The sequence below is a fragment of the Chiloscyllium punctatum genome, chromosome 21 (assembly GCF_047496795.1).
Source record: "Chiloscyllium punctatum isolate Juve2018m chromosome 21, sChiPun1.3, whole genome shotgun sequence".
Taxonomy (NCBI): domain Eukaryota; kingdom Metazoa; phylum Chordata; class Chondrichthyes; order Orectolobiformes; family Hemiscylliidae; genus Chiloscyllium; species Chiloscyllium punctatum.
Genome location: NC_092759.1, coordinates 75,633,271 through 75,705,359, shown reverse-complemented (window position 1 = coordinate 75,705,359; position 72,089 = coordinate 75,633,271).

Here is a 72,089-nt window from a genome sequence, read left to right as displayed (position 1 = left end):
ATTGATGGGCAAAGCATATTGAATGGGCCAAAAGGCCTCATTCTGCTCCCAAACCTCATGGCCTGAACTCAAACCCCAGATCTACATTATAACATTATGGGTCTCTGCTCAGAAAACTCCTTTATAATGGGATTATTAGATATTGATTATTACACAGCATTTGATCTGCAACAGACAATTTTGTTGATTGCTCCTAGATATGATGTCAGAGAAAACCATCTCGTATACAATCCAGGATTCCATCCATTAAGCCCTGATACTCAGTAGTTATCCAGTCGGCATGGAGACCACTGTCACACACAGTTACTGTACTGCCCTTGCTACAACTATATTCAGTGCTCTGACTGTAACCATATTGACATTATCATCACTGTCTGGTGCCTATAAAATAATTCCTGCTTACAGTTGCTGCTGCTTGCTTATTCTCAACTCCACTCAAATAAGACTACAAAATTTGATCTTCAGGTCAACATGACTGTCTCATTAATGCATTAACCTCATCCTTTCTTCACAACATGTTGGCCTTTTGTCCATCCTGTGTTGCCCCAACAACCCTTCCATATTCCCTTCCCAACGATGGTCATTCTGCAGCAACATCTCTGGAATGACAGTTCCATCATATCTTTTCACTGTCATTTCATTTGCCTTATGGCGAATGCAGGGAGTCATTCCTCAGTCGTGGGGGGATGAACGGATGGATAGAGGTTGCAGAAATAGGGAGGCTGATAGGGGCTCGAGGATATTCGAGTTAAACAGAGTTATATCTAATCAAGAATGTCAGCGGGACAAAGGTGTTTGGAGATTGGAAGAATTTACAGAGACGGAGGGAACTGGATTAGATTCTGGAGCGAACAATAGGGATGAATGTAGGGATTGACAGGCAGACGGAGAGCAGTAATCAGTGGGTTTTTCAGGGAGAAGAGTATTGTACATGCTGAGAGATAAATGGAAGGTTGTAGTGACTGAAGATGTTTACAGATATAAGGCGTCTTCCAAGTTCTGGAAGCTACATTGTTAGGAAGGCAATGGAGAATACCAGGTTGCTGGGTTGGAGACAGTTACTCAGATGTGGAGGGTTGCACAAACTGAAAGAGGTTCCTGTGGTCGGGCAGGATGATTGGGGGTGAGCTGGGGGAAGAGGGTGAAGTTTAAATAGATTAAGATCGAAGAATTGGAGAACGATAAGGAAATTACGATTTTTTTCACAGATAACGAAGAACTGGAGAAGTTATCCCAAGTGGGGACGGATGGACAGGTTCGAGACAAATACATTGACATGGAGGGTGGTATTGGTAGGAGGAGCTTACAGGGATAGACATTATAGTCAGGGTTTACAGGGATGAAGGAATTTAGTATCTACTGGAGAAGTTAGGGATTAGGGTGTTGGGGATTGGAGAACCTGACAGATACAGAGAGCAGTGTGTGGATTACAGGAGATTCCAAACAGAGGAAGAATTATTGGGACTGGAGGATATTACAGAGATCACTAATATAGCATGGACCAGGATTGATGCCTGGGATCCCCTGTGCGGTCTCAGTGAGGACCAGTACAGCAGAGATGAGAGCAGGACTATCACAAGATGGTGGGAATAAAGCCTAGAAAGTTGCTGTTCCTTGCCCAGCTCTGTATCTATGTCCTGTCTTCCAGGTCTGAATATAGAAGGCCACTGAGCCCCTCTGTGTTGTTTACTGTGAGTGATCTTACCGGCTGCACGATTTACTGAAGGTTCCAGACCTCCCTCTCCATCTCTCTCTGGCTGACCAACTGGCTTCAATGAGTTGATGGATGAGACAGGGGTCAGGAACATCCTGATTACCTGTATGAGACAGGAACAGTCCAAATGGGAAATTAGACTGATGCAGTGAGAATAACTTATATATAGTAGCACTGTGTCCAGCAGGGATCATGAAAATCCAAGTCTCCGTCCCTGGCCTGTGCTGTTGCATTTCTCCGTATTGCAGAGTTCTGTTGGTTCAGGATCTGGAGAGCGAGAGTCGCTGACAGAGGCAGCAATTACACCCACGCATTGAGGGATACCACATGGAGAGATACTGAATGATAGCACCAGTGTGAAAGGAAGATTTCAGGATGAGACCATGGTGGCAGAAGAAGTGGTTCTGATGTAATGGGCACTGTTACCAGTACTAAGGGAGGAGTCAGCTATTGTAATGGGTTGGTACAGTGCTGGGACAAGTGCCCTGGTCAATCAGATGACCAGCTTTATGCAGATTGCTTTACATTGATTCAGACGAGCAGGGCCAGGGCTCAGCTGAAAGAAAATTTCCAATTCCATAGAGAAGGTTTGAAATATTGAAACATGGGGCTGTGGCTGAGGATAAACAGGAAGAGAATGAGTTTAACTAAAATTGTACATCATCAGATAGGTTTGTAACAGGAAATTGTTATTTAAAAAGTAAATTACTGTTTCTTAATTTGCGTGCACAAAACATTCTCAAATAAGTGATATGTACATGTGCCCGTGATTTCTATGTAATCGCCATCAGGGACAAATCATCTCAGAGTGAACAAAAAGATACGGCATCAATATTCACGGCTACACAACATTGTGGAAAGCAAGGAAGAATGGGAAGCAGGATGGGGAACTCTCATCTTTCGGAATAACTATTGGGATTACCAAGAAAATATCTGACCTCAGATTATGAAGGAGTATGAATCCAAATTCTGGGTAATAAGGGTCAGAATACAGAAGTGGAAGGACAGTGTAAAGGCCCCTTTGCAGCATCACATTGTTAGACACTGCATTAACAGGGAATTATTGGAATTTGCAGCAAAGACACCGGGATATTTGTGAGGGGATTCAATTCTCCTATATCACCATCTCATTGGTGATGGGTAACAGACGAGGTTGACTCTCTCCCACTCTCAGGGGGGAGTCTGTCGGTAGCTGTACAGACTGATGTGACCTTATTGGGACAGAAGGTGGCCGCGGGAAGGGGGTGAGTGGGGCGTTGGTGTGTCAGTGCGCTCCTTGTGTTATTTTCTCCTGGATTCCCCTTTTTCCCCACAGCAAGTCTCGATGTGTTCAACACCTTCCCAATACTCCTCCCTCACTTTGGATGGTCTTGGCCCAGTAATTCCCAGGATTTACCAGATTTGATTAAGCGATGCTTAGAAGATAAAATAAAGCCTAACAATGCTTTAGAAATATTGAAGTATTTGTTAAAGAGATCGCTAGGGGTCTACTAGCAGGAGGAGTGGAGTACGAAGAGGTAACATTGTCAGGGTTTAATCAGATGATAGGAACAGGGAGAATTGATGGTGCTGAAGGCGGTGACAGTGTTCCAGAGATGGGCAAGGGCCTGAACAATGTTACACAGCCAGTACGAATTGCTACAGCTGGAGGGGTTTGCAGCGTAAGCAATGGAAGTATGTATTTTTATTAATTCACTCGTGGGCTGAGGATGTCAGCGGTTAGACCAGCATACATTACCACACTGCTAATTGCACAGAGGGTAGCTCAGAGTCAGCCATATTGTGGGTCCAGAGTCAGATGTGAGCCAGACCAGCTAAGAATATCAGATATCTTTCCCTTAAGGACATACATGAACAAGTTGAGTTTTTCCACATAATCAACATGCTTTAATGGTGGCTTCATTAATGCCCTGCACAGACACAACATGACATCCCAACTCCTACTCTCAATGCTCTGACCAATGAAGGTAACCATCCCAAACGCCTGCTTCACCAGCCTGTCTACCTGTAACACCACATTCAAAGAATTGTCTACCTGCATCCCTGGGTCACGATTGACAACACTACCCAGGGCCCAAACATTAACTGTACAAGTCCCACCCTGGTTTGACTTCGCAAAATGCAACATCATGCTTTTCTCGACCTGCTATTCCTAACCTCACTGGCCCAGCAGTACTCTTGACCCCATTGTACTCTTATGTAACCCTCTTCATTGTCCACTTTACCACCAATTTCAATGTCACTCACCAACTTGCTAACCATGACTCCTGTATTATCATCTAAACCATTTATATAAATGATGCACGGCAGTGACCCAGCACCGAACCCCATGGTACACCGTTGGTCACAGGTCTGAAGTTTGAGCAGTAACCCCCAATGAACGCACTCTGTCACCCACCCTCAATCCTATTTTGTATCCAGTTGGTGAGTGGTCCCTGGTTGTGTATGATCTAAACTTACTAACCATTCTGCCATGCAATGTGTCGTCAAAGGCCTTGCTAAAGTCCATGGAGACATCATCCACTGCTCTTACTTGATCGATGATTTGTCTACCTACACAAACACTCAGGTTTGTGAAACATCATCGTCCACACACAAAGCCACGCTGAATATCGCTAATCATTCCTTGCCTTTCCTGACAACATTCTGGGGATTTATCCATCTTTAAGCGTTTCAAGACATCCGGTACCTCTTCCTCTGTAATATGGAGATTTTTCAAGATGTCACCATCTGCTTCCCAACGTTCTATACATCCCATGTCCTTCTCTACAGAAAACACTGAGGGCTGGTACGGTGGATCAGTGGTTAGCACTGCTGACTCACAGCGCCAGGGATTAAAGTTCGATTCCCGCGTCGGGCAACTGTCTGTGTGGAGTTGGCATGTTCTCTGCGTTGGTGTGCTCCGGTTTCCTCCCACAGTCCGAAGATGTGCAGGTCAGGTGAAGCGGCTTTGCTAAATTGTCCGTAGTGTTAGGTGAAGGGGTAAATGTAAGGAGAATGGGTCTGTGTGGGTAGCTCTGAGTTTCGGAGTGGACTTGTTGGACCGAAGGGTATGTTTCCACACTGTAAGTAATCTAATCTAAAAACAAACTTATTTAGTATCACATGCAAGCTGCCTTGCTGATCTCCCTAATTACCGTATTGTCATTTATGTATTTGTGAAAACCCTTTGGAATTTCCTTAGCCCTATTTGCCAAAGCTATCTCATGTCACCTGCTCGCCCTCATTATTTCACACTTTGAATGTCTTTCTAAGGATTCACACTATCTGTCCTGTCTATACCGACATATGCTTACTTCTTTTTCTTAACTGAAATCTCGATTTCTCTCATCATCCAGCAAACAATACACTTACTGGCCTTTCCTTTCACCCTGACAGGAAAATGTCTCCTGTATCTGGGCTGCTGTTCACATTGTTGAAGGCTTCCCAATTCCCAGTGATAAATGTTTCATTCTCTCAAAATTGAAAACTCCCCAATTCCTGCATCTCCAGAAAATGTCACTTGAAAGCAATGAAAAATAAAGAACTTTCCAAAGGTGAGCTCTGGTCAGTAATGTAGAACTGGAGGTCACCACATGCACGGAGATTGCTTTGTACCAGAGCAGTACCAGGTCAGTGTCAGGCACACAGACAGAATGGGCAAATAGATTCACATCTGAACTCCCATCTCCCAGCCAGGGAACCTGAAGGGTGCACAGCCATTCTGGAGAGTTATGCAGATATCAGGAGTATTGCTGTGGCAGAAAAAGGCTTCAGTAATTTGGAGGGATAGATACTTATAAAGGAGGTTACAGAGCTGAGGAGGATTGTCGGGTCTTGAAGAGGTTTCCCAGTTTACGAGTGTTGTCGGCATTGGAGGAAGTTACCAAGGTAGCGAGAGTTTAAGATTGAAGGATTCCACAGACAACCTTCACACGGATATAAGGCAGGATTCGTGTCAGTGTGGAGGAGCAGAACAATCTTGGTGTCCACGCCCACTGATCCCTCAAAGCTGTCATTCAAGTTGATAGCCTTGCTCAGAATGTGTATGGTGTGTTGGCTTCCATTAGCAAGCCCTGTTAGAGAACACGTGGTATATTGTATTCAGTCCTGGTTGACTCATTATGAGAATGATGTGGAAGCTTTACGGAGGGTGCAGAAGAGATTTACGAAGATGCTGCCTGGACTGGAGGGGAGGCCATGTGAAGAAAGGTTGAGCGAGTTAGGGCTTTTCTCATTGGAATGAAAAATGATGAGAGGTGACTTCATAGAGGTAACGAGATGATTTAAGTCGTAGATAGAGAAAATAACCAGATACTTTTCCCATTGCAAAAGTGGAAATAGTGAGGGAGCATAAATTGAAGGTGGTTGGAGGAAGGTTTACAGAAGATGTCAGAGGTGGGTTCTTTACACCGTGCAGGAGATGCGTAGAATGCACTGCCAACAGTGGTAGTAGAGTCCGATACATTAGGGATATTTAAGCAACTCTTAAGATAACCAAATGGATGAGGGTAAAATGTAGGGTCTGTAGGATAACAGGTCAGCACAACATTGAGGGCCGATTTGTCCATACTGCACTGTAATGTACTGTTCTACGTTCTTAATGGGAGGGTTACAATGGCACAAAAAGGTTTCAGAAAGCTGGAGAGGATAGGATCTGAGTGAAGAGGCACAAATAGGAAGGTTAGCTCGGATTGTCAGAAGTAACAGAGACAGTGGTGGTCTGATCTGGAGCAGACAACCCAGACTGGGAGGGGTGTGAGGACGGGATGAGGTTTCACATGGAGGGAGGACCATAGAGTCACAAGGTGTTATAAAAATGTGGAGAATAGTAGGATCTACTGGGGTTCATGGAGATGGGGAGGTTGCGAGGGATGGAGCAGTTGGCAGGGATAAGGATGTTGATAGGATGGGGTGGTTTACACAGACAGGAGTGTTTTAGGTGAATGGAGCAGATTTTATAGATTAGAAGAACACACAGATATATGGAGGGTAGTCGTGACCGAAGATGTTTATAGCTATAGAAAGGCATTGGTTCTCCCTCTATATTTATAGCTATGGTTCTCCCTCTATATTTAGATATAGAGGGTGTGGAATCTGACAATTTTACCAGGAGATAAGGATAGCAATTTTAGTTGGAGATAGTTTCACAGGTAAGGGAGCATTAGTAACTTCCTCCAGTTCAGTCAAAGTGGGAAGGTTTGTAGGGGAAGGTAACATTTACACAGATAGGGCTGTAAGAGCTGGAGAAGGTTATGGAGATGAGTAGATGGACGGAGAGACTGCAGGAGCTTACATTGACAGGGTGGAAGATAGCCACGGGCGGAGGTTACACAGATAATGAGTCTTTCCGGAATTGGATCAGGAGAGTAACAGGCATTGCAGTGAGTTGTACAGATCGGGAATGTTGCAGGGACTTGAAAGGATTATAGGGTACCCACAGATTGATCGTGTCTTTTGGACTCGAGAAATAGATACGGACAGCTTCAACCCAATGTATGCTGCTTTCATTTTCCTGACCAGAGCTTCAATATCCCCCATCAGCCAGGGATCCCTTAACTTGCCAGCATGTCCCTTTACTCTAACGGGACACATTGACCCTGGATTATGGAGATCACAATTTTAAAAGCTCATTTGCCAGTAATTCATTTTTCTTCAAACAGACTCACCCAGTTGATGGTAACGTGATGTGGAGGAGCCTGTGTTGGACTGGGATGGACAATGTTAAAAATCTCACAACACCAGTTTACAGCAGGTTTATTTGGAGGCACTAGGTTTCAGAGTGCTGCTTCTTCATCAGGTGGTTGCGGAGCATAGTTATTAGACACAGATTTTATAGCAACAAGACTGCAGTGTCATGGAATGTAATACCAAACAAATTTAGTTTATGTTTTCATCGTTTAGAATGATCACCTGCGCTTTGAAAGCAGGTGCTTTGAAATAAACCTGTTGGACTATAACCTGGTGTTCTGTGATTTTTAATTCACCCAAACGACCTCTGCTCGATCCTGCCTAATGGCCCCAAACCTGGCCCGATTCCAGTTTAAGACCTTAATCTGAGGACCTGTCTGATCTATTTTCATAACTATGTTAAAACGAAGGCAGTTGTGGTCACTGGACCCAAAGTGCTCTCCGACTGTCACTTGCCCGACCTCGGTTTCTGAGGAGTGGTCCAGTGTTGCACCCGCCTGAGTAGAGTGGGGCCCTTGATATATTGATCTGCGAAACTTTCTTGTAAATATTTGACAAATTCCAACCCGTACTGGCCTTTTACACTCTGGGTGGTCATTTCCGTACAGAGGAAGTTAAAATCTCTAACCAATGCTACGCTATTATTTCTATAGGTACCTGCAATCTCTCTTCACATCAGCTCCTCTCGTACCCGCTGGCTATTTGGGGGTCCAGAACACCATCCCAGCAGACTGACCATTCCGTTTTTGTTTCTAACTTCTCACCATATGACCTCATTAAATCACCCAGAAAGACTATCCTCTCTAAGCACTGTTGTTCTGCCATCCCCTATCAAAAGGACAACGCCCCGTCCTTACTTCTTTGTCCTTCTGTCCCGCCTGAAGCTTCTGTATCCTGGAACACTGAGCTGCCATTCCAGCCATGTTTCTTTTATGGCTATAATATCCCAGTCCTCCAGAGACAATCCATGCTTTAACCACATCTGCTTTCCCAGTCAGGCCTCCTACTTTGAAATAAATGAACTTTAAACCAGAAGGCTTTTCCCTCCCTTGACTGTGCCCCTGGATATCCTGGATAGAAAAACGGTCTCGATGGCTGATGTATTTTTCCCTTGACTGGTCAATGGGCCCTTTCTTACTCAGCATCCAAGGCCCTACCAAACTAGTTTAAACCCTCCAGGGTAAGACAAACAAATCTCCCCCCAGGAATACTGTTGCCCCTCTGGTTCAAGTCAAACCCGCCCCCACCCCCCTCCACTTTTTCAGATCACCTCTACCCCAGAAGAGATCCCAATGATCCAAGAACTGAAAACCCTGACCCCTCCACCAACTCCTCAGCCACGTATCCATCTGGCCAATCTTTCTATTTCTATCCTCATTTGCATGTGGCACTGGGAGTATTCTGAAGATTACAACCCTTGAGGTAATGCTTTTTAACTTCTTTCCACACTCCCTGTACGTATTTCACAGGATCCCATCCATTTGGCTAACTAAGTCATGTGTACCGTTGTGAACAATGACCTCTGGGTATTTACCCTGTCACTTCAGAATGTTCAGTAACCGCTCAGAGACACCCATTACCTGGTACCTGGAGGGCAGGACACCATCCTGGGGTCTCTTCTGCAGCTAGATAATCTCCTGTCTGTCCCCTTCACAAGTGAATCTCCTATCAGTATCACAATCATAAGAGAGGATCTGACAAACAGAGACTGGGAGGACTATCTGCAGTTGGGTATATATTTGGAAAGTGGGAGCCAGGGACATCAACACCAATCAGCTCGATGTCAGTGATGTATATGTTGTTGCAAGTGATTCCGCGGTAGAGGATTTATATGCATTTCCAAAGGCAAGGATTGAGTAGGGATAGTCAGCACAGCTTTGGAATGCTGTGTAGAATTCTGATCATCCTGATTTAGGATGCATTTCCTGAAACTGTAAATGGTGCAAGGATTGACCAAGATGTCAAATTTCAATGCTCAATGAGGCCATCCATGTGTGGAACCACAGGAGATGGCCAAATGTCTAAATGAATATTTCATGTCAGAACGCACTGTGGACAAAGACTAGAAAACAAAGGTAAGAAACAGTGATGGCTTGTAAAGAATCCCCATTGCAGAAGAGGTGGTACTGGAGGTCTTAGAACACAAAGGGAGAGAAAGCCCAAGTGTATCCCAGAACATTGTGACATAGTTGTGGCAGGGACGCGAGCAGGGATATTTGTGTCATTATCTTTCGCAATTCCACTGGGTACAAGTGGCTGAGGGGTGACCTTATAAAGGTTTAGAAAACCATGAGGGGTACAGGTAAGTTGATTAACCAACGTCTTTACCCCAGGGCAGTAGAGTCCATAACTAGATGGGATTGAACTGCAGAAGGAGAAGGCATTAGCAATCCTGGAAAGTGTGAAAATAGGTAAATCCCCTGCGCTGGATCAGAATTATCCTTGGATTCTCTTGTAAACCAGGAAGGAGATTGCCGAGCCTTTGGATTTGACCTTTATGACACCATTGTCTACAGGAATAGTGCCAGAAGGTTGGAGGACAGCAAATGTTGTCCGCTGGACCAAGAAGGGAAGTTGAGACAACCCTGTGTAATTATAGAGCTGTGAGCCTTACTCTGATTGTGAGTAAAGTGTTGGAAAGGCTTGTAAAAGCTAGCATTTGTAATCATCTGGAGATGAATAAGTTGATGACGGATAGTCAGCACGGTTTTGTGAAGGGTAGGTCATGCCTCACAAACTTTATTGACGTATTTGAGAAGGTGACCAAACAGATGGATGTGGGTAAACCAGATCTTGGTAGTGCAAATGAACAGAGAGATCACTGTCCATGTTCATGGATCGTTGAAAGTTGCCACACTGGTTGATAGAGTTGTTAAGAAGGCATTCAGCATGTGAGCTTTTATTGGTACAGGGATTGAGTTTTGGAACCATGACATAATGCTGCAGCTGTACAAAACTCTGGTGCAGCCGCATTTGGAGTGTTGCCTATGGCCCAGGTGACCGTAATACAGGAAGGATGTGAAAGATTTGGATAGAGTTCAGAGGAGACTTACTAAGATTTTACCGAGTCTGGAGTGAAGGTCTTATAAGGAAGGCTCAGGGACTTCAATCAGTTTCTGTTCGCGAGAGGACGTTTGAGGACAAGTAATTGAGACACATAAGATAATTTTAGTGTTAGATGTGTTGGACAGTGAGAGCCTTTTCCCTCGGATGGCGATGCCAAGAATGAGGGCAGATAGCTTTAAATTGAGGTAGATATTAATATTAATAAATAGATATGGGACAGATGCCAGAGGTAGGTTCTTTACTCAGAATATTCAGGGCATGGAATGCATTGTTTGCAACAGTAGTAGACTCGCCAACTTTAAGGGCATTTAAATGGTCTTTGGATAGACATATGAACGAGAATGGAGCACTGTTGGCTACTTGGGCTTCAGATTGGTTCCACAGGTCGGCGCAACATCGAGAGCCGAAAGGCCTTTACCGCACTGTCATGTCCTGTGTTCTAGAGGGCATAAATATGAGATGGGAGAGGAAAGACTTAGATGGGACTGCAGGAGAACATTTTTCAGACAGAGGATGGTGCAGGCTTGGAATGAGTTTCCAGGGGAAGTGGTAGAGAAAAGTACAATTACAACATGTAAAAGACATTTGGGCAGGTACATGGAGAGGAGAAGGTTTGAAGGTATATTGGTCAAGTGCAGGGAAACATGACTAGGTCAGGTACTCTGGTCAGCACGGACTAGTTGGATGGAAGGAACCGTTTCCGTGCTGCGTGGCTCTGTTTCCAGTTAATGGAGGAGGAGACGACCGAGATGAGGCATGTTGTAGGCACTGAAGCAAGTTGCAGCAATGGGGATGGTAGTCTGGAATGCAGTACGTTTCAAATATGTGGAGGGACTATCGGGGAGGGAGGAGGTTACAGAGACAGGAACTGTTATAGGAGTTACAATTTTTTGAAGACACTGGACCACAAGACATGCCACAGATACAGTGTTGCAGAGTAGTGAGTCTTAGTACAACAGAACTTACAGTAGGGGTGGGGATAGAGCCTGGGGTGTGTCTGTACTGTGCTCCCTCTCCAGCACTGTATCTGTGTTATGTCTTGTTAGCCCATGGTTCGAGCTCTCTCATTTCTCTCTGCTCTGTGCATTGAGTGATCCTTCCTCACTGCAGGATTTATTGAAGGCTAAAGATCTCCCTTCCCTTTGTCTCTCTGGCTGACCAACCATATTCAATGTGGTGATAGACGAGACACCCAGCAGTTGGGAAGCCTACTGAGTCAGAAACTTCCTGAGTATCTACAGGAGATAGAGAAATAGAGAGAATGGAATATTCAATAGATGCATTGAAGAGTACACATGGAGAATGTGTGAGTAAGTCACGCAGAGATCTGGAAAATCCCAGGCTCCATCCCTGGCCTGTCCTGCTGCGTCGCTCTGGAGTGGGGAATTCTGTTGGCTCAGGATCTGGAGTAGCTGCAAGAGTGAGAGACACTAAAAGAGACTGCAGTTAGACCCACACAGTGAGGGATACCACATGGTGAGATATTGAGTGATATCACCAGACTGCTGGAAGATGTCAGTATCAAATAATTATGTCGGAAGAACGGGTTTTGCTTCATTTTGCACTGGTATAACCGGTCAGAAATGAGCAATCTGTGAGCTTGTGAAGTGATGGCAGAGTGGTATTATTGCTAGACCATGTATCCAAACCTCAGCAAATGTTCAGGGGAGACAGGTTTGAATCCCACCAAAAGAAATGGGGGAATTTTAAATCAATAATTTAACAAAAACATGCAATTTACAATTCATGAATAAGTGTGAAGCCATTGCTTTTGTCCAAAATAATCTTTGCTCATCAATATACACTGGACCTTGAGAGAAGGATATCTGCCCATCCTCATTTGGTCAGCACGACATACCCACAGCAAAGTGTTTGCCTCTCAATTACTGCCTGAAATGGCCGAGCAAGTTACTCAGCTCAAGGGCAGCTAGGAATGGGCAATAAAGGCTGGTCAGCCAGAGACACCCACATCCCACGAGTAAATAAAAACAATCCCATTCCACTGGGCCCCAATGGTATCATGATGGGACCAGTGTCCTGGCCAACCATGTCGGTATGTTTATGGGCAGAGCTTTAAGCTGACATAGAGGATGCAGGGACAGGCTTCAGGAGAAAGGAGCATTTCAAATCCAAAGAGAAAAAAGTGAAGCATCAGAACAGCGTGAGGATGTAACTGAAGACAAGCAGAAAGGAACAGGAAGGGACAAAGTTTAACTAAAACCATAGATCAGTGAATAGGCTTGTGACAGACGATTGTGGCAAAGAGTGAGTTATGTTTTTTTTGGAATGGACAAAGAATATTCAATAAGATAGATGGATTTGTGACACAGAGATAAATGGGATTTAGACACCAGAGAGACATGGTTTCAGGATGAATAAAAGGTGGAACATAAATATTTCACAATCTTGCAGGATCTAAGGCAGAATGGGAAAGGATGGTTGGGTAACACTGACAGAAATGGGTAATAAAGGCATTACAGAGAAAGCATTTGGCTTCAGACCATGAAGTAGAGTCAGTCTGAATGTAAATTCTGGCTAATACTTGCTAAGGGCACAAGCAGCAGAACAGTTTATAATCACCAAACAGCATTTCATTGCACATCACTGCATTAAACAGGAACTCATTGGAATTTTTAACAAAGGCATTGTGATAATTTTGGGAAACTTCAATATTGACATAATCTGGGGTAAGCTCACTGACAACAATTATATTCGAAGAGGAGTTCGGAGAACTTCCTTTTTCCTCAGTTTTTCTTGAAATGACACATTGTGCAACTGGCGACGGACGTAACTATCCCAGAGCGACCGTTTTCTCGTGAAGCTGAAAGAATGAGTAATATTACACTGAGAGATCCTCCGGGAAATTGTGATAAAGTGACATTTAATTAATTATAAAGGTTTAACGTGAATCACAAAATGAATAAGATACAACTAGAAACAAAATAACCAATTTTCACACGTTTGAGAGGAGAACAGACCAAGGGTTAACAGGATGAACAGACTCAAATGTGTGTCTGTAAACGAACAGTTGAAAACACTTGAAGAACTGTGTAAAACATTCAATAAAAGGACATTCCATTGAAACAGTCAAAACTTCAGCAAGAAATTCCCACTTGTCCCTCACTCAGGACAACTTGGACCATATTAGATTATCAGGCTCTGAAGATCACCAAAAGGTACGAAAAATTCTAAAGTGAGAGAGCGTTTATGTAGTAAGTGTTCGAGGGAACTGTCTGCTAGCGGGAGGGGGGCAATGGGAAGGGGAATCATTGTCAGGGTTTGATGAGATGACAGGAACAGGGAGAGGTGAAGGTGCTGGAAGTGGTGAGAGTGTTACAGAGAGTGGTCAGGGCCTGAACAGTGTTACAAAGCCAGTATGGAGGGGTTTGCAGAGGTAGGGAGGGGCATATGTATTTTTATTTATTCATTCATGGGATGTGGGTGTCACTGCCTGTACCAGCATTCTTTGCCCTCGCTGCTAATCACCCAGAGGGCAGCTCAGAGTCAGCCATATTGCTGTGAGTCTGGAGTCACGTGCAGGCCAGATCAGTTTAGAATGTCAGATGTCCTTCCCTAAAGGACGTAAGTGAACCAGATGACTGTTTCCTACTGATCAACAATGCTTTTATGGTGGCCTCACCAATGTCCACCATGACATGACATCCCAACTTCTGCTCTCAATGCTCTGCCCAGTGAAGGTAAGCATCCCAAACGCCTGCTTCATCAGCCTGTCTACCTGTGACACCACTTTCAAAGAACTGTGTACCTGCATCCCTGGGTCTCTGACTGACAACACTACCCAGGGCCCGAACATTAACTGTACACGTCCCACCCTGGATTGTTTTACCAAAATGGAACACCTTGCATGTATCTAATTCAACTCCATCTGCGATTCTTCAGCCCACTATCCCAGCAGTACTGTTCATCCTGTTTTATCATAGTTAACCTTCGTCACTGTCCAATATCTCACCAGTTTTAGTGCCAACCACAAATGTACTCACAAGGACATCAATATTCTCAGCCAAATCATTATTCCAAATTACAAACAACAGTAGACTGACTACACCTTCAGTCAGAAGAACAAAATATCTCCCATCTCCCTCTATCTCCTACCATGAAGTAGATTCTATATCCAGTTGACTAGCTCCTCGTGGATGCCGTATCAATTTACCTTGATTACAATGTATTACCCAGTTTACCACAAGGAACGTAGAACACAGACAGTTCAGCACAAGGCCGTTCGGTCCTCAATGTTATGCCAACCTTTTATCCTCCTCTAAGATCAAACTAACCTAGATACATCTCATTTTACTATCATCAAGGCACCTTTCCAAGAGTCCATTAAATGTCCCTCATGTATCTGACTCTCCTACCACCACTGCAGTGCATTCGACGCACCCACTACTCCATGTGGAGAACCAAACTCTGAAATCTCCCCTTAACCTTCTTCTAATCACCTTAATATTATACACCCTTGCGACAGCCATTTCTGCCAAAGGGAAAAAAATCTTTCACTGTTCACTCTCTCTGTGCCTCTCATTATCTTTTTCACCTCAACCAAGTCGCCCCTCACCCTTCTTCACTCCAATGACAAAAGCCTTTGCTCCCTCAACCTTCCTTCATAAGAAACCGCCTTCAGACCAGGTAAATCTCCTCTTTACCCTCTCTAAAGTTTATACTTCCTTCCTGAGTGGATCAGAACTGAACACAATATCTCAGTGTGGTCTAAGCAGAGCTCTATAGAGCTACAGCATAGTCTCACGGCTCTGAAACTCAATTATGCGGAATACAGGGTTAATGGTAGGGTTCTTAGTCAGGTGGAGGAACAGAGGAATCTTGGGGTCTATGTACATAGATCTTTGAAGGTTACCACTCAGGTGGATAGAGTTTGTAAGAAGGCCTATGGATTATTATCGTTCATTAGCAGAGGGATTGAATTCAAGAGTCGTGAAGTGATGTTGCAGCTGTACAGGACTTTGGTTAGGTCACAGTTGGAGTACTGTGTGCAGTTCTGGTCGCCACACTTTAGGAAAGATGTGGAAGCTTTGGAGAGGGTGCAGAGAAGATTTACCAGGATGTTGCCTGAAATGGAGAATAGGTCGTACGAGGATAGGTTGAGAGTTCTAGGCCTTTTCTCGTTGGAACAGCGAAGGATGAGGGGTGAATTGATAGAGGTTTATAAGATGATCAGAGGAATAGATAGAGTAGACAGTCAGAAACTTTTTCCCCGGGTACAACAGAGTGTTACAAAGGGACATAAATTTAAGGTGAAGGGTGGAAAGTATAGGGGAGATGTCAGGGGTGGGGTCTTTACCCAGAGAGTGGTGGGGGCATGGAATGCGCTGCCCGTGGGAGTGGTAGAGTCAGAATCATTGGCGACCTTTAAGCTGTATTTGGTAAGGTACATGGATGGGTGCTTAATCTAGGTTAGAAGTTCAGCACAACATCGTGGGCCGAAGGGCCTGTTCTGTGCTGTATTGTTCTATGTTCTATGTTCTATGTAATCCCTCGGCTAATGAAAGCCAACACAACGTATGACTTCTTAACAACCACATCAGCTTGGTGGCAACTTTGAGGGTTCTATGGACATGGAAACAAACATCCCACTTTTACTCTACACTGCGAAGAATCCGACTTTTATCCCAGTGTATTCAGAATCCAAGTTCGACCATCCAAAATGACTCACTGCACACTTCTCCAGATTGAACTCGATCTGCCTCTTATCAGCCCAGCTCTGCATCATGTCAATGCTCCATTGTAACCAGCAACAGACCCCCATGCTATCCACCAATCCACCAACCATTATATCATTGGCAAACTTACTAACCCATTTTTCCACTCCCACATCCAAGTCATTTATAAAAATCATAAAGAGCATGGTTCCGGGAACTGATCCCTGCAGGACATGACTGGTCACCAAGCTCCATGCTGAATGTTTTCCATCTATCATCACCCTCTGCCTTCTATGGGCCAGAAATTCGGTATCCAGACAGATAGGTTTCCTTGTATCCTATGCCTCTGTACTTTCTGAATGCTTAGAGGTAATGAGGTGCTGTATGAAATGATGGGGGAGTGCTGTGGGGATTGCAGAATGTTACAGTGATATCATGTGATGGAGAGGCTGAAGGGCAGGTCAGTAAGGACTGGATGTTACAGACAGAGTGGACTGTAGGTGCTGGACAAGATGACTGATGTAAGGACTTTGTGGCATTGTGGGGATAGTGGACATGACATTAAATTTCAAAGTCATTTTGGAAAGAGATAAGGATCGTGCAGAAGTGAAGGTGCCAATTTTGGGGAAGCCGCCTAATCATTAGAATATTACTGTCACTGGGCATTATCATTATCACGAGACAGGATCTGGCAAACACAGACTTGGAGGAACTATTTGCAGTTGGGTTCATATTCGAAAAGAGGAAGTACGTTAAAGTGATACAGTGAGAATTCAGGGCCAGTGTGTTCCCTGAAGAATGAATGACAAAGGCAGTAACTCTAGCGAATACTGCTAAAGCGATATCGTGAACTGGATAAAGGAAGTACAGTGCAATGAAAACAGGCGAACCCCTTTAATAGTATAGAAAGTGCAAGGGGTCCTTAAAAATGAGGGTCAAAGAATGGGCATGAAATATCCTTGGCCGATATTGTTAAGGAAAAGCCATAAGGTATTTTATCAATACAATTAGAGCAAGAAGATTACCAGTTCAAGAGTGGGGCCTGTTATACACCTAATGGACAATCTGCGCATGGAGCCAGAGGAAGCAGGTGATGTCTTCAATGAATACTTCCCACCTGTACACACTCAGGAGAAAGTCATTATAGCCAGGGATTTGAATTGGGATGCTGAGGTTCTCGAACATGCTAAGATCAATAAGGAGGCGGGAGAAATCCCCAAAGCCCAATGAAATATATCCCAGGCTGCTATGGGAGATAAGGGAGGAGATTGCTGGAGTCTTGGTGGATATATTTAATACTTTGCTGGCCACAGGTGAAGTGCTGAATGACTGGAGGATCGCTATTGTGGTTCCTTTGTTCAAGAAGGGCAGCAGGGATAGGCCAGGTAATCATATAGATTACATAGTTAGTCTGAGAGCAGTGGGAGGGAAATTTCTGGAAACAATTCTGAGGATGAATCAACACTTGAAAAGGTGGGGGATCAACTCGGCTGAGGCATCACGGATTTGGCAAAGGAAGATACTGTCTGACGAATTCAGTTGCGTTTGTTTAAAATGGTCTCTCAAAATGTTGATGAGGGCAGTGCAGATGATGTGGTTTACATGGAATTCATTAAGTTCTTTGACATGGTCTTACATGGAAGGCTTGCCCAAAAGGGAAGAGCCACTGGGATTCAAGGCAAGTTGGTAAATTGGATACACAATTGGTGGATAAACCTTTTCGTGTTTGATTTCCTTTCACCAGCGGATGTACCACAGGGATCTGTGAAGAAATCATTGCTGATTATTCTGTCGAATAATAACTTCGATGTGCAAGCAGAAGGAATCATGAGGAGGTTTGCAGATGACATGAAAGGTTGTCCACAGTGAGGAGGATGGTCTCTAGCTGCAGTCTGATGACGATTAGATGATAATCTGAGCAGACTTTTGTTCTGATTAGTGTGAGGTCATACCCTGTGGGAGGTATGATAAGCGATAAGACATAATGAATGGTTGGTCCATGCGGAGCACTGAGGAATACAGGGACCTTAGTGGACAAGTCCCAAGACCCTGTAGTTGTCAGCTCAGGGTGACAGGGTGGGAAAGGCACCTGAACTGGGAGCAGGAGATGGGGGGACCCGTATCCTGGTGTGGCTAACTGTTGGAGCTGATTGAGAGGATATAAACTAGTCTGGCAGGGTGTTGGACCTTAAACAGTCATAAGGCAAGAAAGAATCTTGCGATTGGAACACACGTTAAAGAGAGCAAATTCAACAGATAAGGCAGGCAAGAACATAGCAGGGAATGGGGGGAAACTGATGATTTAACTACATTTATTTCAATGAAAGAGGCCTGACAGATGAACGCAGGACATGGATTTGAACATAGGACTGGGAGATAATAGTTATTACAGAAACACAGCTGAGTGAGGGGCAAGACTGTCATTGTTTCAAGTTAGTGAGACAGCAGGAAGCATCGAAGGGAGGCATGAGAGGACGCTTGGTGGTGGATTTTGATTGCATGTGTCACCACATCAGTACTTAGACAGAATATTCCTGTGGGATTATCCAGTGAAGCCATGTTAGTAAAAATGAGAAATAAGAATTGGTCATCACTCTGACACGATTGTCCTACTGATCCCCAATAGTCAGAGGCAGACTGAGGAACAAATATGTCGGGAGGTCTCAAATATCAATCATAATAATAGGGCTGTTATGGAAGGGGTTTTTGAACATTCCAAACGTAGACTGGGAGTGCCAGTGTTCAGCATTTGCAAGGGAGAAATTTGGTAATTGCATTCCAGCAAACTCCCAGTCAATACGTAAATGGCCTGAAAACAGAAATGGCCAAAACCTGACCTCCCCTTGGGAAACAAGGTAGGGAAAGGGACTGAGGTGTTAGTGGGAAAGCATTTTGCCAAAGTAACAACAGTTCTACTCGTTTGAAGACAGCGATGGAATAGGACAGGGCTGGTCCACAGGTTCAAGTTATAAAATGTGGCCAGACTAATCTTGATCGTATTGGGCAGGAACGTTCAAAAGGTGATTGGGGAGTCTATTTGCAGGGAAAGGGAAGTCTGGCAAGTGAGAATATTTTAAAAGTGAGATAAATTGAGCGATCAGCGCCAGCATGTACCTGTTTGTGTGCAGCTCAATGCTGACAGCATTAGGAAACACTGGCTGTATACTGAAGGTCTGGTCAAGGAAAAGAGCGCATGCCCGATATAGCCAGCTAGATCAAGGGAATCCCTGAGGATCACAGGCACTGTAGGAATACACTTTGGGTAGAAATCAGGAATGCAGAAAGGGGACATGAAATAGCGTCGGCAGAGAAGGATAAGGAGAATCCAAAAGTGATTGTATAAAATATTATAAGTAAACGAGTACCTCAGAACAAAATAGAGGCCCTTAAAAATCAATGAGGTCATCGACGTGTGGAACTGCAGGATATTTACTAAGACCCTAAACAACTTTTTCACTCCAGAACTTTCTATGGACAAAGACTGGGAAACTCAGGGAACAAGACGAATATGTTCGACGACAATTGGAGTTCTCTGTAATTCCAGTCACCTTACTATAGGAATGATGCTGTGAAACTTGAAAGTGGTCAGAAAAGATTTACAAGATGTTGCAGGATTGTTGCTGAATAAGCTGGGGTTATTTTCCCTGGAGCATTGGAGAATGAGTGGTGATCTGACAGAGGTTTATATAAACATGAGGGGTATGGATAGGGTAAACATTCAAGGTCTTTTCCAAGGGGTTGTGGAGCCCAAAACTAGAGGGCATAGGTCTAATATTCGAGGGGAAAGGTTTAAAAGGGATTGACGGGACAGCTTTTTCATGCACATGGTGATGCGTGTGTATGGAATGAGCTGAGAGAGAAAGCAACAGACACTGATACAATTACAACATTTAAAAGGTATCTGGATGTGTATATGAATAACAAGGGTTTTGAGGTACATGGGCCAAATGTTGGGAAATGGGATGGATGAATTTAGATCTTCTTGTCGGCATGGATGAGTTAGACCGAAGGCTCTGTTTCCACGCTGTTCATCTCTATGACTTGAAAAGAGTGCATGTTATAGAAGAGGTGGTGCTGGTGGTTTTACAACACAAAGGTATGGAAAGCCCTAGGACCTCATTAAGTGTATCACTGCACATTGTGTGATGCTAGGCAAGAAATTGTGGGACCCTGAGCAAAGGTATTTGTACAATTGACAGCCATGTGTGATGTGCTGGAAGGATGGAGGGTGGAACCGTGGACAGTGAAGGAGTTTTGCTACGATTACAAAGGGATCTTGATGATATGGGTGAATGGGCTGAAAAACTGGTAAAACAAACAAGGGTAGAACTTAAACAATTAATGTTCGGGCCTCGGTTAGTGTTTTAGAGCAGAGGGACCTCCGGTTTCAGGTACATAATTCTTGAAGCTTGCATCACAGGATTAATAAGTGCTTGGCATGCCTGACTATTGCTCAGTCCATTGAGTGGCGGATTTGCGATGGCATGTTGAGGTGCACGGACATTCATGAGGCCTCTTCTACAATCCTCTCGCCAGTTGTCGTCACCCAGTTATAGGGAGGCTATTATTCAGCTGCAGGGGGTTCAGAAGAGATTTCCCAGGATGTTGCTGGGTATGGAAGGCTGGAGTTCTTGAAAATTGCCTATCCAGCCAGAGTCTTTTTTCATTGGAGCCTGGAGGATGATAGATGACCTAATGGAAGTTTATGAAAAAGATGAGGGATATAGATAGAGTTAATGGCAGTTGCCTTTTCCTCAGGATGGGGGAGTCTCAAGTGGAGGGGCCAAATTTTTAAGGTGAGAAGAGGGATATGTTAAAAAAAAAGACATTGGGGCAAATTGTTACACAGAGTATGGTTTGAGTATGGAAAGTACTTCCTGACGAAGGGGTGGATGTGTGTACAATTACAATGTTTAAAAGACATTTGGTTAAGCACGGGAATAGGGAAGGGTTAGAGGCATATGGGCCAGCAACAGGCAGCTGGGATGAGTCTAGTTTGAAATCATGTTTGGTACCAACTGAAGGGTCAGTTTCCATGCTGTTCAACAATGACAAGAATATGGATTTGCTCCATTATTTAAGAAAGGCTGCGATGGAAAGCCATGGAAGTAAACACCAATTAGCCACATGTCGGTGGTGGACATGATTCTGCCAGACAGGAGTTACATGCATCTGGAAAGGCAAGGATTGAAGAAAGACAGTCAGCACAGCTTTGTGTCTCCAAAAACATCAGGTCTCAGTAACTTGATTGTTTTTGTTGAAATGGTGACCATACATTGTCTGCAATAAAGTCAGCAGGGCCTTTGACAGGGTTTAGCATGATATACATTTTCAGAAGGTTAGATCACATGGGATTAGGGAGAGCTCACCAACTGGATACAAAATTGGCTTGACAGGAGGATACACAGGGTGGTGGGAGAGAGTTGTTGTTCAGACTGGTGGCCTGTGACCAGCGGTGTGTTATAAGGATCGGGGCTGGGTCCACTGATGTACATCATCTACATAAACGATTTGGTTGAGAATATAGGAGCCATTGTTTGTAATTTTATGGATGGTCAAATCAATGGTGTAGTCGCCAGTGAATACAGTTATCAAAGGGGATCTTGACCAACTGGGCCAGGGGGCCAAGGAATGAACGATGGAGTTGAATTCAGATGTTGGATTTTGTTAAGACAAACCAGGATGACTAACACAGTTAATGGCAGGGCCCTGGGCAGTGTTGTCGAACAGAGAGAGACCAAGGGCTGCAGTTACATTGTTCCTTGGAAGTGGCATCACAGGTGGACAGCTTAGAAAAAGCAGCATTTGGTACACTTGCCCACATTGGCCATCACTTTGATATATGGGTTAGAGATATTTGTAACATTGTCCTAAATATTTCCCTTGGGCAGAGGAAGCTCTTGGCTGAACTTTTAAATGTTTATAAAATCTTGCGGACCCTGAGTCAGGTGAAAATCCGAGGGGAGATGAGTCCAAAACTAGAGGGTATCAACGGGAGGTGAGAGAACAAGGATTTAAAGGGGGAGCTGAGGGGCAACATTATCCACAGAGGATCGTGCATAGACGGAACAAACTGCCAGGGCCACATGGAGAAACAAGAACAATTACATCATGGAAAAGACACTTGGACAGGTACATGGAGAGGGGTAGGTTTGAACGGATATGGGCCACACAGGCTGAAGTGGTTCGTTCAGTTTGGTAAACCTGGTCAGCACGGACTAGTCGGACTAAAGGTTCTGTTTCCATGCTGCATGCCTGTGTCTCCGGTTACTGGAGGAGGAGACTTCCGAGATAAGGCATGTTATAGACACTAAAGCAAGTTACAGCCATAGGGATGGTAGACTGGAATACAATACGTTTCAAATACGTGGAGGTACGAATGAAAGGGAAGGGAGGAGGTTACAGGGGCTGGAACTGATGTAGGAGTTACACATTTTTGAAGACACTGGACAATGAGACATGACGTAGATACAGGTTTGGAGAGGAAGCACAGAACAGAAAGATCCCAGGCAGCAGTCCCACCCTCACGTGGGAGGCCTGCTTTCCCCTTTGTTATACTGATGCTCACTAAGACAGCAAAGGTCTGGATCAATAACGGTGACAATCCCGATGCTGACTCAGTACAAAATAAGTTAAAGTATTGGCGGAGATTGAGCCTGGGGTGTGTCTGTACTGTGCTCCCCCTCCAGCGCTGTATCTGTGTCATGTATTGTTAGCCAATGTTTGGAGCCCTCTCATTGCTCTCTGCTCTGTGCATGTGAGTGATCTTACCTCACTGCAGGATTTGTTGAAGATTCCAGATCTCCCTGCACTTTGAAAATGGTTGGTCAGCAAGAGACACAATGAGATGATGGACGAAACACCCAGTAGGTGGGAAGGCTAATGAGTCAAGAACTTCCTGAGTACCTACAGGAGACTGAGAGATAGACAGATTGGGAAATTAGACATATGCAGTAAGGGTTACACAGGTGGAATGATACTGTATCCCACAGTAATCTGGAACAAAACAGTCTCCATCCCTGGCCTGTGCGGCTGTGTCACTCTGGAGTGGCGAATTCTGTTGGCTCAGGATGTGGAGGAGCTGCAAGAGTGAGAGACACTGACAGAGGCAGCAATCAGACCCACACAGTGAGGAAGTCCACATGGAGAGTTAAAGAGTGATATCACCAGAGTTCAGGATGATTTCAAGATCAAACAAATATGTAAGAAAAACTGGTTTAGCTTCATGACGCACTTCATGATGTATCAATGCTCAGGGATGAGCAACCGGTGAGCAGGTGAATTGCTGGCCTAATAGTATTATTGCTAGAGCATGTATGCCAAACCTCAGCAAATGTTCTGTGGAGGCAGGTGTCAATCCCACCATCAGAAATGCAGAAATTTGAAATCAATAACTAAAAGAAAAGGTCATTAACGGTCGATAAATACATATGAAACCATTGCTGGTGTACGAATAAAAAGCCCAAACACTAGTCATTTCAAGAAGGTCATCTGCCCATCCTCACACGGTCTGCACGACATTCCCACAGCAAAGTGTTTGCCTCTCAATGACCCTCTGAAATGGCCAAGCACGTTACTCAGTTCAAGGGCAGCTAGGGTTGGGCAAGAAAGGCTGGTCAGCCAGAGACACCCACATCCCATACCTGATTTAAAAAAATAATCCATTGGCATGGCCCCACTGGAACTGTACTGTGGCCAGTGTCCTGACCAGTCATGGCAGTAGGTTTATGGACAGGACATCAAACTGACAGAGAGGATGCAGGGACTGGATTCAGATGAAAGGAGCTTTCCAAATCCACAGAGGAAAGGTGAAGTATGGGAGAAGCATGGGAATGTGACTGAAGACAAGCAGAAAGGAACAGGATAGGACAGAGTTTAATGAAAATTGTACATCAGGAAGTCGGCTTGTGACAGGAAATTGTGGGAAAGAGTAAATTATGTTTTTTTTTGGAATGGGTAATGTCTCTTCAATAAGGTAGATTGATTTGTGACACAGAGATAAAAGATTTAGACACCATTGTGACGTGGTTACCGGGCGAACAAAAGTTGGACATAAGTATTCAATGGGTCACAACCTTGCGGAAACTCAGGCAAAATGGGTAATGCTAACAATAATGGATAACAAAGGCATTACAGAGAAAGCATTTGGCATCAGATCATGAAGTAGAGTCAGTCTGAATGTAAATTCTGGCTACATCTTGCCAAGGACACAAGCAGCAGAACAGTTTTAGCTACCGAACTGCAATCCATTGCTCATCACTACATTAAACAGAAACTCCTTGGAATTTTTTAACAAACACATTGTGATAATTTTGGGAAACTTCAATATTCCCATAATCTGGGACAGTCACACTGATAACAGTGATATTGGAAGAGGAGTTCAAAGAATTTATTTTTCAGTATTTCTTTGAATAACAAATTTCTGCAACTGGCTGGGGACGTAACTATCTCAGAATGATCGTTGCGTGATGAAACTTAGTGAATGAGTAATGTCACCTGGAGAGATCCTTTGGGAAATTGTGATAAAGTGCATTTTAAGGAAATGCAAAATTTTAAAGTGAATCACAGAAAGGAAAAGCTACAACTAGAATCAAAAACAGCCAATTACATGGGTTTGAGAGGAGTACTGACTAAGGTAAAGATTAAAGATGCGAAACCGACTGAAATATGTGCCTGTAAATGAACAGTGGAAAACATTTGCAGCAACAGAGTAAAACACTCAGTAAAGGGACATTCCATTGAAACAGACAAGACCTCAGCAAGAAATTATCACTGGCCCCTCATTCAGGACAAAATGGATCATATTAGAGTATGAGGCTGAAAAGATTTCCAAAAGGTACTTAAAATCCTGAAGTGATAGTGTGTTTTACGAGTAAGTTTTAAAGGGATTGCAAAGGGTCTGCTCGCAGAAGGAGGGCAGTGGGAAGGGGAATCAGTGTCAGGGTTTAATGTCACAAAAGGAACAGGGAGAGGTGAAAGTGCTGGAGGTGGTAAGAATGTTATAGAGAGTGGTCAGGGCCTGAACAGTGTTACAAAGCCAGTGTGGATTGCTGCAGCTGGAGGGGTTTGCAGAGTTAGGGAGGGACATATGTATTTTTATTTATTCATTCATGGGATGTGGGTGTCTTGCTAACTACCCAGAGGACTGGTCAGGGTCAGCCATACTACAGTGGGTTGGAGTCACATGTTAGCCAGACCAGGTTAGAACGTCAGATGTTGGACACAAGAGGAGGCCAGTGAACCAGATGAGTTCTTCCCACTGATCAACAATGCTTTTATGGTGGCCTGACCAATGTCTTGTACAGATACAACATGACATCCCAACTCCTACTCTTAATGCTCTCCCCAATGAAGGTAACCATCCCAAACACCTGCTTCACCATTCTGTCTATCTGTAACACCACTTTCAAAGAACTGTGTACCTGCACCACTGGGTCACTGACTGACAACACTATCCAGGGCCAGAACATTAACTGTATAAGTCCCACCTGGTTTGTTTCACCAAAATGGCACACTTCACATTTATTTAATTAAACTCCATCTGCTATTCTTCAGCCCACTATCCCAGCAGTACTGTACATCCTGTTGTATCACGGATAACCTTCATCACTGTCCACTTTACCAACAATTTCAGTGTCACTCAAAAACTTACTTACCAGGAAACCAATATTCCCATCCAAACCATTTATCCAAATGACAAACAACAGGGGACCCACTCCAGCGCTGGTCACATGCCTCCAGTCAGAAAAACAACATGTCTCCCATCACCCTCAGTCTCCTACCATCAAGCCTAATTTTCTGTCCAGTTGACTAGCTCTTCCTGAATGCCATATCCTTTTACACTGATCTGAGCTTATTACCCAGTTTACCATACGACATGCAGAACACAGAACAGTACACAACAAGACCCTTCGGCCATGATGATATGTCAATCTTTTATCCGACCGTAAGATAAAAAATAGATGGCAGATAGAGTTTAATTCAGTTAAATGCAAGGTGCTGCATTTTGGGAAAGCAAATCTTAGCAGGACTTATACACTTAATAGTAAGGTCCCAGGGAGTGTTGCTGAACAGAGACCTTGGAGTGCAGGTTCATAGCTCCTTGAAAGTGGAGTCGCAGGTAGATAGGATAGTGAAGGTGGCATTTGGTATGCTTTCCTTTATTGGTCAGAGTATTGAGCACAGGAGTTGTGAGGTCATGTTGCGACTGAACAGCACATTGGTTAGGCCACTGTTGGAATACTGCGTGCAATTTTGGTCTCCTTCCTATTGGAAAGATGTTGGGAAACTTGAAAGGGTTCAGAAAAGATTTTCAAGGATGTTGCCAGGGTTGGAGGATTTGAGCTCTAGGGAGAGACTGAACTGGCTGGGGCTGTTTTCCCTGGAGCATCGGAGGCTGAGGGGTGACCTTATAGAGGTTTACAAAATTATGAGGTGCATGGATAGGGTAAAGAGACTAAGTCTTTTCCCTGTGGTTGGGGAGGCCAGAACTAGAGGGCATAGGTTTAGGGTGAGAGGGGAAAGATATAAAAGAGACCTAAGGGGCGACTTTTTCACACAGAGGGTGTTACGTGTATGGAAAGAGCTGCCAGAGGAAGTGTTGGAGGCTGGTACAATTACAACATTTAAGAGGCGTTTGGATGGGTATATGAATAGGAGGGGTTTGGAATGATATGGACGGGTGCTGGCAGGTGGGACTAGATTGTGTTGGGATATCGGGTCAGCGTGGACGGGTTGGATCGAAGGGTCTGTTTCCATGCTGTACATCTCTATGACTCTAACTTCCATACCCTTTATTTTATTATCATCCATGTGCCTATCCAGAAGTATATTAAATGTCCCTAATGCATCTAATTTTAGTGCCACCATTGGCAGTGCAGTCCACTCAGCCACCACCCTGTATATAATGAACCTACCTCTGAGATCTCCCCTTAAGCATCCGCTAATCACCTGAAAATTATACCCCCGTGTAATAGCTATTTATGTCTGGGTAGAAAATCTCTCTCTATTCACTCTATGACTTTCGTCACCTTGTTCACCTCTGCCAAGTCACCCCTTAACGTTCTTCACTCCAATGAGGAAAGCCTTAGCTCCCTCAACCTTTCATCATAAAACATGCTCTCCCGTACAGGCAGCATCCTGGTAAATCTCCTCTTTACCCTCTCTAAAGCTTCCACGTCCTTCCTGTAATGAAGGGACCAGAACTGAACACAATATTCCAAGTGGGGTCTAACCAGGGCTCTGTACAGCTGCAGCATAACCTCAAAGGATTAAAATTCAATCCCCAAACTAATGAAATCCCACACAATATATTCCTTCTTAACAAGCGTATCAGCTTGGGTGGCTACTTTGAGGGATCTAGGGACTTGGAACTCAGGATCCCTCTGTTCCTCCACACTGCCAAAGATCCTGCCTTTAACCCTGCATTCTGCATTCAAATTCAATCTTCAACATAAATGACTTCACACTTTTCCAGATTGAACTCTATCTGTCATTTCTCCGCCCAGCTCTGCATCCTGACAATGTCCCGTTACGACCTACAACAGACTTCCACACTATCCACCACTCCAACAATGGCAAGAATACAAACCAACTCTTCCAGTCACACATCCAAGTTATTCGTAAAATCACAAAGAGCAGAGGTCTTGTAACCACTCCCTGCAGAAAACCACTGGTCAGTGAGCTCCAGGATGAATTCTTTCCATCTGTCAGCACCTTCTGTCTTCTGTGGGCCAGTAATTCCGTATCAAGACAGACGGGTTTTCCTGTATCCCAGGCCTCCGTACTTTCTGAATGAGACATAAATGTGTTTTGTCACATTCTCAAAAGATTCAATAAGACTTGTAAGGCATGACCTGTCCCTTACTAAACCATGCTGACTATCTCTAATCAAACTATGGTTTCCCAAAGAATAATAAATCCTGTCTCCCAGAGCCCTCTCCAATAGTCTGCAAACCACAGACAGAAGACTGACAGGTGTGCAATTCCGAGGATTATCCCTATTCCCTTTCCTGAGCAAGGGATTAATATTTTCCAGCCTCCAATCATCTGGTCTGACTTCGGTGGACAGTGAGGGTGTCCAGGTCATCATCAGGTGCACAGCAATCCACTCCCTCGCTTCGTATAATAACTTTGGACGCATCCAGTCTGGTTCAGTAACTTATCTATCCTTATCTTTTACAAAATTCTCAGCACATCCTTCTTCTTAACATCCACCTGTTCACGTACAACAGCCTGTTTCACGCCGTCCTCACAAACGATATGACCCTTCTCAGCAGGGAATACTGAGACATAGTATTCATTAAGGACCTCCCCTACCTCCTGTGACTCCAGGCACAAGTTCCTTCCACTATCCCAGATTGGCCTTATCCTCACTCTGACCACCCTCTTGTTCCTCGCATAAATGGAAAATGCCTTTCGATTTTCCTTAATCCTTCCCAACAAATCTTTCTCATGCCCCCTTCTAGTTGCCCTACGTCCATTCCTTGGTTCCTTCCTGGTACCTTCAGAGAATCCCTACAGTGTGGAAACGGGCAATTTGACCCAAGAACTCCATATCAACCCTCCAAACAGTATCCAACCCAGTCCCATTCCCCCACCCTATTACTCTCCATTTGCCATGTTTAATGCGCCAAACCTACCCATCACTGAACACTATGGGTAATTTAGCATGGCTGAGTCACCGAACATACAGATCCTTGGGCTGTGGGCGGAAACTGAGGCACCTGGAGGAAACCCACGCAGACACAGGGAGAATGTGCAAACTCCACACAGATGCCTGAGGCTGGAATCAAAATGGAGTCCGTGGTGCTATAAGGTAGCAGTGCTAACCATTGAGACACCGTGCTGTTCCATGTTCCCCTCTAGAAACCTGTCTGATCCGTGCTTCCTCAACCTTAAGTAAGCCACCTTCTTCCTGTTGACTAGATGCTAAAATCCATGTGGACAACATTGATTGCTCTGCCTTCATCTATCTTTGGCCACATTCTCAAAGAGTCAATCCTGTTTGTGAAACATGGTTTCCACTCACAAAGCCACGCTGATTATCTCGAATCAGCTCTTGCCTTTATAAATATAAGGAGCTCCTTTATCTCAAAATCTCCTCCAACAACTTCCCCATCACTGGGCTCACGGGGCTGTAATTTCCTGGGTTTTCCCTGCAGTCCTTAAGCGGTGGAACTGCATTAGCCGCCCTCCAGTCTTCCAACACCTCACTGTGTCTGTTGATAATAAAAATATCGCTTTTAGGGACACTGCAATTGCTTCCCTAGCTTCCCACAATATTCTAGGATCGACCGAATGAGCTACTGAGGATTGATCTACCTTTGTTTGTTTTAAGATTCCAGCACTTTCTCTTCTCTGGTGAGGATTCTTTCCAAGACATCACTGTTTATTTCCCCAATTCCCGCGCTTCCATGTCTTTCACCACAGTAAATACTGACAAGACTATTTTGTCTAATATCTCACCCATCTCCTCTGGTTCCAAACATGGGTGACCATATTGATCTTTAAGGGGCCCTATTCTCTACCAAGTTACTCTTTAGCCTTTATTGAAACTTGTGCAAAGGCTTCTGATAATCCAAATACACCATATCCCCTCTACCACTACACCCCTCCTGCAAACTTACAATTCTACCATTTATATTCACACCAACAAATTAAATCCAACAGGTTCAAAAAGAAATTCTCTTTTATCAAATGTGTTTCTAAGTGGGCAGTTATTGTATATTGACATATCCTTTCTAACAATTTCAGTCTGCTCCCGACGTACTGTCAGGCTAACACTATTTGGTTTCAGACTGACAGCTGAAAGGGGTTGAGGGAGTTCTTGTTTATCAATCTGAAAAAGGTAGCTCACAGGGTCAGCATTTAATAGAGAAGGCAAATCAACTGCTGCCATTTATTACAGAGGGAATGGAGTCTTAAAATGGGCAGGTCAAGCTAAAATTATGCAAGGTACAAGTCAGACCACACCTCAAATATTATGAACAGTGTGAGTGCCCGAAGGAAAGTTATTGTAGCATTGGAGGCAGGTCAGAGAAGGTTCACTCGGCTGATCCTGGGAATGGAGGGATTTTCTAATGAGAAGAGGTGGAGGACGTGGAGGTTGAATCCATTGAAGTTTAGATAATGAGAAAGAAATGGAATGAAACATCCAAGATTCTGAGGGGGTCTGATTGGGCAGATGCTGGGAAGTTAGTAAATAGAACAGTACAGCACAGCAGCAGGCTCTTCGTCCCTCCACTTCTATGCTGTCCAAGATACTAATCTAACGCATATCATCTGCTTGCACATGGGTCCATATCCCTCTGATCTCTGTCTGTTCATGTTTCAGTCTAAATCCCACTTCAAAACTTTACTCACATTTCTGCTTCTACGACTTCCCTCGGCAACATCTACGCTATGTCAAAAATAAACTTGCCTCACACATCTCGGTTAAACCTCCTCTTTCTCACCTTAAACCTATGCGCTCCAGTATTTGAAACTTACACATTGGAAAAGAGATTCTGACTATCTACACTATTTATCCCTGTTCCAAATGTTATATTTCTCTACCTGGTCACCTCTCGGCCTCTGATACTCTCACAAAACAATCCAAATTTGTTTAATTTCCTCTTATACCTAACACACCTTTAAAAACCCAAAAACACAGGTAACGTGCTGATAAACCCCTTTTGCACCCCCCCCCCAAAGCCTCCCATCCTCCCTATTGTGTGGGGATGAGACCTGCACACAGTACTCCAAGTGTGGCCAAACAAACATTTTATAGAATCACAGCATCAGATGCAAACCACTATACCCAACATTGTGACTGATGAAGGCTAGTACTCCATTTGCTTTCTTTCCCATCTGAAACACTTCTGTAGCCATTTTCTGGCAGTTACTGACTTGCACCAAGATTCTTCTGTATATCAATATCCCTCAGTATGCTAACATTCTTAGTGAATTTGACATTATCTCACACTTGTCCAGATTAAACTCAATCTGCCATTTCTGTCTATCTCTCAAACTGTTCTGTAACCTCCTGCAGATGTTATTGAATCAGGTAAACAAGGGTTTTGTGGAAAAGGCAGCGAAGTAGAGTTGATCAGTATCAGATCAGCCATGATCTGATTGAAGGACAGAGCATACTCAATGGGCCAAATGGCCTCATTCCCCTCCGACACCTCATGGTCTGAGCACAAACTCAATATATCATGCATAATATTATGGGTCTCTGCTCACAAAACTCCTTTATAATCGGATTATTGGATTTTTATTAGTACACAACATTTGATCTACAAATATGATATGATGTTATAGAAAACCATCTCACATACAATCCAGGATTCTATCTGTTACAGCACTGATACTCATGGCTGTATCAGTCGGCATGGAGACCACTGTCACACACAGTTACTGTACTGCACTTGCCATAAGTACATTCTGTGTTCTGACTGTAACCATATTGACATCCCCATCACTGTCTGGTGCCCACAAAAGAATTCCTGCTAACGGTTGCTGCTGTTTGCTTATTCTCAGCTCCACTTTTGATATGCAGATCCACATGACTGTCTCATTAATACATTAACCACATCCTTCCTTCACAAGTTGTAGGCTTTTTGCCTAGTCTGCCTATTGGGACTAGATTGGGTTGGGATATCTGCTCAGCATGAATGGGTTGGACCGAAGGGTCGGTTTCCATGCTGCACATCTCTCTGACTCTATAACTCTATCCCAACAACTCTTCAGTATTCACTTCCCAGCGATGGTCATTCTGCAGCTAAATCTCTGGATGACAGTTCCATCATATCTGTTCACTGTCATTCCATCTCCCTTATGGCGAATGTAGGGAGTCATTCCTCAGTCGTGGGGGGTTGAACAGATGTGGAGATATAAGAGAGATAGGGAGGCTTACAGGGACTCGAGGATGTTAGAGTTAAACAGAGTTACATCTGGTCAAGAATGTTCATGGGACAAAGGGGTTTGGGGATTGGAGGAATTCACAGAGATAAGGGAGCTGGATTAGATTCTGGAGATAGGGATAGGGATGGATGTAGGGAGAGGCAGGCAGTCTGAGAGGCACAGTGTGTCCGGGAAAAGTGTATTGTGTATACTAACAGACATATGGAAGATTGTAGTGACTGAAGACGTTTACAGTTATAAGAAGGCTTCTCGGTTCTGAAGGTTACAGAGATCGGAAGGCAATGGAGAATGTCAGGTTGCTGGGATGGAGACAGTTACACAGATGGGAAGGGTTGCACAAACTGAAAGAGGTTCCTGTGGTTGCGAGTGGTATGGTGTCGGGAATGAGAGTGAAATTTAACTGTCAGGGTTTACCAGGATGAAGGAATTTAGTATCTACTGCAGAAGTTTAGGAGTTAGGGTGTTAGGCATTGGAGAACCTGAGAGAGACAGAGAAAATGGTGTGGACTAGAGGAGATTCCAGACAGAGGTAGGATTATCGGGACTGGAGAATATTACAGAGATCACTAACACAGCATGGGCCAGAATTGATGCCTGCGATCCCCTGTGCTGTCGCATCGAGGACCAGTACAGCAGAGGTGAAAGCAGGACCCTCATAAGATGGTGGAAATGAAGTCTAGAATGTTGCTGTTCCTTGCCCAGATCTGTATCTATATCCTGTCTTCCAGGTCTGAATATAGACGTCTCCTACGTCCACCCTGTGCTCTTCACTGTGAGTGATCTTACCGGCTGCAGGAATTACTGAAGGCTCCAGATCTCCCTCTCCATCTCTCTCTGGCTGACTAAACAGCTTCAATGAGGTGATGGATGAGACAGGAGTTAGGAACATCCTGATTACCTGTATGAGACAGAAATAGGCAGAATGGGAAATTAGACTGATGCAATGAGGATAATTCATGCAGAGTAATACAGAGTCCAGCAGAGATCTCGAAAATCCCAGTCTCCATCCCTTGCCCGTGCTGGTGCATCTCTCTGTTGTGGACAATTCTGTTGACTCAGGATCTCAGACCATCTGTAAGAGGGAGAAATGCTGACAGGTGTAGCAAATAGACTGACACAGCGAGGAATACCAGATGGAGAGATACTGAGTGATATCACATTATTAGACACTGCATGAACAGGGAATAGTTTGAATTTGTAACAAAGGCACTGGGATAATTGTGAGGGGATTCAACCTTCCTATCTCATCATCTCTTTGTCGGTGGGTCACAGACGAGGCTGACTCTCTCCCACTCTGGGCGGTGCGGGTCCTGAGATGGCTGTTCAGACCGATGTGGCCTTCCACAGACTCTGTTACACTTGGGGCAGAAGGTGGCCATGAGAAGGGGGTGGGTGGGGCGTTGATATGACAGCGCGCTCCTTGTGCTGTTTTCTCCTGGATTCCTATATTTCCCCACAGCAAGTCTCGAGGTGCTCGACACCTTCCCAATGCTCCTTCCCCACTTCAGACGGTCTTGGCCCAGGACTTAACAGATTTGATAAAGAAATGAAAAAAAAACTATCAATTCTGATGAAGCCAACGTTTAGAAATGTGGGTACATTTGTTAAAGAGATCGTTAGGGAGTCTCCGAGCAGGAGGAGTGCAGTATGAAGAGGAAACGTCAGCGTTTAATCAGATGATCAGAACAGGGAAAATGGAGGGTGCTGGAGGTGGTGAGGGTGTTACAGAGAGGGGCAAAGGTCTGAACAATGTTAGAAAGCCAATACGAATTGCTGCAGCGAGAGCTGTTTGCACAGGTAGGGATGGACATTTGTATTTTCATTGATTCATACATGGCCTGAGGATGTCACCGGATGGACCAGCATACATTACCCCACTGCTAATTGCCCAGAGTCAGCCATATTGCTGTGGGACTGGAGACACATGTGAGCCAGACGAGGTAAGAATGCCAGATGTCCCTCTCTAATGGACATACGTGAACAAGTTGACTTTTACCAGTTAATCAACAATGCTTATACGGTGGCCTCACTAATGTCCTGTACAGATACACCATGACATCCCAACTCCTACTCTCAATGCTCTGCCCAATGAAGGGTAACCCTCCCAAACGCCTGCTTCACCAGCCTGTCTACCCGTGATGCTACTTTCAAAAAACTGTGTACCTGAGTCCCTGGGTCACTGATTGACAACAGTACTAAGGGCCCGAACATTAATTGTACAAGTCAAGCCTGGTCTGCTTTACCACATTACAACATCTTGCATTTCTCCACCTGTTATTCCTAACCTCACTGGTCCAGCAGTACTATTGCTCCCATTGTACTCTTCGATATCCCTCTTCACTGTCCACATTATCACCAAATTCAGTCTCACTCACAAACTTGCTCACCATGGCTCCTGTATTATCATTCAAACTGTTTATATAAATGATGCACAACAGTGACCCAGCACTGAATCCCATGGCACACCATTGGTCACAGGCCTGCAGTTTCAACGGCAACCTTCTATGAACATGCTCTGTCTCCTACCGTCAATCTGTTTTGTATCTAGTTAGTGAGCGCTCCCTGGTTATGTGTGATCTAAACTTACGATCCAGTCTGCCATGCAGAACCTTGTCAAAGGCCTTGATAAAGTTCATGTGGACATCGTGTACTGCTCTGCTTTGATCTGTCACTTGTCTACCTCCACACTCACATTTGAGACATGATTTCCCATTCACAAAGGCATGCTGACGATCGTTAATCTGTCCTTACCTTTCCAAATGCACGATGATAGTTTCCCTCAGAATCTCCTCCAACAACTTACCACCCCTGCATCAGTCTCACTGGTCCGTAGTAGCTGTCGATGATACAAATATCTCTGGAAGGTTACCTGTAATTTCCTCCCTCGCTTCTCACAAGGCGCTGGGATACATCTGATCATGTCCCAAGGTTTTATCTAACTTTTTACATTTTAAGACATCCAGCACCTCCTGTTCTCCAATGTGAACTCTTTTCAAGACATGCCTATATATTTTCCCAAGTTCCCGAGTTTCCATGTCTTTCTCCACAGTAAACCCTAATGCAAAATATTTGTTCAGTATCTCACCCATCAGCAGTGATTCTACACAGACAGCCTCATTGATCTTTCAGGTGCCCTATTCTCTCACGAGCTAATTTTTAGCCCTGGTTGAAACTTGTCAAAATGCTTCTGAAATTTCAAATATCCCTCTAACGCAACTAGCCTCCCCCACCCTTATCTATTCTGCCATTTAAGGTCACACCAAAATATAGAATCCAACAGATTTAAAAATATTCCCCTTTTATAAAATCATACATATCCCATTGTTTCTAAGTATCTAGTTATCATTCATTGTCATATTTTTTATAGCACATTCCAGCACGTTCCCAACTTACTGTCAGGCGAACACCGTTTGGTTTCAGACTGACTGCACAAACGGTTTTGGGAATCTTTGTGTATCAATCTGAAACAGGTAGCTTACAGGATCAGCAGGTCATACAGAAGGCAAATCAAATGATGCCATTTATTACAAAGGGAATGGAGTCTAAAAATAGGGAGGTCTTGCTAAAACGATGCAAGGTACAAGGCAGACCACACCTAGATTATAATGAATAGTATGCGTGCCATAAGGAAAGACATTCTTGTATTGGAGGCAGGCCAGGGAAGTTTCACTCGGCTGATCCAGGAGATGGTGGGATTTTCCAATGAGAAGAGGTGGAGTAGATTACCCTTGAACCTATTGGGGTTTTGAAGAATGGGAGAGAAATTGAAAGAAACATCCAGGATTCGGAGGGGCTTTGACAGGTTAGGTGTCGTTAAGTCAGAAAATCGAACAGTACAGCAGAGTAATAGGCCCTTCGGCCCACCATGGCTGTGCTGACCATGATGCTATTCTAAACTAATCCCATCTTCCTGCACATGGGCGATATCTCTCTATTCTCTTCCTGTTCATGTTTCTGTCTAAAAGCCCTTCAAATGTTTGCTCTCGTTGCCAACTCTGCCACCTCCTGAGCAGCTTCTATCCTCTCGGTAAAGACAACTGGCCTCATTCACATAAAACGTTTCGCTCTCACCTTAAACCGATGCACCCGAGTATTTGATATTTCTACATTGGAAGGAGGATTCCAACTGTCCACACTATTCACTCCTCGCGTAATACTATATACCTGTACCAGGTCACCCCTCAGTCTCCGATATTCTCGCAAGACAATCCAACTGCGTCCATCCTCCTTACAGTCAACACATTTTCATCCAGGCAATATGCTGTCAACCCCCCTGTTGCAACCTCCCCAAAACCTTCCTGTGGTGTGTCGATGAGAACGACACGCAACCTTCCAAACATGGTCGAAAGAAGTTTCATTCAGTCACAACATGACATGCAAACGTCTGTGCTCAATACTGTGACCAATAAAGGTAAGCATACCATACTCCCCCCCGACCACCACATCCTGTTGTGTTGTTATTTTTAGGGAGCTGTGGATTTGTTTCCAATGTCTCTCTGTTTATCAATGTTTCCAGCTAGTCAATTGCTGTATTTCTCTCTTCCATTTGACTTCATAAATGCATCACTTCACACTTGTCCCGATGAAATTCAATTTGCCACATCTCTGTCCAACGTTCTAGCTGATCTACATACTGCTGCAACCTTTAACACTCTTCCTCACTATCCACAGTTCCCCTAACTATCCCTAATCATTACATGACTTTCCAAATGTGGTCTGCAAAATTGCCACTCAAACAGCTGACCTTTTCATCTGAATCACAGACATAAATTACACACAGACATCCCAGCACTGATCCTTGTGAAACAGCATTGACCACAGACGTCCAATCAGACATTGACCACTCCACATGCCTCTGTCTACTATCACCAAGAAAATATTGCAACCAACTTAACAACGAGCATGGATTGTGATTTGATCTTCCAGATCCCCTTTGCAATTTGGAAGCTGTCCATTTAAAATGACTCTATATTTTTATTCCCAGATTAAATTGGCAGTCTCACTAATGCACTGACTGCATCCTTTCTTCACATCAAAACGGGATCTCGTTTGGTTTTTTTACTGATCCTGCCTAAATCCCTACAACCCCTCAATAATCACATTGCTGTCATGATCATTCTGCAGCCACACCTCCACAATAACAGTTCAATCATATCTGTTCCCTTCAGTTAATGCTGTCATTGCATTTGCCTTGTTGCAAATTCATGGCGCGTGTCACCGAGAGAGGGCCTTTGAGGGATGGTTAGAGGTCACAGAGTGGGAGAGATATTTGGGAGTGCGACGATGTTGCAGGGTTAAACATAGTTATAGTTGCTACAGAATGTTTGCAGGAGAAAACATCTTATTGTTTGGAGGAAGTTAGAGGGATAAACGCGTCTTTGATAAGATTCCAGAGATAGGGATGTGTATAGGGTTGTGGATTGTTACATGGACTATGTTGATCAGGGCGTAGAAACATTCACAGGTTTCCAGGATGTTATACATTTAACAACAGCATCCCAACAGTACCTTCTTGATAAATACGGTGCGGTCGAGCGGTGTACGATCCTCAATCTTCTTCACAGTCACCCTGTCTGTGTTTCGAACCCCCTGCCCAGGGCTGCGGGCAGCTGTTGAGGCCATAGCCCTGAGGTTGGCTGGTCCCTGAATTGGCGTTAGGCCGAAGCCAGCATGAAGATCCACCAAGAGCAGGTGAGCACAACCAAACGATCCTCCAACCGTCCAATCACAATCCAGCGATGATCGCTTCACTGGCTCTGATGACTCGCAACTCGACACCTGTTCTGATAAGAACAGACACTCGATCTTAGCCAAAAGGCCGAGAAGTTCGTCCACTATCCATGTATCTCCTAATGCTATATATCTGTACCAGGTCACCCCTCAACCGCCGATACTCTCGCAAGACAATCCAACTGTGTCTAAACTCCTTACAGTAAACACATTCTCATCCAGGCAACATCCTGGTAACCCTCTGTTGCACGGTCCCCAAAGCCTCCACATCCTTCTATAGTGTGGCGATGAGACCTACACACAACATACCAAACATGGCCGAATGAAGTTTCATTCAGTCACAACATGACATGCAAATGTCTGTACTCAATACGGTGACCAATGACAGGAAGCATGCCATACGCCTCCTTTGCAACCACATTCTGCTGTGTTGTTATTTTCAAGGAGCTACGGATTTGCATCCAATGTCGCCTGTTTTATCAATGTTTCCAATGAGTCAATTAGTGTACTTCTCTCTTCCATTTGACTTCATACATGCATCACTTCACACCTGTCCCGATGAAATTTGATTTGCCACATCTCTGCCCAGCGTTCCAGCTGATCTACACACCGCTGCAACCTTTAACAGTCTTCCTCACTATCCACAATTCCCCAAACTATCCCTAATCATTACATGCCTTTCCAAATGTTGTCTGCAAAATTACTAATCAAACTGCTGACCTTTTCATCTTATTCACAGAGATAAATTACAAACAGATATCGCAGCACTGATCCTTGTGAAATATCATTGGCCACAGACGTCCAATCAAAAATTCACTACTGCACATGCCTCTGTTTACTATCACCAAGAAAATATTGTATCCAACTTACCAATGATTCCATGGATTGTGATTTGATCTTCCAGATTTCCCTTGCTATTTGAAAGTTGTCCATTCAACATGACTCTATATTTTGATTCCCAGATTAAATTGGCTGTCTCACTAATGCACTGACTGCGTCCTTTCTTCACAACAAAACAGGACCTTGTTTGTTTTTTTTTTAACTGATCCTGCCTAAATCCCTACAATCCCTCAATAATCACATTGCTGTCATGGTCATTCTGCAGCCACATCTCCACAATAACAGTTCGATCATATCTGTTCCCTTCAGTTAATGCTGTCATTCCATCTGCCTTGTTGCAAATGCATGGCGCCTTTGAGGGATAGATAGAGGGCCTTTGAGGGATGGATAGAAGTCACAAGAGTTGGAGAGATGTTTGGGAGTACAACGATGTTGCAGGGTTAAGCAGAGTTGCAGTTGCTAGCGAACGTTCAAGGCGAAAACATTTTATTGTTTGAAGAAAGTTAGAGAAATAAAGTGTCTTTGATTAGATTCCAGAGATAGGGACGTGTATAGGGTTGTGGATCATTACATGGACTATACTGATCAGGGTGTAGAAACATTCGCATGATTCCAGGAGGTGGTACATTTAGTAACAATTGTGGGATCTGGAGAATATCACAGTGATAGGGAGGATGGTATGGACTGGAGAATATTACAGTGAAAGGGTCGGTGGGATGGACTGGATAATGTTGCAAGCACATGGAAGATAATATAAGCTGGAGAATGCTGCAGCAATAGAGAGGAGTATATGGACTGGAGGATGTTGCATGGACAGGGATGAAGTTGTAGACTGGATACAGTTAGAAGGAGAGATGAATTTATACATTGGAAGGTGTGTCAGAGAGGGCGAGCGGTATGCATGCTGCAAGATACGACAGGGATAGAGAAGCTTGTAGGGATTCGAGGAGAGACAGTGATAGAGAGTCTTGTGAGAGACCAGATTCACTTATGAGCGTAGGATGTGCTACAGTGAGCAGACCCTTTTGCAGATATAAATGAGGATAGAATGGCCGCAAAGCAGTCACACCTATCCATAGGTATATAGGAACTGAAGGAATTGAAGAGATTACACAGGCTAGGAGTGTTGTATGCAGTGGAGGAGATTAACCTGAAAGGGATGGTTTTAGAGACTCAACAATGTTAGGAAATAATGGGAGTTGCAATGGTGAGAGCAGGTTTCAACAATTCGAAGGATTGACAGATAGTGATGGCTCAGTAAAGGGAATTGTAGTGGCTTCCCCTTCATAAGCAATCCATAAGCACTTAAAATAGCCTTTTTGACATGTGCATTATCTCTCGCCCCTTCGTCAGATAGCGCTGCAAATATTTCACTGCCTCCGCCTACCAGCTTAGACTGAACTAACATTACCCAGAAGACCTCGGGCCACTCTACCTGTCTATGCAATTTTTCAAAGGAAATACAGAGTTCCTTGACAGTCGAGTCACAGGTAGTTAGGATAGCGAAGAAGGCGCTTGGTATGCATTCCTATATTGGTCAGAGTATTGAGTAAAGGAGTTGGGAGGTCATGTTGCGGCTGTACAAGATAGTGGTTAGGCCACTTTTGGAATGCTGCATGCAACTCTGTTCTACTTCCGATCGGAAGGATTTTGTGAAACTTGAAAGGGTCCAGAAAAGATTTACAACAACGTTGCGAGGGATGAGCTAAAGGGAGAGTTTGACAGGTGATGGTTGTTTTGCCTGGAGAGTCGGAGGCTGAGGGTGACTTATAGAGGTTTATAAAATCAAGAGGGGCATGGATAGGCTAAATAGAGAAAGTCTTTCTCCTGGGGTGTGCGAGTCCAGAATTATAGGGCGAGGTTTAGGGTGAGAGTAGAAAGATATAAAAGATAAAAAGGGGCAACTTTTTTCACGCAGAGGATAGTACATATATGGAATGAGCTGCCAGAGGAAGTGGTGGAGGCTAGTACAACTGCAACAGTTAAAAGGCATCTGGATGGGTATCTGAATAGGAAGAGTTTAGAGGGAGATGGGCTGGGTGCTAGCAGGTGGGACTACATTGGGTTGGGATATCTGATCTGCAGGATGGGACCATGAATGGGTTGTGGAACCTGGAGGATGTTATGATTTGAACCACAGGTAATGTTTGATTGGATCTTTCAGCCAATCTTACAGATGACACAATTGCAACAGATAAGAAGCATTTCGATGGAGATATGAATAGAAAGGGTTCGGAGGGAGATAGGCCAGGTACTGACAGGTGGGACTAGATTTGGTTGGAATATCCTGTCGGCATGGCTGGGTTGGAATGAAGGGTCTGTTTCCATGCTGTACATCTCTATAACTGTAAGATCGGCTGAATAGTCCAATCAAACATTACCTGTGGTTCAAATCATAATATCCTCCAAGTTCCACAAGCCATCCCCTGTCCCATCCTGCAGGTTCAATGAATCCCGGAATCTCTAACTTCTGCAAGTTCCACGTCCCTTCCAATATTTGTACCATCCTCCAGGTTCTGCAGCCCTTCCTACCTCGTAACATGGCCCAGACTCTTCAACTCCTCCTTCCTCTGCAATGTTCCCCAGAAGAGCACTGGAGGATGGTGGGGGTTACAGAGATATGGAGGGACATCAGGACGGGAGGATATTGCAGACATTAGGAATATATGGACTTGAGGAGGTTTCACAGTTTATGAGTGTTGTAGGGACTGGAGAAACTTACAAAGATAGGGATAGTTTTAGATTGGAGGATTCTGCAGAAAACCTTTACGTGGTTAAAGGCAGGATTCTCTGCAGCGTGCAGGAACAATGAGATCCTGTGTCCCTCAGGTTACCACCCAAGTTGACAGGCTGTTAAGAAGGCGGATGGTGTGTTGGCTTTCATTAGCAGGGGGATTGAATTTAAGAGATGTGAGATTTTGCTGCAGCTCTACAGAACCCCAGTTAGACCACACTTCGAATATTGTGAACACATCTGTTCGCTTCATTATAGGGAGGACGTGGAAGCTTTAAAGACAGTGCAGGATGCTGCCTGACTGGAGGGCATGCCCATAGAAGGTCGGTTGTGGAAGCTAGGGCTTTTCTGATCAGAGCGAAGGAGGAAGAATGGTGACTTGATAGAGGTGTACAAGGGAATGAGAGGCATAGATAGAGTGGATAACCAGAGACTACTTCCCATGGCAAATGGCTATCACAAGGGGACATACGTTTAAGGTAATTGGCAGAAGGTTTAGCTTAGATATCCGAGGGATATGGGCCAAGTGCTGGCAGGTAGGACTAGATTGGGTTAGGATATCCTGTCTGCATGGAAGGGACTGGTACGTTATTTACACAGAGTATGGTGGGTGCGTGGAATGGACTGCCAGCCATGGTAGTAGATTCAGACACATTACAGACATCTAAGCAACTCTTGGATAGGCACATCAATGATAGCAAAATGTAAGGTATGTAGGTTCGTTTCATCTTTAGAGTAGGCTAAAAGGTCAGTACAATATTGAGGGCTGAAGGGCTTGTTCTGGAATGTGCTATTCCATGTTCTAAATAGCAAGGGATATGATGGCAGCAAGAGGTTTTGGGAAGCGGGAGAGGATGCGATCTGAATGAAGTGACACAAATAGGAGGCGTTGCTAAAGTTGTATGAGGTAACAGAGGCAGCAATGGTCTGATCTGGAGCAGATGACCCACAGTGCGAGAATGGTGGGGACTAGAGGTGCTTTCACAGGGATGGAGGAGCATAGAGCCACAGGAGGTTACAGAAATGTGGAGAGCTGTCGGGCCTACAGGAGTTCACGGAGATGGGGAGGTTGGGAGGAATGAAGCAGTTTACAGGGCTAAGGATGTTGGCAGGATGGGGTGTTTTACATAGACAGGAATGTTTCAGGTGAATGGAGCTGAGTACAGAGATAAAGTTGGTTGTACAGATTGGAAAACAACTAGACGTATGGAGGGTAGTCGTGACTGAAGATGTTTATAGACACAGGAAGACTCAGGTTCTGCAGATTATTTAGATAAAGGGGGTGATTCTCCAAGTGATAAAGACAGCAATTTTGTTTGGAGATAGTTTCACAGATTAGGGAGCATTAGTAACCTCCTCCAGTTTGGTCAGAGTGGGAAGGGTTGTAGGGGAGGGTGATGGTTACACATGTAAGAGCTGGAGAAGATTGTGGAAATGAGTAGATGGATGGAGACACTGGAGGAGCTTACATTGACAGGGTGTGTGCTGGCAATGAAAAGATATCACATCGATAGTGGGTCTTGTAGGAACTGTATTGAAAGAGTCACAGGCATTGGAATGACTTCTGCAGATTGGGAGTATTACAGGGACTGAGAGGATTGTAGGGTCTCCACAGATTGATCGTGTCTTTAAGAATAGAAGAGTTTATGTAGATATGGATAGCTTAAACCAATGCATGCAGTCTTCATTTCAAGACCAGAGCCCTTTTATCCCTCATCGGCCTAGGATCACTAACCCTGCCACCTTTTCCCTTTACCCCAATGGGGCATTTTGGTCCTGGATTCTTGAGATCACACTTTGAAAAGCCTCCCATTTGCCAATTCTTCCATTTCCTTCAAACAGACTCACCCAATCGATTAGAATCATAATGTGGAGGTGCCGGTGTCGGACTGGGGGTGTACTAAGTTAAAAATCACCTGACACTCGGTTCCAGTCCAACCGGTTTATTTGAAAGCACTAGCTTTCAGAGCTCTGCTTCTTCATCAGGTCGTTGTGGAGCACAATCCTAAGGTACAGAATTTATAGCAACAGGATGGCAGTGTCATGGAATATAATATCAAACAAATTTAGTTTAAGCCTTTCATCTGTTACAGTGATCATCAGCGCTTCCAAAGCGACTTGGATTATTACTGTGCATTGTGCAATTTTAAATTCACGGCATTGACGCTGGCCAGATCCTGCCTACTGGCCCCAAACCTGCCCCTGTTCCAGTTTTCCTCTTCAATCTGTGGACCTGCTGATCTTTCTCCATAACTATGTTAAAACGAAGACAGTTGTGAGCACTGGACCCAAAGTGCTCTCTGAATGACAGTTCAGTCTCTTGCCCGACCTCGTTTTCTGAGGGGAGGTCCAGTGTTACACCTGCCTGAGTAGAGTAGGGCCCTCTGCGTATTGATTTAGGAACCTTCCTTGGAAACATTTGAAAAATTGCCCTCCATCCAGTTTTTTTTATACTCTAGGTGGCCCAGTCAATACAGGGAATATTAAAATCACCAGCCTGTACTCCTCTAATATTCCTATAGTTGTCTGCAATCTCTCTACACAGCTGCTCCTCTGGTATCTGTTGGGTCTACAATACAGTCCCAACAAAGTGACCACCCCTCTTCTTCTTTCAACTTCTAACCATGTGGAATTTTAAATGAATATATATTTTAAAAATTGGAATTAACAATCCATAAATAAGTATTGATAAAAATCCAAACACTTGACCTTCAGAGAAAGACAACAGTTCACTCTCATGTGGTCTGCATGACATACCCACAGCAAAGTGTTTGCCTCTCAATTACCCTGTGAAATGGGCGAGCCAGCTGCTTAGCTCAAGGGCAGCAAAGGATGTGCAAGAAAGGCTAGTCAGCCAGAGACACCCACATCCCATACCTGATTTTTTAAAAAAACATCCATTCAGATTGGTCCCAGCACAGTTCCAGTGGAACAATGTCCTGGCCAATCACGTTGGTAGATTTATGGACAGGGCTTTAAACTGACAAAGAGGATGCAGGGACAGGCTTCAGGTGAAAGGAGCTTTCAAAATCCAAAGAGAAAACGTGAAGCATCAGAGTAGCGTGGGAATGTGACTGAAGACAACAGAAAGGAACAGGTTGGGACAAGGTTTATCTAAAATTGTAGATCAGCAAATCCATTTGTGACAGGAAATTGTGGAAAAGAGTAAATTATGTTTTTTTATTAATGGAAAAAGTCTCTGAAACAAGGTAGATGGATTTGTGACACAGAGATAAAAGGGATTTAGATACCAGAGAGATGTGGTTATAGGGCGAACAAAAGGTGGAACATAAATATTCAATGGTTCACAACCTTGTGCAAGTTCAGGCAAAATGGACGACGTGAACAATAATGGGTAAGAAAGGCATTACAGAGAAAGCATTTGGCATCAGATCATGAAGTCGAGTCAGCCTGAATGTAAATTCTCGCTCCTACTTGCCAAGGAGAAAAGCACCAGAACAGTTTAAGACCACCTACCGCACAGCATTTCATAGCTCGTCACTGCAATAAATAGGAATTCATTGGAATTTCTAATACAGGCATGGTGAACATTTATTGAAACGTCAATATTCGCAAAGTCTGGGACAATGACGCTGACAACAGTGATATTGGAAGGGGAGTTCAGAGAATTTCTTTCAGTGTTTCTTCGAATAACACATTGTGCAACTGGCAGGGGACGTAACTGTCTCAGAGAGACTGTTGTGTGATAAAACTTAGTGAATGAGTAATGTCACCTGGAGAGATCCTCTGGGAAATTGTGATAAAGTGCAGTTTAAAGAAATATAAAGTTTTACAGTGAATCACAGAAAGGACAACTAGAAACAAAAATAGCCAATTACATGGGTTGGAGAGGAGAACTGCCCAAGGTAAATGAGCTAAACAGACTGAAATGTGCGTCTGGAAATGAACCGTGGAAAATATTTGAAGGAACAGTGTAAAACACTCAACAAAAGGACATCCCACTGAAACAGATAAAAACTCAGCAAGATATCCCCACCAGTCCCTCACTCAGGAGAAAATGGATCATATTAGATTATGAGGCTGAGAAGATCACCACAAAGTACTTAAAATCCTGAAGTGAGAGAGAGATTTAGGAGTAAGGTTTAAAGGGATTGTAAAGGGTCTCCTAGCAGGAGGATGAGGACAGTGGGAAGGGGAATCGTTGTCAGGGTTTATTGACACGATAGCAACAGGGACAGGTGAAGGTGCTGGAGGTAGTGAGAGTGTTACAGAGAGTGGTCAGGTCCTGAACGGTGTTACAAAGCCAGTACGAATTGCTGCAGCTGGAGGGGTTTGCAGAGGTAGGGAGGGACATATGTATTTTTATTTATTCATTCATGGGATGTGGGTGTCACCGCCTGGACCAGCATTCTTGGACCCCATGCTAATTACCCAGAGATTGTTGGAGTCCTGGTGGATATATTTAATACTTTGCTGGACACAGGTGAAGTGCTGTATGACTGGAGGATCGCTAATGTGGTTCCTTTGTTCAAGAAGGGCAGCAGGGGTCGGCCAGGTAATTACAGAGCAGATAGTCTGACAGCAGGGGGAGGGAAATTATTGGAAACAATTGTGAGGATGAATCAACACTTGCAAAGATAAGGATCAACTCGGTTTAGTCATCACGGATTTGGCAGAGGAAGTTACTGTCTGAGGAATTCAGTTCAGTTTTTTTGAAATGGTTCTTAAGTATATTAATGAGGGCTGTGCAGATGATGTGGTTTACATGGACTTGACTAAGTCCTTAAACAAGACCCCACATGGAAGGCTGGTCCAAAAGGACTGGGTTCCAAGGCAAGTTGGCAAATTGGATGCAAAATTGGTGGATAGAATATTTTCACCACCGGGTGTACCACAGAGATCTGTGCAGGAACCATTGAACATTAATAACTCGGATATGAAATAAGAAGGTATGTCGGTTTGCAGATGACATGAAAGGTAAGGGTGTTGTTCACAGTGAGGAGGATGGTCTCCGTCTGCAGTCCAATGTCGATCGGATGATAGTCTAAGCAGAGTTTAGATCTGATTGAAGTGAGGGAATACTCTGTGGGAGGTACAATAAGAGAAGGACAGACATAATAAACGGTAGGTCCTTGTGGAGTACTGACGAATACAGGGACCTTGGTGGACAAGTCCATAGATCCCTGAAGGTGTCAGCACAGGGAGACAGGGTGGGAAAGGCACCTCAACTGGGAGCGGGAGAGGGACCCATATCCTGGTGGGGTGAATTGCTAGAGCTGCTTGAGAGGATATATCCTGGTCTGGCAGGGTGTTGGACCTTAAATAGACGTAAGGCCAGTAAGAAGATTGAGGCTGGTACACGAGTTAAAGACAGCAATTTCAGCAGACAAGGCAGGAAAGAACATAGCAGGGAATGGGGGAAAACTGATGATTAAACTGCATTTATTTCAATGCAAGGGGCCAGACAGCTAAGGAAGATGAACTCAAGGCATGGATTGGAACATGGGACTGGGATATTATAGTTATTACAGAAACACAGCTGAGGGATGGGCAGGACTGGCAGTTCATTATTTCAAGGTAGAGATGCTACAGGAAGGGGACGCAAGAGAGGACGTGTGGTGGTGGGTTTTGATTGCATGAATCATCACAGCAGTACTTAGAGAGGATATTCCTGTGGGATCGCCCAGTGAAGCTATGTTAGTGGAACTGAGAAATAAGAATGGGTCATCACTTTGATATGATCGGACTGCTGACCCCGAATAATCTGTGGCAGACTGAGGAACAAATATGTCGGGACATCTTAAATATCAACGATAATAGTAAGGCTGTTATGGTTGGGGTTTTTAAACTTTCCAAACCTAGACTGGGACTGCCAGTGTTCAGTGTTTGCAAGAGAGAAATCTGGTAATTGTGTTCCAGAAACTCCCAATCAATATGTACATGGCCTGAAAAGAGAAAGGGGCAAAACCTGACCTCCCCTTGGGAATTAAGGTAGGGAAAGGGAATGAGATGTGAGTGGGAAAGCATTTTGCCAAAGTGACCACAGTTCTAGTAATTTGAAAATAGCTTTGGAAAAGGACAGACCTGGTCCACAAGTATAAGGTGTAAAATGGAGCCTGACCAATCTTGATCGTATTAGCCAGGAACTTTCAAAATGTGATTGGGGAAGGGAATTATTTACAGGGAAAGGGAAGTTTGGCAAGTGAGAATATTTTAAAAGTGAGATAAACTGATCGATCAGTGCCAGCATTTTCCTGTTTGTGTGCAGGTCAATGCTGACAGCATTCGGAAACACTGGCTGTCTATTGAGGGTCTGGCCAAGGAAAAGGGGGCAACATGTCAGGTATAGCCAGCTGGATCAAGGGAATCCCTGAGGATATACAGGGGCTGTAGGAATACACTTTGAGTAGAAAACAGGAATGGAGAAAGGCGAAATGAAATAGCCTCAGCAGAGAAGGAAAGGGGAATCCAAAAGTGATTGTATCAGTATATTAAGAGCGCATAAGTAACTCAGGGCAAAATAGTGTCCATTAAAGATCAATGAGGCCACCGATATGTTGAACTTCAGGATAATTATTAAGATCCTAAACAATTTTTTCACTCAAGAACCTACTGTGGAGAAAGACTGGGGAACTCAGGGAACAAGAGTAATACGTTAGACCACAATTGGAGTTCTCTGCAATTCCAGTCTCCCCGCTATAGGAAGGATGTTGTGGGTTCAGAAAAGATTAACAAGATATTGCCCGGGTTGTTGCTGAATAAGCTGGGGCTACTGTCACTGGAGAATTGGAGACTGCGGGATGACCTTACAGAGGTTTATATGAACATGAGGGGCATGGATAGGGTAAGCATTCAAGGCCTTTTCCCAGAAGTTGTCCAAAACTAGAGGGCATAAGTTTAAGGTTAGAGGTGAATGGTTTACAGAGGGACTGAAGGGACAGCTTCTTCACACACATGGTGATGTGTGTATGGAATGAGCTGAGAGAGAAAGCAATGGAGACTGATACAATTACAACATGTAAAAGGTATCTGGATGGGCATCTGAATAGTAAGGGTGTAGACATATATGGGCCAAATGCTGGAAAAGGGAATGGATTTATTTAGATCTTCTGGTTAGCCTGGACGAGTTGGGGACCGAAGGGTCTGTTTCTATGCTGTATATCTCTATGACTTGAAAAGAGTGCATGTTATAGAAGAGGTGGTGCTGGAGGTTTTAAAACACAAAGCTATGGTAATTTCCAGAACCTGATTAAGTGTATCACAGGACACTGTGGGATGCTAGGGAAGAAATTGTGGAGCCCCTAGCAAAGGTATGTGCACTACTGATGGCCATGTGTGATGGGCTGGCAGGCTGGAGGGTGGCATCATGGACGGTGAAGGAGGTTTTCTGAGATTACAAAGGGATCCTGATGGAGGGAGTGAATGGGCTGAAAAACTAGAGTTGGAATTCAATCTGAATAAATACGAGGTAATGTATTTTGTAAAATAAACAATAGTAGAGCTTATACAATTAATGTTAAGGCTTCGGTTAGTGTTTTAGAGCAGAGGGACCTCCGGGTTCAGGTACATAATTCTTGAAGCTTACAACCCTGGATGGATAAGACAGTGCTTGGCATGCCTGACTATTGCTCAGTCCATTGAGTGGAGGATTTGGGACGTCATGTTGAGATTGCACAGACATTTGTGAGGCCTGTTCTGCAATACTCTGTCCAGTTCTGGTCGCCCAGTTAACAGGGAGGATATTATTAAGCTGCAGGGCATTCAGAAGAGACTTACAAGGATATTGCTGGGTATGGAAGGATTGAGTTCTGAAAAATGGCTGGATAGGCTGAGTCTTTTTTCACTGGAGCCTAGAGGTTGTGATGTGATGCTATAGAGGTTTATGAAATAAAATGTGGTATGTAGATCAATTTAATGGTAGTTGCCTTTTCCTCAGGATGGGGGAGTCTCAAGAGGAGGGGGTCACATTTTTAAGGTTAGAGGAGAGAGATGTTCAAAAAAAGATATGGGGCAATTTGCTACACAGAGGGTGGTTTGAGTGTGGAATGAACTTCCTGAGAAAGGGGTTGATGTGGGTACAATTACAACATTTAAAAGATATTTGGATAAACAGGTGAATAGGGAAGGGTTGGAGTGATATGGGCCAGCAACAGGCAGCTGGGAAGAGGTTAGTTTTAGATTATGGTGGGTATCAACTGAAGGGTCAGTTTCCATGCTGTATGGCTCTATGACAAGAATATGGTTTGATTCCAGTATTGAAGAAAGGATCAGGGCTGGGTCCACTGATGTGCATCATCTACATAAACAATTTGTTTGAAAATATAGGAGTGATTGTGCGAAAGTTTGTTGATGATCAAATGAATGGTGCAGTGGGCAGTAAATACGGTTATCAAAGGAGATCTTGATCAACTGGGCCAGTGGACCAAGGAATGAAATATGGAGTTTAATTCAGGTGTTGGATTTTGTTAAGACAAACCAGGGAGGACTAACACTGTTAATGGAAGGGCTCTGGCCAGGGTTGTCAAACAGAGAGAGAGAGAGAGAGAGACCAGGGGGTGCAAGTTATATTGTTCCTCGGAAGTGGCATCACAGGTGGACAGGGTGGGGAAAGCGACATTTGGCACATTTGCCGACATTGGCCAGCACTTTGTTACATACGTTGGAGATATTTGTAACATTGTCCTAAATATTTCCCTTGGGCAGAGGAGGCCACGGGGTGACCGTAAGAATGTTGAATAACCAAGGGTAGGTGAGTCCAAAACTAGAGGGTATAAACGGGAGGTGACAGAGCAAGGATTTAAAGAGGGAGCTGAGGGGGAACATTATCCACAGAGGATGGCGCATAGACGGAACAGACTGCCTCAGGCACATGGGAGAAACAAGAACAATTACAACATGGAAAAGACATTTGGGAGGAGAAGGTTTGAAGAGATAAGGGCCAAATGCAGGCAAATGAGACTCGTTCAGTTTAGGTGCCTGGGCAGCATTGAGGAGTTGGACCACAGGTTCTGTTTCCGTGCTGTATCTCTCTGTATCCAGTTACAGAAGATTAGTGGACCAAAATAAGGCATGTTGTAGACACTGAAGCAAGTCACAGATGGTAGTCTGGAATGCAGTACATTTCAAATATGTGGAGGGACTGTCGGGAATGGAGCAGGTTACAGGGACAACTATTGTTATAGGAGTTAAAAATGACTAAAGACACTGGTGCACAAGCCATGCCATAGATACAGTGTTGCAGAGTAGTGAGTCTCAGTACAGTGTTGGAGGGAGAACACAGAACAGAAAGATCCCAGGCAGCATTCCCAACCTCTCGTCAGAAGCCGGCTTTAACCTCTGTTGTCCTGATGCTCACTAAGACAGCTCAGGCCTGGATTGATAACGATGAACTCCCGATGCTGTCTCAGTGCAACGTAAGTTAAAGTAGACGTGGTGATTGAGCATGGGGTGTGTCTATACTGTGCTCCCCATCCAGCACTGTGTCAATATCATGTCCTAATAGCGATGTTTGCAGCCCTCTCATTGCTCTCTGCTCTTTGCACTGAGAGTGATCTTACCTCACTGCAAGATTTATTGAAGGCTCCAGATTTCCCTTCCCTTTGAAGATGGTTGGTCAGCCAGAGAGACAATGAGGTGATGGATGAGACACACAGCAGTTGGGAAGTCTATTGAGTTAGCAACTTCCTGAGTACCTACAGGAAGAGATAGACATAATGGGAAATTAGACTGATGCAGTGAGGGTTACACAAGGAGAATGGAAATGAGCCCCACAGAGATCTGAAATATCCCAAACTCCATCCCTGGCCTGCGCTGTTGCGTCTCTCTGGAGTGGAGAATTCTGTTAACTCAGGATCTGGAGTAACTGCAAGAGTGAGAGACGCTGACAGAGGCAGCAATTGGACCCTCACAGTGAGGGATACCACATGGAGCGAGACTGAGTGATATTAGCAGCGTGCTGGAAGACTTCAGGATCACACAATCATGTTGGAAGAATGGGTTTAGCTTCATGTATCAGTGCTCAGGGATGAGCAACCAGTGAGCAGGTGAAGTGATGGCCTAGTAACATTATTGTTAGGGCATTTATCCAAAACCTCAGCTAATGTTCAGGGGAGGCAGGTTTGAATCCCATCATAAGATATGGTGGAATTTAAAATCAATAATTTTAAAAATAGCAATTAACAATCCATAAACAAATATGAAACCATTGCTGATGTACAAAAATCACAATCCCTTAGATTAGATTACCTACAGTGTGGAAACAGGCCTTTCGAACCAACCAGTCCACACCATCCCTCCAAAGAGTAACCCACTCAGACCCATCTCCCTTGACCTAATACACCTAACATAATGGACAATTTAGGATGGCCAATTCGCCTGACCGGAGCATCCGGAGGCAATTCACGCAGACACGGGGACAATGTTCAAACTCCCCACAGTCGCCCGTGGCTGGAATCGAACCTGGGACCCTGGTGCTGTGAGGCAGGAAGGTTAATCACTGAGCCACGTGCCGCCCACTTGCTCTTTCGACAACGAGATCTGATCATCCTCACGTGCTCTGCACGACATAACCACAGCAAAGTGTTTACCTCTCAGTTACACTCTGAAATGGCCGAGCAAGCTACTCAGCTCACGGGCAGCTAGGGCTGGGCAATAAAGGCTGGTCAGCCAGAGACACCCACATCCCCTACCTGATTTATAAAATAATTCAATACATTGTTCCTCTGGAACCGTGCTGGGAACAGTGTCCTGGCCATTCATGTCAGTAGTTTTATGGACAGGGCTTTAAACTGACAGAGAGGATGCAGGGACAGGGTCCAGGTGAAAGGAGCTTTCCAAATCCAAAGAGAAAAGGTGAAGCATCGGAACAGTATGTGGCTGTGGCTGAAGGCAATCAGAAAGCAACAGGATGAGACAGCGATTTACTAAAACTGTACATCAGTGAATAGGTTTGTGACAGGAAATTGTAGGAAAGAGTCAATTATGTTTTTTTTTGAATGGACGAAGTCTTATCAATAAGGCAGATGGATTTGTGACACTGAGATAAAAGAGGTTTAGACACCAGAGAGATATGGTTACAGGGTGAACAAAAGGGGGACATAAATATTCAATGCATCACAATCTTGCAGAAACACAGGCAAAATGGGTAACATGAAGAAAGGCATTACAGAGAAAGCATCTGGGCTCAGATCATGAAGTAGAGTCAATCTGAATGTAAATTCTGGCTTATACTTGCCAAGGACACAAGCAGAAGAACAGTTTTAGACACCGAACAGCATTCCATTGCTCATCACTGTATTAAACAGGAGCTCATCGGAATTTTTTTAACAAACACATTGTGATAATTTTGGGAAAAATCAATATTCACAATACGTGGGATAGTCACACTGGCAAGAGTGATATTGGAAGAGGAGTTCAGAGAATTAGTTTTCAGTGTTTCTTTGAATCACAAATTGTGCAACTGGCTAGGGACATAACTATCTCAGAGCGACCATTGTGTGATGAAACTTAGTGAATGAGTAATGTCACCTGGAGAGATCCCCTGCGAAATTGTGATAAAGTGCAGTTTAAAGAAATATAAAGTTTTAAAGTGAATCACATAAAGGACAAGCTACAACTAGAAACAAAAATAACCAATAACATGAGTTTGCGATGAGAACTGACCAAGGTAAATAGGCTAAACAGACTGAAATATGTGCCTGTCAATGAACAGTGGAAAACATTTGAAGGAGCAGTGTAAAATACTCAACAAAAGGACATTCCATTGAAACAGACAAATCCTCAGCAAGAAATCCCCATCGGTCCCTCACTCAAGTAAAAAGGATCATATTAGATTATCGGGCTTAGAGGATCACCAAAATGTATTGAAAATCCTGAAGTAAGAGAATGTTTTAGGAGTGTTTGTTAAAGGGATTGCAAAGGGTCTGCTCGCAGGAGGAGGTCAGATGGAAGAGGGAATAATTGTCAAGGTTTTATGTCACAAAAGGAACCGGGAGAGCTGAAGATGCTGGAGGTGTTGAGAGTATTACAGAGAGGGGTCAGGGTCTGAACGGTGTTACAAAGCCAGTACAGATTGCTGCAGCTGGAGGCGTTTGCAGATGTAGGGAGGGATATATGTATTGTTATTTATTCATTCATGGGATGAGGATATCACTGATTGCACCAATATTCTTTGCCCCTGTGCTAATTACCCAGAGTATAGTACAGAGTCAGCCATATTGCTGTGGATCTGGTGTCACGTGCAGGTCAGACCAGGTTAGAATGTCAGATGTTCTTCCCTGAAGGACGGAAGTGAACCAGATGAGTACTTCCTACAGGTCAACAATGCTTTTATGGTGGCCTCACCAATGTCTTGTACAGCCACAACATGACATCCCAACTTCTACTCTCAATGCTGTGCCCAAAGAAGGTAACCATTCCAAACGCCTGCTTCACCAACCTGTCTACCTGTGACACCACTTACAAAGAACTGTCTACCTGCTTCCCTGGGTCTCTGACTGACAACATTACCCAGGGCCCGAGCATTAACTGTACAGGTCCCACTCTGGTTTGTCTCACCAAAATGGAACACCTCACACTTATCTAATTAAACTCCATCTTTTATTCTTCAACCCACTATCCCAGTGTACTATTCGTTCTGTTGTATCATAGATAATCATGTTCACTAACCACTTTACCAACAATTTCAGTATCACTCAAAAAACTTACTTCCCACAAAACCAATATTCCAATCCAAACCATTTATCCAAATGACAAACAACAGGGGACCCACTTCACCGCTGGTCACATGTCTCCAGTCAGAAAAACAACATGTCTCCCATCACCCTCTGTCTCCTACCATTAAGGCCAATTTTGTATCCAGTTGACTAGCTCCTCCTGAATGCCATATCCTTTTACATTGATCTGAGCTTATTACCCAGTTTACCATAGAGAACATAGAACACAGAACAGTACAGTACAAGACCCTTCGGCCATAATGCCATGCCCATCTTTTACCCGACTGTAAGATCAAAGTAACTTACATACACTTCATTTTGCTATCATCCAGGAGTCTGGTAAAATGTCCCGTTCCACCTACCCACCACACTCTGTGTAAAGAACCCACATCTGAAATCTCCCCTTACCCATCCTCCAATCACCTTACAATTATGCCCCCTTGTACCATGTATGCCATGGGATAAAGAGGTCTCACACTGTTCACTCTATCTTTGCCTCACACCATCTTGTTCACCTCGACCTAATCACACCACACTCTTCTTCACTTCAATGAGAAAAGCCTTCGCTCCCTCAACCTTTCTTCATAAGACATGCCCTCCAGTCCAGGTAGCATCCTGGTAACTCTCCTCTTTACCTCTCTAAAGCTTTCACATCCATCCTCTAATGAAGGGATCAAAACTGAACACAATATACTAATTGGGATCTAAACAGGGCTGTATAGTGCTGCAGCATAAACTCATGGCTTTAAAACTCAACCCCCCAGCTAATGAAAACCAATACAACATATTCTTTCTTAACAACACTATCAGCTTGGTAGCAAATTTGATGGATCTCTGGTCATGAAATCCAAGATTCATCTGTTCCTCCACACCATTCAGTATTCTGCCTTTACCCCTATATTCTGCATTGAAGTCTCACCTTCTAAAATGCATCAGTTCACACTTTTCCAGATTTGACTTCATCTGCCACTTCTCAGCCCAGCTCTACATCCTGTCAATGTCCCATTGCAACCTCCAGCAGACATCCACACTATTCACCACTCCAACAATCTTCGTGTCATTGGCAAACTTACTTACCCACTCCTCCACTCACACATCAAGTCATTCATAAAATCATAAGGAGCAGAGATTTTTTCACCTCCCTCTGCAGAAAACCACTGGTCACTGAGCTCCAGGCTGAATGATTTCCATCTGTCATCACCCTCTGTCTTCTGTGGGCCAGGAATTCTGTATCCAGACAGGCAGGTTTCCCTGTATCCCATGCTCTGTACTTTCTCAATGAGCCATAAATGTGCTTTGTCACATTCTCAAAACATTCAATAAGACTTGTGAGGCATGACCTGTCCCTTACAAAGACCATGATGACTTTCTCTAATCAAACTATAGTTTTCCAAGGAATCCTAAATCCTCTCCAATAATCTGCACATCACAGACAGAAGACTGACAGGTCTGTGATTCCCAGGATTATCTCTATTCCCTTTCTTGAACAACACATGGCTGATTCACCTAACCTGCACATCATTGGGCTGTGGGTGGAAACAGGAGCACCTGTCGGAAACCCACGCAGACATGGAGAGAATGTGCAAACTCCATACAGACAGTCGCCTGGGGCTGGAATTGAAATCGCGTCCCTAGTGCTGTGAGGCAGCAGTGCTAACCACTGAGCCACCGTGCTGCCCCATGTAACTCTCTAGAGCCCTGTTTCTGATCCTTCGTTCCTCAAACTTAAGTCAGCTACCTTCTTCCTCTTGACTAGATGTTCTACATCCCTTGGAACCTTGTCAAATGCTTTGCTGAAGTTCATGTAGACAACACTGAGTGCTCTGCATTCATCCATCTCTTGGTCAACTCCTCGAAGAGTCAAACCGGTTTGAGAAACACGGTTTCCACTCAAAAAGCCATGCTGACTATCTCTAATCAGCCCTTGCGTTTCCAAATATATGTAGCTCCTTTCTCTCAGAATCTCCTCCAACAACTTACCCAGCACTGGGCTAACTGGGCTGCGATTTCCTGGCTGCTCCCTGCAGACCTTAAGTGATGGAAAAGCATTAGCCACGCTACAGTCTGACGTTAGCTCACTGTGTCTGTTGATAATATAAATATCTCTGTTAGGGACACTGTAATCTCTTCCCTAGCTGGATGTCTTGAAACGGTTAAAGGTGAAAAAATCCCCAGGACCTGATCAGGTGTACCAGAGAATTCTGTGGGAAGCTAGAGAAGTGATTGCTGGGCTTCTTGCTGAGATATTTGTATCATCAATAGTCACGGGTGAGGTGCCAGAAACTGGAGTTTGGCAAAAGTGGTGCCACTGTTTAAGAAGGGTAGTAGAGACAAGCCAGGGAACTATAGACCGGTGAGCCTGAACTCAGTGGTGGGCAAGTTGTTGGAGGGAATCCTGAGGGACAAGATGCACATGAATTTGGAAAGGCAAGGAGTGATTAGGAATAGTCGACATGGCTTTGTGCGTGGGAAATCATGTCTCATAAACTTGATTGAGTTTTTTGAAGAAGTAGCAAAGAATATTGAGGTGGGCAGAGTGATAGATGTGATCTATATGGACTTCAGTGAGGCAGTCGACAAAGTTCCCCATGGGAGGCTGATTACCAAGGAATACAGGGAGAACTAGCCATTTGTATACAGAAGTGGCTCAAAGGTAAAAGACAGAATGGTGGTGGAGGGTTGTTTTTCAGACTGGAGGCCTGTGACCACTGCAGTGCCACAAGGATCAGTGCTGGGCCCTCTACTTGTTGTCATTTACATAAATGATTTGGATGCGAGCATAAGAGGTATAGTTAGTAAGTTTACAGATGACACCAAAATTGGAGGTGTAGTGGACAGCGAAGAGGGTTATAACAGTATCTGGACCAGATGGGACAATGGGCTAACTGGCAGATGGAGTTTAATTCAGATAAATGCAATGTGCTGCATTTTGGGAAAACAATTCTTAGCACGACTTATACACGTAATGGTAAGGTCCAAGGGAGTGTTGCTGACCAAAGAGACCTTGGAGAGCAAGTTCATGGCTCCTTGAAAGTCGAGACGCAGGTAGATAGGATAGTGAAGGCGGCATTTGGTATGCTTTCCTTTATTGGTCAGAGTATTCAGTACAGGAGATGGGAGGCCATGTTGCGGCTGTACAGGACATTGGTTTGGCCACTGTTGGAATATTTTGTGCAAACCCAGTCTCCTTCCTATCAGAAGAATTGTTGTGAAAATTGAAAGGGTTCAGAAAGGATTTGCAAGGATGTTGCCAGGATTGGAGGATTTGAGCTACAGGGAGAGGCTGAACAGACTGGGGCGTTTTTCCCTGGAGTTTTGGAGGCTGAGGAGTGACCTTACAGAGGTTGCAAAATTATGAGGCGCATGGATAGGATAGGAAAAACCGACCAAGTTATTTTCCTGGTGTCAGGGAGTCCAGAACTCGAGGGCATAGGTTTTGGGTGAGAGGGGAAGATATAAAAGAGACCTAAGGGGCAACATTTTCACGCAGAGGGTGGTACGTGAATGGAACGAGCTGCCAGAGGATGTGGTGGAGGATGGTACAACTGCAACATTTAAGAGGCATTTCGATGGTTATACGAATAGGAAGGGTTTGGAGGAATATGCTGGCAGGTGGGACTAGATTGGGTTGGGATATCTGGATGGCATGGACGGGTTGGACCGAAGGTTCTGTTTCCGTGCTGTACATCTCTATGACTTTATCACTCATAGAGGTTATAGAAATAAACTGTATGGTCGCGTCTGGAGGAGATTAAAGGTATAAAGTTTTGTAGTTACCGAATGAAATTACTTCATTCGGGACCAACAGAGTTTACAGAAACAGTACATTTTAGAGACAGGAAGAGTTTATAGTCATCATTAGAAATGCGGAAACTAATTCATGAGAGGAGCAGGGTCACTCTGTACTGTGCCCAGAGACAAGGAGGAGTCTAACAGCTGGAGGAGGTTACTAAGGTACAGAGCTTATTTGTTGTCGTGACGGATAGGTTACAGAGATCATGAAGGTAGTAGGAGTTCAAAAAAGTCACAAAGACAGGGAGGTTATTTCAGGTCTGGAAAGGACTACACTGACCAGGATGGCTAAAGGAACTGAGGAGTTGTTTTTCTTCAGTTAAGGAGAGATGTGACAGAACCCGGGATTAAAGGCAAAGGCAGAAACGTGGAGAGTTTTACTGATATGCGGAGCTTACAGAGATAAGGAGGATTGCAGGGGCTGATAGAGATAGGGGATTTGGTATCGATGAAACAGACAATGGAGAAACTGACACACATAGGGAGGGTTCTGTGGAACAGATGAATTTACAGACAAGATGGTGATAATGAAGCCTGAGAATTTTCTCATGTTCCTTGCCCAGCATTGTTTCTACATCATGCCCTCAGGGTCTAAATTAAAGTCCATTAACTCCTCCCTGTGCTGTTTAATGTGAGTGATCTTACCGGCTGCAGGATTTACTGAAGGCTCCAGATCTCACTCCCCATCTCTCTCTGGCTGACCAACTGCCTTCAATGTAGTGATGGACGAGACAGGAATTGGGAATTCTGTTGAGTCAGGGACATCAGGAATACCTACAGGAGACAGAGAAGTAAACAGAATGGGAAATTAGACTAATGCAATGAAGGTTACACATGGAGAATGGCACTGAGTCCCACAGAGATCTGGAAATTCCCAGTCTCCATCCATGGCCTATGCAGTTCCTTCCCTCTGGAGTGGAGAATGCTGTTGGCTCAGGATCTGGAGTAGCTGCAAGAGTGAGAGACACTGATAGAGACAGCATTTAGACCCACACAGGGAGGGACATCACATGGAGAGAGACAGTGATATCAGCAGAGTGCGGGAATGGATCAGGATCACACAATGGTATCATCAGAAGTGGTTTGACCAGTGAGCACTGTTACCAGTACTCAGGGAGGACTGAGCTATTTTATTGGGATAGGCTCCTCTGGTACCAGGATTATGCAGTGTGCTATAAACGGACACAGATGAGGAGGGGGGCAGGTCTGAGGTGAATGGAAATTCCCAAGTCCAAAGAGAAAGGTTGAAATATTGGAACACCATGGAGATGTGAATGAAGACCAAAAGAAACAGTAAGGGACTGAGTTTAATTAAAATACGACATTGTTAAACAGATTTGTGACAGGAAATTATTGGTTAAAATAAAGTAAATGCCAGTTCCGCCCCTCATAATTCCTCATAAACCACAAGTGACATCACTTCCGCCCCTCACATCATCACTGATGTCACACACTCAGTGACTTCCACGCCCCCCCCACTGTCATGTTTGCCACCACTTCCGCCCCCACCAACGCCACTCATCTGCATTCTGCTGGCACCAACCCCAGGTCCCACCGTCACCATCTCTGCCCCCAGAACCCGGAGGGGAACACCACCCCTGCTCATGACTCCATCCCCATTCCCCCTAACAACACACCCACTCCAGTTACAGGCTCAGTCGCCTCCCCCAGCTCCACACCTACATCTGGTCCCAGCTCCCAGTCCTGCCAAGTTTTCACCATTCCCCTGACCTCCCCCTCACTGAGGACAAATGATCAGTCTCAGCAAAGGCCTCACCTTTATCCCCCTCCGTCCACATATCAATGAATGTAATACACGCCGTGACATCGACCACTTCTTCCACTACCTCCGCCTCAGAGCTTACTTTTACAATGAAGACTCCCGCCTATTTTCTGAGGACCCCTTAGCCAGCCTCCAATACATTCCATCTACCTGGATACTCCACGCTGGCCTATTACCTGCCTTCGATTTCTTCATTTCCAACTTCCACCGAGACATTAACCGCCTCAACCCCCTCCCCCACTCCAACCTCTCACCCTCAATGTGCAGCCCTCCACTTTCTCTGCTCCAATACCGACCTCACCATCAAACCAGCAGATAAAGGGGGTGCAGTGGGAGTCTGGTGCACTGACCTCTACACCGCTGAAGCCATGATGCCAACTCAAAGACACCTCCTCCTACCACCCCCTCTACCATGACCCACCTCCCATCACCAAACCGTCATATCCCAGACCATACAGAACCTCATCACCTCAGGAGGAGATCTCCCACCCACAGCTTCCAACCTCATTGTCCAGAATCCCCCACTGCCCGGTTCTACCTCCTTCCCAAGATCCACAAGCCTGACCACCCTGGCCGACCCATTGTCTCAGCATGCTCCTACCCCACCGAACTCATGTCTGCCTACCTCGACATTGTCCTATCCCCTAGTTTAGGAACTACCCACATCCGTTCGAGACACCACTCACAACCTCCCCTCCTCCAAGACTGCCGTTTCCCTGGCCCCCAACGCCTCATCTTCATAATGGATATCCAATCCCTCTACACCTCCATTCACCATGACCAGGACCTCCAAGCCCTCAGTTTCTTCCTCTCCCGACGACCACAACAGTACCCTTCGACCGATACTCTCATTTGTTTGGCTGAACTTGTCCTCACCCATAACAATTTTTCCTTCAAATGCTCCCACTTCCTCCAGACCAAAGGGGTAGCTATGGGCACCTGTATGGACCCCAGCTATGCCTGTCTCTTTGTTGGCTACGTAGAACAGTGCATCTTCCGTAGTTACAATGGCACCATTCCCCACCTCTTCCTCCGCAACATTGATGACTGCATTGGCACCACCTCGTGCTCTCTCGAGGAGTTTGAGCAATTCATCAACTTCACCAACACATTCCACCCTGACCTTAAATTTACCTGGACCATCTGATACCTCCCTCCCCTTCCTGGACCTCTCCATCCCCATTAATGACAACCAACTTGACATCGACATTTTTTTACAAACCTACTGACTCCCACAGCTACCTAGATTACATATTTTCCCACCCAACCGCCTGCAAAATTCCCAACCCCTATTCCCAATTCCTCCACTTCCGCTGTACCTGATCCCAGGAGGGCCAGTTCCACCACAGATCACCCAGATAGCCTCCTTCTTTAGAGATCGGAATTTCCCTTCCCACGTGGTAAAAGATGCCCTCCAACGCATCTCGTCCACATCCCGCACCTCCGCCTTCAAACCACACCCCTCCAACTGGGACAAGGACAGAACGCCCCTGGTGCTCACCTTCCACCCGACCAACCTTCGCATAAACCAAATCATGCGCCAACATTTCCGCTACCTCCAAACGGACCCCACCACCAGAGATATATTTCCCTCCCCACCCCTCTCCACTTTCTGCAAAGACCATTCCCTCAGTGACTACCTGGTCAGGTCCACGCCCCCCAAAAACCCATCCTCCCTTCCTGGAACCTTCTACTGCCACTTCAGGGATTGCAAAACCTGCGCCCACACTTCTCCCCTCACCACCATCCAAGGCCCCAAAGGAGCCTTCCACATCCAAAGCCTTACCTGCACATCCATCAATATCATTTATTGTATCCGTTGCTCCCTATGCGGTATCCTTTATATTGGGGAGACTGGACACCTCCTAGCAGAATACTTTAGGGAACATCTCCGGGACACTCGCACCAATCAACCCCACCGCCCTGTGACTCAACATTTCAACTCCCCCTCCCACTCTGCCGAGGAAATGCAGGTCCTGGGCTTCCTCCACCGTCACTTCCTCACCACCCGACGCCTGGAGGAAGAACGCCTCACCTTCCGCCTCGGAACACTTCAACCCCAGGGCATCAATGTGGACTTCACCAGTTTCCTCATTTTCCCCTTCCCCCATCTCTCCCCAATTCCAGCCTTCCAGCTCAGCACCGCCCTTATGACCTGCCCTAATGGCCTATCTCCCTTCCCACCTATCCATTCCACCCTTGTCTCTGACCTATCACCCCCAGCCCCACCCCCATTCATTTATTGTACTCTTTGTTACCTTCCCCATCCTCCACTCTGACCTATCACCTTCTTCCCCACCCTATTCACCTATTGTACTCTATGCTACTTTCTCCCCATCCCCACCCCTCTCTCATTTATCTCCCCACTCTGCAGGGACCCGGACGCTGTTCCTGATGAAGGGCTTTTGCCCGAAACATCGATTTTCCTGCTCCTCGGATGCGACCTGACCTGCAGTGCTTTTCCAGCACCAATTTAATCTAGACTCTGGTTTACAGCATTTGCAGTCCTTGTTTTTACCTTATTGGAGGAGGGGACTACCGAGATAAGGCATGTTGTAGACACTGAACCAAGTTACAGCGATAGCGCTGGTAGTCTGGAAGGCAGTACATTTCAACTATGTGGAGGGACTATCGGGAAGGGAGGAGGTTACAGCGATAGGATCTGTTATAGGAATTAAAAATTATTGAAGACACTGGACCACAAGACATGCCATAGATACACTGTTGCAGAGTAGTGAGTTTTAATATAACAGAACTTACATTGGGATGGTGATTGAGCCTGCGGTGTGTGTGTGTACTGTGCTCCCGTCCAGCACCGTATCTATGTCATGTTGTGTTAACAGATGTTTGGAGCCCTCTCATTGTTCTTTGCTCTGTGCACTGTGGGTGACCTTACCTCTCTACAGGCTTTATTGAAGGCTCCAGATCTCCTTTCCCTTTGTCTCTCTCTGGCAGACCAACTGCGTTCAATCAGGTGATGGACGATCCACCAAGCAGCTGGGAAGGCTATTGATTCAGGACTTTCCTGAGTAACGACAGGAGACAGAGAAATAGAATGGGAAATTCAACAGATGCAGTGAGGGTTACACATGGAGAATGGCACTGAGTTCCACAGAGATCTGGAAAATGGAGCGATATTAAGTAATAGTCCCAGATTGCTGGAAGATGTCAGGATCACACAACTGTGTCGGAAGAATGGGTTTAGCTTCATGATGCCCTGGTATCAATGCTCAGGGATGAGCACCCAGTGAGCAGGTGAAGTAGTGGCCTAGTGGTATTATTGCGAGAGAATGTATCCAAAACCTCAGCAAATGTTCAGGGGAGGCAGGATTGAATCCCGCCATCTGAAAAGGAGACATTTGAAATCAATAATTTAAAAAATAATAATTAACAATCCTCAAATAAGCATGAAACCATTACTGATGTACAACAAATCCAAACACTTGTCCTTTACAGAGGACATCTGCCCATCTTCACGTGGTCTGCACGACATACCCACAGCAAAGTGTCTGAAATGGCCGAGCAAGCTACTCATTTCAAGGGCTTCTGGGACTGGGCAAGAAAGGCTGGTCAGCCAGAGACTCACACATCCTATACCTGAATCTATTAGGATGGTCCCCCTGGAACTGTGCGGGGACCAGTGTCCTGGCCAATCATGTCGGTAGGTTTATGGACAGTGCAATAAACTGACAGAGAGGATGCAGGTGAAAGGAGCTTTCCAAATCCAAAGGAAAAGGTGAAGCAATGGAACCGCATGGGAATGTGGCTGAAGACAAGCAGAAAGGAACAGGATGGGACAGAGTTTAACTAAAATTGTACATCAGCAAATAGATTTGTGACAGAAAATTGTGGAAGAGAGTATATTATGTTTTGTTTTTGAATGGACAACATTGCTGCAATAAGGTCGATGGATTTGTGACACAGAGATAAAAGAGATTTAGACACCAGTGAGACATAGATACAGGGTGAACAAAAGTATTCAGTGGTTCGTAATCTTGTGCAAACTCAGGCAAAATGGGCAACGCTAACAATAATGGATAACAAAGGCATTACAGAGGAAGCATTTGGCCTCAGATCAGTAGAATCAGTCCGAATGTAAATTCTGGTGACTACTTGCCAAGGACACAAGCAGCAAAATAGTTTTAGCCACCAAACAGCATTTCATTGCTCATCACTGCATTAAACAGGAACTCATTGGAATTTTTTGACAAAGGCATTGTGATAATTTTGGAAAACCTCAATATTTGTATAATCTGGCACAATCACACGGTCAACACTGATATTGGAAGAGGAGTTCGGTTAATTTTTCTTCAGTGTTTGTTTGAAAAACACATTGTGCAACTGGCAAGGGACATAACTATCGCAGAGCGACCGTGTAATGAACTTAGTAAATGAGCAATGTCACCTGCAGAGATCCTTCGGGAAATTGTGATAAAGTGCAGTTTAAATAAATATAAAGTCTTAAAGTGAATCACAGAAAGGACAAGCTACAACTAGAAACAAAAATAGCCAATGACATGAGTTGGAGAGGAGAACTGACCAAGGTAAATAGGCTAAACAGACTGAAATATGTGCCTGTCAATGAACAGTGGAAAACATTTGAAGGGACAATGCAAAATACTCAACAAAAAGACATTCGGTTGAAACAGTAAAAACCTCAGCAAGAAATTCCCACTGATCCCTCACTCAGATCAAAAGGAATCATACTAGATTATGATGCTGAGAAGATCACCCAAAAGTACTTAAAATCCTGAAGTGAGAGAGTGTTTTAGGAGTAAATGTTAATGGATTACAATGGGTCTGCTCGCAGTAGGAGGGCTCTGGGAAGGGGAACCACGGTCAGGGTTCATTGACACAATAGGAACAGGGAGAGGTGAAGGTGCAGGAGGTGGTGAGAGTGTTACAGAGAGTGGTCAGGGTGTTACAAAGCCAGGACTGATTGCTGCAGCTGAAGGGGTTTGCAGAGGTAAGGTGGGACATAGGTATTTTTATTTATTCATTCATGGGGTGTGGGTGTCACTGCCTGGGACAACATTCTTTGAACCCACTGCTAATTACTGAGAGGGTAGCTCAGAGTCAGCCATATTGCTGTGGGTCCGAAGTCACATGTCGGCCAGACCAGATTAGAATATTTGATGTCCTTCCCTAAAGGAGGTTAGTGAGCTAGATGAGTTCTTTCGACTGATCAATAATGTTTTAATGGTGGCCCCACCAATGACTTTTACAGCTACAATATGACAACTCAACTCTTACTCTTAATTCTCTCCCGAATGAAGGTAACCACCCCAAATGCCTGCTTCACCACCCTGTCTACCTGTGACACCACATTGAAAGAACTGTGTACCTGCATCCCTGGATCTCTGACTAAAAAACACCACCTAGGGCCCGAACATTAACTGTACAAGTCCCGCCCTGTTTTGTGTCACCGAAATGGAACACTTCACATTTATCTAATTAAACTCCATCTGCGATTCTTCAACCCACTATCCCAGCATTACTGTTCATCCTGTTGTATGACAGATAACCTTCTTCACTGTCCACTTTACCAATGTCAGTGTCACACAAGAAGCTTACTTACCAGGAAACCAATATTCCCTTCCAAACCATTTATCCAAATGACAAACAACAGGGGTCCCACTACACCGCTGGTCACATGTCTCCAGTCAGAAAAACAACATGTCTCCCATCACCCTCTGTCTCCTAACATCAAGCCCAATTTTGTATCCAGTTGACTAGCTCCTCCTGAATGCCATATCCTTTTACACTGATCTGAGCTTATTACCCAGTTTACCAGGCAGAACACAGAACAGTTCAGCCCAAGACCCTTCAGCCATGATTTCATGCTAACCTTTTATCCAGCTGTAAAATCAAAGTAAACTACATACCCTTCATTTTATTATTATCCATATATCTGTCAAAGAGTCTATTAAATGTCCCGAATGTATCTAATTTTACTACCACCTTTGGCAGTGCATTCCAACTACCTACTATTCTCTATCCCCTTATCCATCCTCCATTCACCTGAAAATTATGTCTCTTTGTAATAGCCATTTCTTGCATAGGAGGAAAAGTCTCTGACTATTAACTCACTCTGTGCCTCTTATCATCTTGTTCACCTCCACTAAGTCATCCCGCCACCTTCTTCACTCCAATGAAAAAAGCCTTAGCTCCCTCAACCTTTCTTTGTAAGAACTGCCCTCCATTACAGGCAGCATCTTGGTAAATCTCCACAAATCTTCTCTCCTCTGCCATGTTCCCCAGAAGGGCACTGGAGGGTGATGGGGGTTACAGTGTCAGGGAGGGATATCAGGACAGGAAGATTTTGCAGATATTAGGAGGATTGCAATGCCAAAAGGAGGCTTCAGTAATTGTGAGGTTTCATGGTGATGAAGGCATTTGAGGAGAGAGGGAGGATTGTAGGGAAATGAGAGGTTTCACAGTTTAGGTGTTTTGTTAGGGCTGCAAGTGGTTCCTGAGTTGGGGAGGGTGTAAGCACTGGTGGATATTACATAAACACGTGGTTTTGGTTGCAATGCAGGAAGAGGATTCAGGAAGCTGAAGAATATGGGGTCTGAACGATTTTACACAAATGGGAAGATTTGTCAGGAGTGGAGGTATTTACAGAGACAGCAATAGCCTGATCTGGAGCAGAGGACACAGACTGGGAGGGGTGTGGGGACTGGAGGTGGTTTCACAGGGAGGGTGGACCATAGAACCATAGACCCACAGGAGGTTACAGGAATGTGGAGAGCTGTAGGGCTGAAGGGTTCATGGTGTTGGGAATGCTGGGAGGGAGAGAGAGGTTTACAGGGATAAGGATGTTTGTAGGACAGGGCTAGTTTACACAGATAGGGACTGTTTTAGGGAGCTGAGCAGATAACAGAGATAAAGAGGTTTGTACATCTCGTGAACAAACAGAGATATGGACAGTCATCGTGACTGAAGATGATTATAGATATCGGAAGGCTTAGGTTCTGGGGGTTATTTAGACATGGAGGCTGTGGAATCTGAATTCGTTTTTGAGAGATTGGGGTAGCAAGTTTGGTTGGAGACAGTTTCACAGAGAAGGGAGCATAGCACAAACAGGAGGAATCTCCTGCGGTAGGGAGGATTCGAGTGGAGAGTGAGGTTTACACAGATGGGGGTAAGAGCTGGAGAAGGTTATGGAGATGGGTAAATGGATGGAGATACAGGAGGAGCTTACATTGACAGGGTGGGTGATAGTGACGGGAGGATGTTACATTGTTAATGAGTCTTGTAGGCACAGGATCGGGTGACGCACAGGCATTGGAATGGGATCTACAGATCGGGAGTGTTGCAGGGACCTGAGAAGATTACACAGATAGGGATGGTGGTAGGGTCCCACAGACTAATGGCGTTTTAGGGACTGGAAGAGGTTTGGTTGATAGGGAGGGCTGTAAGACTGCTGGAGCTTATGGAGAGTTGAAGATTTGGAGCAGTTCACAGAGGGAGGGTTCTCCGACAGGAGTAGGTCACAGATTGTGAGGGATGTGTGGCCTGAGAAAGTTAAAGAGAGGGAGAGTTTGCGGGACTGGAAGTTATTACACTGATAGGGAGGTGAGTAGGGACTGGAGGTGAAAACACAAACATGGAGGGTTGTATTGTTAAACGGAGCTTAGAGGGATAGGGACTGGTGTAGGGATTTACACAGATAGGGAAGGTTGTGTTTTCGGAGAAGGTTACACTGATACATACAGTGTTAGGGAGTGTTTAATGGACTACAGAAGAGCTCAGAGAGAATGTATTATGCAGAGTGGAGGAGATTACAGACAGAGATGGCTGTCGGTTTGAAAAGAGCTTCTACAGATCCTCAGTGCTGTAAGGCTGGAGGGAGGTTACAATAATAAGGATTGCCAACATTTAATAACTTTTTTGATAGAGAGAAAGTCTCAGCAGGGAACTGTCAAAAGGAAGTACAGACAGTCCAGATGGGTTTACTAAGATATAAATGTTTTTGTGGGTTTCAGGATAGAACAGTGATTGGGAGTGATGTAACGAATGGCAACAGTTATAGGGATTGTTCTAAAAGCAGGAGGAGGTGACAGTCATATCGATCGTAGTATGGACTGGAGAAGCTTACATCGCCAAGGTGTGTTTTAGAGACTGTTGGAGATTACACATATAAGGAGAGTATTGGGGATGAGGCAAGGTTAAAGAGACAGGGATGGTTGACAGAACTGGACAATAACCTGAATAGAATCTCCACACTGTGGAAACAGGCCATTCGGCCCAACAGGTCCACACCAACCCATCTAAAGAGCATCCAAACCAGACACATCCCTCTCCCTGTCCATTAAACCCTGCATTTCTCATGATGAACTCATCTAAATAACACTTGTCTGAATACTACTGTCAACTTAGGACACAGAACATAGAACAATACAGCACAGAACAGGCCCTTCGGCCCACGATGTTGTGCCGAACTTCTATCCTAGATTAAGCACATATACATGTACCTATCCAAATGCCGCTTAAAGGTCGCCAATGATTCTGACTCTACCACTCCCACGGGCAACGCATTCCATGCCCCCACCACTCTCTGGGTAAAGAACCCACCCCTGACATCTCCCCTATACCTTCCCCCCTTCACCTTAAATTTATGTCCCCTTGTAACACTCTGTTGTACCCGGGGAAAAAGTTTCTGACTGTCTACTCTATCTATTCCCCTGATCATCTTATAAACCTCTATCAAGTCACCCCTCATCCTTCGCCGTTCCAACGAGAAAAGGCCTAGAACTCTCAACCTATCCTCGTACGACCTATTCTCCATTCCAGGCAACATCCTGGTAAATCTTTTCTGCACCCTCTCCAAAGCTTTCCACATCTTTCCTAAAGTGAGGCGACCAGAACTGCACACAGTACTCCAAATGTGGCCTAACCAAAGTCCTGTACAGATGCAACATCACTTCACGACTCTTGAATTCAATCCCTCTGCTCATGAACAATAATACACCATAGCCCTTCTTACAAACTCTATCCACCTGAGTGGAAACGGTCAAAGATCTATGTACATCGACCCCAAGATCCCTCTGTTCCTCCACCTGACTAAGAACCCTACCATTAACCCTGTATTCCGCATTCTTATTTGTTCTTCCAAAATGGACAACCTCACACTTGGCAGGGTTGAACTCCATCTGCCGCTCCTCAGCCCAGCTCTGCATCATATCTAAGTCCATTTGCAAACGACAAATGCCATCCTCACTGTCCACAACTCCACCTATCTTCGTATCATCTGCAAATTTACTGACCCAAAACTTATGATGGCCAATCACGTATCGTGTAAATGTTGATCTATGGCAGAAAAAAACCCCACACAGTCGGGGGGAGAACATGCAAAGTTCACACAGACAGTCGGCCAAGGCTGGAATTGAAGTCAGGTTCCAGGCACAGTGAGGCTGATTATACAGAGCACTGCAGAGATTGGACTAGTTCACAAAGTTCACAAGGGTTTATTGGAACAGGAGGAAAATATAGTCAGGAACAGGAGACGTTTACATAGATGGTGTCCATGAGAGGGACTGGAGGAGGTTACTGCAATAGGGAGGGTTGTGGATTCACTAGACAATTAGAGGTATAGACGGTTGGAAAAACTGGATGAAGTTAAGTCATACTCTGATTGTACACACTGGGTGAGCTTACCGAGTTAGCAAAGGTTCTTTGGACTAGCTGAGGTTATGGACAGAGGCAGTTTTGGGAGTGAGAGTTGTTCCAACAATTGAGAGGATACTTGAGGCACATGGATGGTTTTAGTGGCTGCAGGCTGTTCAAGAGCTAAGGAGGTTAGAACTGACTGGAGATGGTCAGAGGTAAGGATCATTGAAGTGATAGGAGTTAGTCACAGAGACAGAGAAGATTGAAAAGAGAGAGAGGGCAAGGTTACATATCTCAGGAGCGTTCAGGTGGCTTCAGAACGCAACACAAAGGGAGGGTTGGCAGGAAAGGTTGTAGGAACTGGACGACTCTGTACAGACAGGGAGGTGAAATGGATGGTGGAAGGTTAGAGGTAATGAAGGTGCTGTTGGACAGGATGGAGGAGTGTTATCGGGACTGGAGAAGGCTGCAGTAACATCATGTGCTGGAGAGGCTGGAGGAAGGTACACAGATGTGGATATCAGTAAGGGCTGGATGTTACAGAGAGTGGGCTGTAGGTACTGGACAAGCTGACAGACATAAGGATTTTTATAGTGTTTTGGTGATAGTGGTCATAACACTAGGTCTCAAAGTCATATTGGAAAAAATATAAAGATAGAGCAGAAGTGAAGAGGCCAAATTTGTGGAAGCCGCCTCATCATTAGAATATCATCGTCACTGGGCATTATCACTATCAAGAGACAGGATCTGGCAAACACAGACCGGGAGGAACTATTTGCAGTTGGGTTCATATTCGGAAAGAGGAAGTTTGTCAAAGTGATACAGGGGTAATTCAAGTCCAGTGTGTTCTGCGAAGAGTGAATGAGAAAGGCAGTAACTCCAGTGAATACTGGTCAAGTGATATCCTGAGCTTGATAAAGGAAGTACGATGAAATGCGATGAAAACAGGCACAGGCCGATCAACGTATAAAAAATGCAAGGGGATCCTTAAAATGACGGGCAAATAATGGGCACGATATATCCTTGGCAGATACTGTTATGGAGAGGCCACAAGGTATTTAATGAGTATAGTTAGAGGAAGAGGATTCCCAGGTAAACAGCGAGGTTTGATAGAAACCAAAGGGACAATCTGTGTATGGAGCCAGAGGAAGTACGTAAGGTCTTCAATGAATACTTCCCAGCTGTATTCACACAAGAGAAAGGCATTGTAGCGAGGGATTTCAGTTGGGACAGTGAGGTGCTAGAACATGAAAAGATGAATGAAGAGGTATTAAATGTTTTCACAGGCATAAAGGTGGATAAATCCCCAGCCCAATGAAATGTATCCCTGGCTGCTATGGGAGGGAAGGCAGGAGATTTCTGGGGCCCTGGTGGATATATTTAATACTTTGCTGGCCACAGGTGAAGTGCCGAATGACTGGAGGATCGCTAATGTGGTTCCTTTGTTCAAGATTGGCATGAAGGGATATGCCAGGTAATTACAGAACAGATAGTCTGACAGCAGGGCGAGGGAAATGATTGGGAACAATTGTGAGGATAAATCAACACTTCCAAAGTCAAGAATCACCTCGGCAGCGTCATCGTGGATTTGGTAGAGGAAGATACTGTCTGAGGAAGTCAGTTCAGTTTTTTTTTGAAATGGTGTTTTAAAATATTTATGAGGGCAGTGCAGATGATGTGGTTTACATGGACTTGAATAAGGCCTTTCACAATGTCCGTCATGGAAGGCTGGTCAAAACGTAAAGAGCCACTGGGATCCAAGGCAAGTTGGCAATTTGGATCCACAATTCGTGGATAGACTTCTTTGTGTTTGAAATTCTTTCAACAGGGATCTGTGGAGGAACCAGTGCTGGTTATTATGTACATTAATAACTTGGATGTGAAAGCAGAAAGAATCATAAGTAGGTTTGCAGATGACAAAAATGGTGAGGGGGATGGTCTCAGGCTGCCGTCTAATGTCCACCAAATGATAAACTGTGTAGAGTAATGGCAGATGGAGTTTACTTCTGATCACTGTGAGGTAATGCACTGTGGGAAGTCTCATAAGCGAACGATATACAACATGAATGGTAGGTCCTCTTGGAGTACCGAGGAATACAGGGAACTTGGTGGACAAGTCTGTGGATGTCTGAAGGTTTGCGAACAGGTAGACAGGATGGGGAAGACACCTGAACTGGGAGCAGGAAGGGGACCCACATCCTGGTGGGGCGAATTGTTAGAGCTGCTTGAGAGGATATAAACCAGTCTGGCACTGTGTTGGTCCTTAAACAGTCGTAAGGCCAGACAGAAGGTTGAGGTTGGTGCACAGGTTAAAGAGAGCACTTTCAGCAGACAAGGCAGGCAAGAATATAGCAGGAAATAGGGGAAAAACTGATGATTAAACTGCATTTATTTCAATGCAAGGGGGCTGACATCTAAGGAAGATGAACTCAGGGCATGGATTGGAACATGGGACTGGGAGATTAAAGTTATTACAGAAACACAGCTGAGCGAGGGGCAGGGCTGGCAGCTCATTGTTTCAAGGTAGAGGGACTGCAGGAAGGGGAGGCAAGAGAGGGCGCGTGATGGTGGGTTTTGATTGCATGAATCATCCCGGCAAGACTTAAAGAGGATATTCCTGTGGGATTGCCCAGTGACGTTATGTTAGTGGAACTGAGAAATAAGAATGGGTCATCACTCTGACACGATTGTCCTACTGACCCCGAATAATCCGTGGCAGACTGAGGAACAAATATATCAGGAGATCTCAAATATCAATTATAATAATAGGGTTGTTATGGTTGGGGTTTTTAAACTTTCCAAACCTAGACTGGGACTGCCAGTGTTCAGTGTTTGCAAGGGAGGAATTTGGTAATTGTGTTCCAGAAACTCCCAATCAATATGTAAATGGCTTGAA